Source organism: Ursus maritimus, unplaced genomic scaffold (assembly GCF_017311325.1).
Source record: "Ursus maritimus isolate PB19 unplaced genomic scaffold, ASM1731132v1 scaffold_15, whole genome shotgun sequence".
In the NCBI taxonomy this organism is placed as follows: Eukaryota; Metazoa; Chordata; class Mammalia; order Carnivora; family Ursidae; genus Ursus; species Ursus maritimus.
Genome location: NW_024423897.1, coordinates 17,048,508 through 17,120,596, shown reverse-complemented (window position 1 = coordinate 17,120,596; position 72,089 = coordinate 17,048,508). Strand labels below are relative to the sequence as shown.

Here is a 72,089-nt window from a genome sequence, read left to right as displayed (position 1 = left end):
TAATTTTTTTTTCTAATTCTGTAAAAACGCCACTGTAATTTTGACAGGAACGACATTGACTCTATAGCTCATAGATAGTATGAACATTTTAACAGTATTAACTCTTACGATCCATGAACATGGGGTATCTTTCCATTTAACTGTGTCATCCATTTCTTTCACTGATATCTTAGTCTGTAGACCTTTCACTTCCTTGGTTAAATTTATTTCTAAGTGTTTTATTGTTTTTGATAGTATTGTAAACAGGGTTTAAGTTTTTCAGAGAGTCCATTGTTAGCATATAAAAGTGCACCTGATTTTTTTATTTTGATTTTGTATCCTAGAAATTTACTGAATTCATTTATTAGTTCTAACACGTTTTTGGTGGAGTCTTTAGGATTTTTCTATATATAAGATCATGTCTTCAGCAAACAGAGGTAACGTTGTATCTTCCTTTCTGATTTGGATGCCATTTGAATTTTTTTCTTGCCAACGTGCTCTGGCTAGGACTTCCAGTATCATGTTGAATAGAAGTGGTGAGGGGCATCCTTGCCTTGTTTCTGATCTTAGATGAAAGGCTTTCAAGCTTCCACCATTGAGTATGATCTAGCTATGGATTTTTCGTATGTGGCCTTTATTAGGTTGAGGTATGTTCCTTCTCTACCCAATTTGTTAAGAGTTTTTATCATGAAAGATGTTGAGTTTAGTCAAATGCTTTTTCTTCACCTATTGAAACCATCATAGGATTTTTATCCTTCATTCTATCAATATAGTATATCACATTTATTTGCATGTTGAACCATCCTTGCATCCCAGAGTAAATCCCATTTGATCACCATGTATAATCCTTTTAATGGGCTGTTGAATTTGGCTTGCTAGTATTTTAAGAATTTTTGTGTCTATATTCATCCGGGATATTGGACTGTATATATTTTTTTTGTAATGCTCTTATTTGGCCTTGGTATGAGGATAATGCTGGCTGGCCTCCTAAAATGAATTTGGGATCTCTCCACTTTTTTGGAAGAGTTTGGGAAGAATTGGTTTAATTGTTTAAACATTTGGTAGAATTCACCCATGAAGCCATGTGGCCCTGGGCTTTTTTTTTTTTTTTTTTTTTTGGAGAGTAGTTTTTAATTTCTCATTCAATCTCACTAGTCTATTGGTCTATTAAGATTTTCTATTTCCTCATGCTTCAGTCTTGGTAGGTTATATGTTTATAGGAATGTATCCTCTATATGCTGTTTACTCTATATAGTAAAAAGACTGCCTAGTAAGAACTAAAAACATTCACAGGAGAGGTATTATTTATATATGCATTTTTTTTAAAAACTTAAGCTATAAAATACCAAAGACCTACATTTATAATATATATTAATATATAACAATATATATTAATGTTATATATAACATATCTATTAATATATATACACATGCATACATTTATACATACAAATACTATAAACATGATATATTATAAAGAGATCCATTCTCTTCCAAATTGTCCAGACAGGACTGTTAATATTCTAGTTGTTAATGTTACTTTTTAAAAAGGTATGTGGGTGTGCATGTATAAATGGACAAGCTGAATCTTAAATTTATGTGAAGGAGCAATGAACCAAGTATAACCAAATATAACCAAAAAGAGTAAAAGGATTGCCCTACCAGGTATTGGAATTTACAATTAAGCCATATTAATTAACACAACATATAATTTGGTGCAGGGATATACAGAGCAAATGTCAGTAATTACCGTAACAAATAGATGTTTTGGGCTGCAAATGATGGGAAAACAGTGACTCAAATGGCTTAAGTGACTTAACAGGAAATCCAAAAGCAGAGTTACTTTTAGGGTTGGTTAACTTTGTGGTTTGACAGCATCATCGAAAAACCAGGTTTGCTGTATCTTTCTGCTTGCCATCCTTGGTGTGGTGGCTTTGCCCCTTGGGCTAGTACCCCATATGGCCACAAGATGACTGCCACAGCTCTGGGCATCATGGCAAGAATCAATAATGACAGAAGCAGAAAGGGTAAATATCGTCCTATGCTTTTTTTTTTTCCCCCTTTCTAAAAATCTCCAGAAAACTTTACCCTCATGTCTTCATGGCCCCTGTTGCATCACTCACTCAATTCCCAAACCAAATACACTCATTCCTAAATCAAATACTGGCAAGGGAATTGAGGTCAGCATGATTGTGTTAGACATGTAATTTTAGGTAGAATAGATGTTGAGATCTCAACTATCAAGACAATAATGTTCATTTGCGTTGATGAGAAAAATTATTCTTTAAAAAGTTTTCCCCAAAAAACAAAAAAGCTAAATTAATCCACCACTAAATGCAACTCAGATGTCCCACCTAAAAACCATTATATTCCATCCTCTTTTTAGATGCAGACAGTTGAAAAACATTTATTGAGTTTCTACGAAACATCAGACACTGTGCTGAGTACACCATCATATTCAATCCTCACAACCCTTTTTTAATTTCAATAATTCTCATTCTATGAATGATGAAATGAAGCCTGAGGAAGGAAAGACTTGCATGGAGTAACCTGTTGAGTAAGTGGTAGATCTAAAATTATACACTGACCTTTGAATGAGGGCCCTATTCTTCAACCTGGCCCCTATTCTCTACCCTTATTATACTAGGGAGAAATTATGATTTGAGATATTGACTCATATACCAAGAAGAGTTGTCAAATATCTCCCAAGAGTAAGGTTTTCTTCTCCATGAACTATAAGGGATGATAAATTTCAGAATTTTTAGAACCTACTCTCAACCAACAGACAATGTGTTGGATTCATAGGAAATAATCTGTCAAACCAGCCTGAAAGAATTTAAGAAACACAAAGTCTGTGTAAGGCAAACACTCCTGTGTGTCTCCCTTACTCTCCCACTACCACCCCACTCACAATACTTCTAACAGCAGATGGGTGGGCATTCCACACATCAAGGAACTCTCTGTGACACCAGCTGGGTGTCCTATAATTCAATTCAATTCTGACACTAACTGGAGTTAACACAGACTCCAAGGTCAAGAGCTCAGTCCTGAGAGAGACCGTCTTCCACCTCGGATGCCGATCTCAAGTAAGATGTTTCAGGTTACCCACAACTTTGCTCTGACTTGGCTACAAATCAGAGGTTCCCATGACCACTCCCCCATCTTGGATTCCATTATTTGCCAGAACAGCTCACAGAACTCAGGGAAAACTTACCAACGTTTACTGGTTTATTATATAACAAAGAGTATGGTAACTGTTACAGATGACCAGGGAGATGAACTACCTAGGGCAAGGTCCAGAAGGGACCCAAGCACGGGAGCTTCTGTCCCTGTGGGGTTGGGGGTGTGCTGCCCTCCAGCACATCGATGTGTTTAGCAACCCAGAAGCTCCCTGAACCCAAACTATTGGGATTTTTATTAAGGCTTTCGCATGGAGGCATGATCAATTATCAGCTGCATTTCAAACCCCTCTCTTCTCTCTGAAGAGTGGGGGGTAGGGCTGAAAATTCCAAGCTTCTAAGTATGGTTTGATCTTCCTGGTGACCAGCCCCCATCTGGGAACACAGTCACCTCATTAGAACAAAAGAGTCTGCTACCAACCAGGAAGTTCCAAGAAATTAGGAGCCCTAGGTCAGGAACCTGGGTCAAAGACCAAATATTAGAACAAAACGTGATCCCAGGGCTCTTCTCACTTAGGAAATTACAAGGGTTTTAGCAGGTCTCCATAAGGAACCTGAGTCAAAAACTAAATGTTAGTACAAAAGATTCTCCTAGCACCCCCATTTACAGGGATTTGGGGAGCGCTGTGCTAGGAGCTAGAAGCAGAGAGCTCTATGTATGTAGCCGTTATGACGATTATCTCACAGTTCAGCATCCCCGTTGTGCCTATTCATGAAAAATCAACATTCATAAACCTTGGGACACCTTGGCTTCTTGAAAAGGTGCGTGCATTAGGGATGCCAACAATCCAAGGTGACAGGGCATCAGGTGATGAAGGGCAGAGCAGCAGGGGAAAAACTTTAAGGAAAAAAGATCAACCTGGCGGGTCAGGCGGAAACGAAACAGCCCGGTGCTGCAGAGAATCGCCAGGCCAGTGGCGCAAGTGTGATGGATAGGCCCCTCTGAGGCTGCCTGTGATTGAAGCCACATTGTCAAAAACAGACAGCAAACCAGGAGAGAGAAGCAAGAAGTTAGATGGCGCTGTCAATGTGCCAGGGGATATGCGGCCAAGAGTATGGACCTGCATGAAGAGTGTGGAGGAAAAAAAGGGGGTGAGGCGGTGATGAATTTCTTCAAACAGCCTCCAAGGGCACCTGTGAGAAAATCTGGGCCATCTGATGTCCTAACAATGAGGAGATCGCAAAAGGTGCTCTTCTCACCTCCCAGGAGAGGAAGATCTCTGCTGGGACCGGGTCTGCAACCCGGACGGAACCAGCTGAGGGCCCCCACCATCTAGCAAACCCCGGAGACTCCAAGGTGGTGGTGTGGAAGACAAGAGGGTCCCAGAGCGCTCTCTCTAGGACCTGAACAGCAGACAAGGCAGAACGGGGGGGCCAGTCCCCCTTCATTCCCCCCAGCAAGGACGGGATGCATTTGGGGCCATCAGGAAGCCTTGGCTGTTCTAGAGCCACGGCTAGTAACTCCTGAGAACCATGGGGCAGCTGCTTCATTAATTTCATCTTAAATTTTACTGTAGAAGGACAAGCCCGTTCGTCTGCAGCGGACCAAGAAATCCAAAACCCCAGGGGAAAACTAGCAAGTCTAGTGTGCTCACAATGTGCTCTACAAAGTCCTAGGCATTCTGTGACAACGTCTCAGGGATACAAGTGGTGGGCAGTGGGGACAAACCGCAGGCAGGGCTCCTAGCAGAACAGCGTCCCCTCCATGGGTGGCAAGTTTCAGCTAACATTTATCAAGGATTCACATACACCAGGCACTGTGCTGAGCAGTTCCATCTGCTTAGTGCTCACAGCAGCCCCAGTAGGGGATGCTATTAATATTCCCATTATACAGAAGAGGGAACTGAAGCACAGCGAGGTTAAGTAACTTGCCCAGAGTCACACAGCAGGTGTAATCGGCAGTGGTGGGATTTGAACGGAGCTCATCGCAACTGGAGGTCCTCTGTAAGACTCCCTGTGATGGAAGCGCTTTCTACCCCCCACACAGAAGAGCGTGTATTTCACAGGCAGCCACCTTAAGTCGGACAGCCTGAGTTTATCAAAATCTCTGATGGCAGCTCTGAAGAAGGGAGCGTCACAGCTGCTCTGCAGTTTACTCTCCATCTGTTAAAATGAGGAGAATATTAAATATTGACCTCTTGTGGATCAGGCAGGCTTTGTGAGTTTTAAGGATTTAATGTCTGAAAAGTACCTCCCGCAGTAACACCAAGCACCGTGTAGGGACCACCCTCCCCCCCCCCACCCCACACCAGCAGACTTTTTCTCTTCTTCACCCCAGAGCTCATGAAGGTGCAGAAGCCGGTCTGAGGGCTCTACCCAGACAGCCACCACGGAGATCAGGGACAAGAAAAGGAAGAGAGAAACAGAGAGACGGAGAGCTGGGGGTACAGACGATGGAGAGAATTCTGAGTAAACCCGGGAGAAGAACAAACTGTTTTTTACATGAAAGAAGGAAGCAGTTTGTCTTCTGAGGCTCTGTGCTGTCATGAGACCACTGAAAGACGGCCCTGGCATTTCTACCTTGCCTGTAAGAAGACTCCGTTACATTTTATGTGTGATTTCAATCTATTTCCTTAGCTTAGAATTTTGGCAATGAGCTCCGCCCTGACAATAAAATCCAAAACTATCCAAAATGAGGTGACTGTGCCTTGTTACGATCTGGCTTCATACTTTTTGGGGAAGTGGGCAGAAAGTAATAAATTATTATGCGGAGATGGAAGAGACTACACACAGGACCAGGAAACGTACTAAAAAAGATGCAGTCCTTGCTCACCCAGGCTTTTCTCAGAAAGAATCCCCACTTCAGGAAATAAAGTCTGAGAAAAAAAATAAGTTGCTTTTTAAAAATTTTGTGTTTAACTTAGAAGTGTTTAAATTTTTTTAAATTAACTTAAAATGTTGATCATACAGAAAGAATCTGTAATAAACACGGAAATATTAGCATCTGGGCGGTAAGCACATGGCTCTTTTTCTATGCATTTGAAATATATCATGCTTTTGAAAATAAACCCAAATTGCTGAGAGAGAAGACCAGCTGGCATGAGAATTAGAAGCTCTGGACAGCCTGGTGTGGGGGATATAAACAGCTCATAATTTGAATCTGAAGTCGAGTGAGATTAAGGTAAGGAACAAAACTCTGACCAGTCTGGAGGCTGCCGATTAAATCATCTAAAGACATTTATAGAGCTCTACTGCATACCTCGGACTTTTCCAGGCCTTGAGGATATCAGGTTGAACGGAACAGATGTGGTGCCTAACTCTGAGCTTCCAGCCTAGTGGAAGACCAGACAAGAAGTAAACGAATGAGTGAATGGTTACGCACTGTGGTAAGTGTTCGGACGGACAAGCGTGTAGGGCTGAGGCAGACAACGATGAGGGGGTTTTGCCCAATTCAGACAAGATGATTACAGATGGCCTCTGGGAGGAAGTCCAATTTAGCGAAGAACCATAGGAAAAGGCACAAGAGAAGCACAGTCCGTAGTGAGGTCCCTGGGTGGGTACGTGCCCCGGAGCACGACTGTGCTGGATAAGTCCCGGGGACAGAAGACCAGCGTGGCTGGCATACATCCTCGAGGAGGGAGAGGAGCAGACCTGTGGTTCAAGAAACAGTCAGGGGCCAGACCAGGCATCACTGTGGACACACGGGAAGGAGCTGGCCTTTTATCCAAAACAAGTATGGCAGCCACTACATACCTTTGTTACAAAGGACTAAGGTGTTCTAAGTATACCTTGAAACAGATCACTCTGGCTGCTAATGTGAAGCATTGGCTTGGAGACTGGTAAGAGCGGAAGCAGGGAGGGGAGGGAGATCTGGGATCATCTGATGGCAGCCTGGGAGCCGAATGTGCCGGACTGCACTGCCTTTTTTGTACATAAAGTTTCATTGCAACACTACACGCTCATTTGTTCCTGGATCATCTATGCTGCTCTCATGCTACGACAGCAGAGTTCAGTGGTTGAGACAGAGGCGATATGGCCCACAAACCCCAAAACAGTTACTTTCGGCCTTTTACAGGAAAGATGTGCTGTCCCCCGAGTTTGAAGTTTGCATCACTAGCCCCAGCACAACAGGATAGTAGCCCATCAGCTTTTATCCAACAATTAGTGAACATCTCCCGTGTGCTCAGGGGAAAGACAGGACCCTAGAAATATAAATACTGTGCAAGACCAGGTGTCTTCTTTGATAACTGTCCATCCCACCAGATCCATCCCCTCACTCACGCTTACATATCTTACTCTTCCAATGCCTCCACCACTCCCTTCTGAAGCTTCAAGTTTGGTTCAAGTCCTAGACTGTCCATAACGCTTTCCCAGACTCACACCTTACTCTATTTTTGAGTCCCAACCATAATTATCTCCTACGTTATACACTTAGCCCTTGATTATACGGTTTATACTTATGGTTTTGGATGACCGGAACATTTTCCCCACGGTTATGAAAACACGAACTCTCCCCACCTTGTCTCATAACCTCTGAGGTGCCACTCAAGCTTTTAACCCCATGAGACAACCCTAGTTCTGAGATGACAGCAGTTGGTTCAGGGAAAGAACATGACCCTAACAGAACCTTTCCTCCAGGGGCATCTGCAGGAACCAGTGAAAAGGATCATCTCTGGTCTTGGCTGTGATGGTAGTAAAAGCCTGTAAGCCTAGGATCGCCAACACCCCTGCCAAATGGGCACGTTCGGATACACACACCTGACCCGCCTCCAGTAAGGGGAGAGGTAATGGTGAGAGGAGCAAACGGAAGTCCTGATGGTTTTCCCTGAGCCCTGCATGTCACAGCACCTCTCATTCTTACTAAGGACACAAGCCGATAAATCCTGTTTAAGTTGAGTGAGTTTCTGCCATTTACAACAGAAATCCCGGCCATTATAATAGCCTTCATCAACTCTGCCAAAGGAAGGCAGAGTCAGGGTCATTTGGTAGCTCTAAAACTCTGCTCCCGGTGCCAGGGAAACGCAAATTGCTAGCACACTAAATGCTGGCTTGTTGGCAGGCACATAGGCGCCTTATACTTTGATCTTGGCGGTGAAGGCTTCCCCTACAATCGGACGTTGCTAAGAATAAATCTAGGGACGGTCTAGTACCAAGCCAGGATACTGTACCTTTCATTACCTCTGGGGCTACCTTGGCCAGGAACTTGCTTGTGATCTCAGGTAAGTCCTTGATACCCCCAAGTTTTCCCCCCTATAAAATGAAGAAACTGGCCTTTCTGAACCACCATCCCATCTCCATGCTGATTCCTGAGCTGACGTTGGTCCAATTCCTCCCGGAAAAAGTGCATTTTTATCCCATCACTTTGGGACCAAGGTGACTGTTTTCACAGACCATTATTTGATTTTGTTCTAGAAAATGTAATCTCTGAGCCACATGTAGAAGCAGGAGTCTGCTATTTACACTGGACTTCGCGTTCAGCCCGGCTTGGGCGGCCTCCACACACCAGACAGGGACAGGCTAAGGGAAATGGGAATGCTTTGTTTTTGACTGTGGTTACATTATGCGTCTCCTGAAATACATCAAGAGCTTCTTGAGAAACATCAAAAACGTACAAAAAGAAGATTTACAGAAGTCTTAGAGGCCAGCATGACCTATGAGGAATTCTCAAGCTGGCTGACAATGTTGGTTTTCTTGTTTCCTATAAAGGCACCTTATTAAAAAAAAAAAAAAAAAAAAGATCAAGATGATCTCTGGCAATGGATTCTTGTTTCTGTCCCTAGCTGCATTTCTCACAAGCTGCCAGCCCCGGACTAGACTAGCTATAATGCCAGTCAAGATCATCACAGTGGTTCTCAACTAGGACACCATCAACATCTTAAACGAGATTTTTCTTTGTGCTTCAAGGTCCCCTGCATTACAAAACATGTACCTTGCCAGCTAAATGCCAGTAGTACTGTCCCCTATCATTGCGACACACCATCCAAAAAGACTCCTCATCATTTCCAACAACCCGAGGCAGTCGGATACTTTTACAAGTGAGCGAACTGGGGTCCAAAGATGTGACGTGATTTCCCAAGATCACACCTGTGAGACAGGGCTACCCTTAAATCTGAAGCCACGTATTTTGATAGCCAATCCCGATAATCCTTATTCTACCTTAACCCATCTCTGATAGCTGTGGGTTTCAATTCTACAGCTGATATTATAAAACTTACAACCAGTCTATTAATATTAATTCCAATACCAATCATTACCTTCCAATTATACTTTGAGTGCACTGGATACATTCTTACACTGTAGTTCAGCAAGCGTTTTCATATTCACGAGGGTCTTCATTACCATATGTAGCTTATCATACTTGCATTTGTTAGTAGATAAGAAATATCCTATCAGTCCAACAGCAGCCTTCTAATTCTTGCCCATCGCCCTCAAGAAACAGAGAGGAACTGGTGGGCATTCACCCAGAAGGCAGTGATCAAAAGCTATTCAGCAACTGAGGAAGCTACCTTGTCCCTAAAATCCTAGCATTTCTGACATTTGGAGCACTGTTTGGTCAATGTTTCAGTTTTCTTACGAGTTGCTCCTAGTGAGTGATTCCACAAGTGGTCTGGGATACTTGGAGATAGATGGTCTAAGTTTCTGCAGCAATCAGGTGTTCGGGTGAAATGTGCTCCCTTCCTGTCCATTACAGCTCCCCAAATCCCACCCTGGCACTAAGTGCTAGAGGAAATAAACAGATAGGAAAAGAAAGAGGTTTCACTGTTACAGTCACTGGCATTTGCACTGCGCTGTTTTGCTACAATAGAGGCGCTGGCAACAAGGATGGAAAAGCCTGCCTGCATATCATTGGTCTCAGATGCTGCCTCACGCTCTGCACACCAGATCCATCAATATTGTAGGAAGGTGAAAAAGGACAGAGCCTCAGGACTCTATGTTCTCATGGTATTTTCAGAGCAATTCATGAGCCTCTTTTAATGCATTTGCCTCCTCCAAGATGTGCTTCAGACAAGCTCATACGATCAATGATCGAGCGATGCCCAGTCACTTTTTCCGAGTTTGGTAGAACAGGTCTGGAGTTGCATTTTAATAACACCCCTCTCTTATAATCCAGTTTTTTGTTTTGTTTTGTTTTCTGCACAAGAAATTTGAAGACAGAAAATAGATTGACTCAAAAGTTTAACACAAGAACAAAGCTAAGGTCCCAAGTTTATAAGCATTTAAAGCGGTAAATTAATGTCATGGGAATACCAATTTATAGCTAATAACCATCAGGGGAAAATGAAAAATGTGTGTATGTGTACAGGCAAACCTCAAAAAAAAAAAAAGAAATGTGGTAGTGGCAGAGAGTTTTCTTTTCTGTTTTTAGAGGTGTTATTAGAAACTCATTAGGAGTCAATTACCATTTTATTTCTCTGCAATATCCAATTAGGGTTTTGCTGTCCAAATGTTCCTGCATATCACATAGGCCATTTAAAACTAAAATTTTGCCCTTCCCCCTCCCCCCACCACCAAAAGAGGGTCAATTTTGAGATACAAGCTCCAAAAGTCTCTTTTTTATTTTTGACAATTACCTTTCCGGGAACCAGAGAAACTAGCTGAGTCCTATAAAAATGCTGGCAGCTAAGCACAAGGATGCCCTCTTAATCTCCTCTCCCTTTGTAAAGCTGAGAGCTATCCAGAGTGTTTATCCAAATCCATTCTTCAACAAATATTTGTTGCAAACAAGGAAAAAGCATACAGAAATACTGTCACCAAGGGAAAAAAAACCCTGCATTTGTGATAGAGAGGGGGGTAAAAAAAAAAAGACCCTAAAAAAATGCAATTATTTGGCATGCCTTAAAGCTAGTCATAACTATTTTAAATTACTTTGTATATAAATATCAGTTACCCCAATGGGAAAATATAAAACCCAAAAAGAAATGCCTAGAAATGATGGAGTAATAAATCTGGCATTATAGTTGGTAAAGTTATGCAGCACAGAAATGCCTAATTCCCCTCCCCACACCCCCAACTCACCTTCAATTCTCTCCTATGAGGCATATTTGCAAAGTAAAACTTTCTGATAGTGGGGGAATAGAACTTGGAAACAAATCAAAATAACGACCTCAGACAGAAACCGCTAAGACTGATCTTCAACTCAATTATTTGCCCTCCGGGGATGAGGAGCTCTCAGTACAAGGTATTTGTAATTATTCTACCGGCATAGATTTGGTTTGCTTAAACACAGCCTTGCGCCTTGCTTCTTGCCACCTTTCATTCTTCTCCCAAGACCTTGGCTTCATCCTCAAGAGGTCCCAATCCAGAAACATTCAGGGAAAAGGTTGTCGTCTTGCTGCAAACTACAGATGGTAAAGAAGCAGTAGACGGTCTATTGAAAATCTTGTCAAAATGTGGACAGCAGTTTTCAAAGCTGAAGTGATTGAATTTTGATCGTTTTGGCTCCAATATTCTTTGGCCAATAAAGTATCTCAAGCCCTCTGACCCTAAATAGTCAAAACCCTTAAGCAATAGAAAATCCTTTTTTGTATTCCCGGGAGACCAATGTTCCTGGTAAAGATGGCCAAGCAAAGCAGGTCTTGTGCCTGAGGACCAAACTACATGCGTGCGCGCACGGCGCACACACACACACACACACACACACACACACACACACATGCACACACGGATTGTTTAAGGAAATCTCAAGGGCAGAGTAGAAGATGTTTTGGAGGAGCGGTCATCAGAAATGTTACAGATGAAAAAGGCAAGAATCTAACAAAAATTCTCTCCTTAACGGAAAGGTAGCCTTCTTAAAACCCTTTTCCATTAGGCCTCATCCTTAGGCCTTGTTTTCCAGGGCAAGAATCCCCCAGCCTAGAAGGGGAGCTGATCACCTGATCAAATTCCTTATCCCTCCCATCCCCCAGGTGATACCTGATCCCTCTGCCCCGCCTCCAGCAAGACTCCCGCGGTGTTGACTGAAATTTCCCATTAGTTAATTTCCCATCCACTGACCCCCACCCTGCTCCTTGGCTCTAAATCCCCACTGGTTCTTGTGGGAGGTTTTTTGGTTGTTTTCATTTTTGTTTAAGATTTTATTTATTTATTGGAGAGAGAGAGCAGGAGAGAGAGAGAGAGAGAGGAGAGAGAGCAGGAGAGAGAGAGAGCAGGGGGGAGGAGCAGAGGGAGAGGGAGAAGCAAAGACCCTGGGATCATGAGGTGAGCCAAAGGCAGACTCTGGTTCATGTTCTATTTGGAATGGAGCCCAGTTCTGTACTGAGGTCTCTGTTCCCTGTTGCAATAGTTCCTGAGTAAATCTGTGTTTACCACTTCTGCTGTTCAGCTCTGGTTTGCCCGGACAGAAAATCAGGGAAGTGTGACAAACACAAAGTGTCTGTGGGAGGGCACTGCTGGGGTGGATCACATGCGTGTGAGCACCTCCTGTCTTTTTTGCGGTTTTTTGTTTTTGCAGCAAATGGCCTCTAACGTTCACAACAGGCACAAATGTAGGAGAGGCTTTTCTTTTTGTTTTCAAGTATCAGCTCAAAAATCCTCTCCTAACTCTCACTTCCACAGAAGTGGGTGATGGCTACCTGAATTCAGGGTTTCCTGTGGCTTCCCTGCTCCAAGTCTTAAAAGTGACTCTTTATTCAGAGAGGGCGCCAAACTCAGCGGGATTATCCTGAGTAACTGACCCAAAAAGAAACTTTCAAGGTGGTCAGTTCACTTGGAGCCTAATTGCTGCAACTTTTTTTCTCCCTCAACCTACAGTCTTCAATTAGTGAGGTTCAGAATGTTACCCTAATAAACTTTTCTCTTTGTCATCTTAGCAATTACTAAGATTAGAAATAAACATTTGGAAATAGTTTTAACAAAATCCAGGGGAGTTAGCTGTGATTTGAAGATGGGTCGAGGAAAAAAGAACCTTTTAATGATGCAGGAAATGCAGTTCACCCAGAAAATACTAATCCCCATACGTTCTGGTTAATTAAAGATGTGGAGTTTGTTTCTGAAATTGTTTGTCTTACAGACTAAAAAGCAGTGACATCAACTAGAAAGGCTGTGGTGAGGACATGGATTCCAGTCTCTATTCTGACCACTTTGGCAGAACAGAGGGCACTCCTAGGAAATGGTAGGAGCTACACCTGGAAAGGGAGGCGGGGGGCAGGGTAAGCCATCTTCCGGGCAAAGTGAGCCAAAGATTGTGAAGAAAAGGAAAGCCTTGTGATTTAGCAATCTCCCTTGAAAGAGCTGGTCCTTGATGAACTGACGGGAAAAACCCCACAGAGGAAACCGGAGGCTACAGGGACAGTGCAGACAGCAGAGGGCCAGGGCCTGAAGCAAAGGCAGCAGGCTTAGGAAGCTCTGGAAGGGGAAGCAGGACAAGAGGCTTGGTTTGGAACATGCTGGCTTCCATGAATGGCATTTGGACCAGAACCGTTTGGAACAATGGACTGTGATGGTGGAAACGGGAAACAAGTTATCAGAAATACAGAACCAGAGAACCAGAACCAGCTAAAGTTCATGGAGTTCCTGCCAGGTGCCAGACCCCTTTAACTGTATACGAGGTATCGACACAGTGAATTCGTCTATACAACTAAACATAGGCCGCCTGCTGCAAAAACCAACAAGCACAGAGATCTCAGGAGCAGCCCTGCTCCGTCAGCCAGGCCTGGAAATGGCTTCACACACGCCTCCCTGATTTGGTAAACTCTTGCCCCGTGTGCTTGGGTTCCTTGGCAACGCGGCGGGCCGGTTGCTAGGTTAATCCAATAAGCCTCTTTCCCGGGGGTGGGTATTGTTAGCTCATAAATGCTGCAGCTGGACCAAGGGGCCCGCTCGCCCCGACCGCGAGAGAAGGTTGTATTCAGCCGCTCCCTTTCGGCCCATCTCCGAGAGCCTGACCGCTAGTGTTTCACTCCTCTGCCCTGATAACAGCCTTCTTCTCCCCCATCTTCATGGCCCCCAATCAGGGAAAAGGCCTTCCTCTGCATAAAGATTCCTAAAAGACTCAAGTAGATTCCAACATTCAGGCATGGTTCACTCACTCATCGGGCTTCAGGCAACCATGAGCTTGCTTCCCTTTGTCCCACTCTCTTAGTAAAACCGCAAGTTAAAAATAATGGAAAACATCCTAAGAGCCCAGCAACATTGCGATCGGTTAATAGATTATGGATCCTCCATGCAGTCGAGCACCGTTCAACACTTAAAAATTCAACGAAGCTCGTCTACTTACCACGGATATGGAACAACCCCCCCCCCCAGTCTCGGGTAAACGAAGAAACACGCTAAGTGTCCTTTACCACCACTTGAGCCAAGAAAGAGGCTCTGGGTGCTTGTATCAGCTAGCTTTGGTAGAACACGGATTTTGAGTTACAAGCCGTCCATTTCAGAATGTAGCGCCCATAGGTTTGTCAGGGGGACGGGGAGTCGGGAGGAAACAAAACTTACAAGGAAATGGATTCTAGTCCCTACTTGACTTCTTCTATCCTCTGGAAATTGGTAAAAACAAGTTTTCTGTTAATGTCTTGTTACCAGGATACCATTTTTCCAATTACTCAGAGAGCAGAGATTATTAACCCTGTGATTTTATTCCGGTGGGACTATTCAAAATCGCACTTCCTGCCGTCCACGGAGGTTAAATAATGAATTACAAATGGCACAGTGGTAATGAAATTCTCAGAATGAACTTGTGTAAGCTCCAAATAGGTTTTCTTGGTAGGGTGGAAGGGGGCAAAGGGAGGAAAGGCAAGTATTAATAGTGTGAAGGTCTGATGTCCTCAATTGGATTTTGTAGAACAGTGAGAAAGCCCCCAGAGCCTCGGAGAATTTACCCTCATCCCATTCAACAAACATGAAGCTACCGCGTCTGGGAGATTTGAGAATGAAATGCAGTAGGAACCAGTTGCAGTGGTGCCCGCTGTTGAGTTACCTTTGGAAGAGCCTCTGCGGTTTCCACCAAAATAGGACGGGCTGCCAAACTCTGACCTCAGCAGCTCTCCCCGCGCAGAAAGGGAATCGTTCTGGAAACGCCTGCCCTGCCTCCTTATCCCTTATATTGAGTTCACGGGCGATCTGTGAGGCTGTCAGGTGAGCCCACCACGTGCAGGTCATTGAGAAGCGGAAGGTGGTACAGCCCTTCCTGGGAGTGGCTGAAGGCCGAGCCAGGGCTCTGGGTACTGACTATACCAGTAAAGCCTAGTAAAAGCCATAGCAGCCCCTGAGAGCTTATCAAAAATGTAGAATTCTGGGCCCTATCCCACACCTTCAAAATCTGCATTGTAACAAGATCCTCGGGTTATCATAGGCACATACAATTTGAGCTGGCTAATGTTAAACAGCAGTCATGAGACACTGCGGTGAATACAAAGCAGCAGGGGAAAAATTCCTTCCTTTTCAGCCCAAACTTGCAAAATGTTCAAAATTTATTATTTTGTCAAATTTCGGCGTGGCACAAGCTACTCCTGCAGAGAAGCATGGCGTCCCTAGTTCACCCCTTGCCGAGGGGTGGAAGGAGTAGAAGGCTGCAATGAAGCTTCTATGGCAGGTGTAATTACTAATGCAATTTGGTGTCAGGCACGTTCTCTGCCATTTCTGTATCTCACTTTCTGCACAAGCGACATGGAGACTTTGGAAAGAGATCGTCTTCTGAGGCCCCTCCTGGCAGTGACCATGTGCAGTTCTATCCATGACAAGAACAGTGTCTGCTATGAGGTCTTCAGTTTCCCCCCTTCACTGACCCCTGGGTTAGACAAGACCCTCCTACCAGAGCCTGTTGGGTCTTTTAGGCTTTCTTGTTGTGTTTAGCAGCCTCTCACTCTGCCACAAGCACTCGGATAGATTCACCTGGAGCCCAGGCTGGCCTGCATTTCCAAGACTCTGCTTCAGGGGGCTCCTCTTAGTCACTCAAAGACACGGATTGTGGAAGTCTAAGCTTGTCTCAGGACATAAGGCTTCTTCACAGAAGGAGGGATTGCACCAATACACAGAGAGAGAGTTTATGAAGGTGAAGAGTTTCGCTTCTTTGGTATTTGCTAGGTAGTGATGACTGAGATCGATCTACCACAAGCTATGTAAGCACAGCTGATTACCCTTAGCACAGAACCCCAGGGTAAAAAGTCTCCTTACAGATCAAGAACCCCAAATTATATTTAAATATCCCCTTTACAATACAATGGCAAACACATCTTTCAGTCTCTGTTTAAGTATCCTGATTTGGGGAAAAACTAAAGACCTCCAAGGAAGCCTATACCATTCCACCTGCTCTCTAGAAGTTTCCTTCAGCTTATGGGTCATAGGTCTGACTTCAGGTCATGCTGCCTACTGGGACTGTTCTTCCTCATAAAGCCCCTCAGCCCCTCTTCTTCAGGGTAACCTTCCAGCTACCGTTCTCGAATGAAGCATCCCCAGTTCCTCCTAAGACCTTGTTCCAAATCTCTTTAGGAGGTTCATGTGGCTTTTAAAAAGCAGCACCTGGACTTTAAATCTGTATTCTGGACATGGCAGAGGGCAGGACTCATCGTGGCTGTTTTGCTGGCTCTCTTTTTCAGGAAGGAAGTAAAAGGAAGGCATGTGGCAGGATGATGTATTGAGATACAGTTTGTGTTTTGTTCTTCCTGTTTGCCTCACCGTGCTACCCAGACCAGGTAGTGGGACCTTCGTGCTCCCATGCCTCTGCGGAGGTTGACGTTGCAAATTAAGAACAGAAGTTGCTCTCAAAACATTCTAGACTTTTGTTTTCCAGGATCTTATAGTCCTTGACAGACTTGGAAGGTGGCAGGAAGAGCAGAGAGAGGGAATGGCCTTTGAAGCAGAATGGGTGAAGCAAAAGAAAAAAAGAAGAGATGCTCCAAGAATGAAAAGGGGGTGGAAGTAATCCAGAAAGTAGTGGAGAGCTTTGCCAGCGTGGTACTTAAGAGATGTGGTACCCCATGCACAGGAACCTATTACATGTTCAATAACCATTGGACATATTGCTTAGGATGTGGTTTAAAACCTTGAGCCCTAGAGCCAGAACATCTGGGTTTACACCCTGGCTCTGTGTGAGTCTGTGTAACTCTGGGCAAGCTTGTTAGCTGCCAACATTTCAATGACTTTATCTATAAAATGGGGATAATAATAGTAGCTGGTTTGTAGGGTTTTGTGAAAATTAAATAATATAATCTCTGTAATGTTCCTAGCAATGTGCTTGGTACATTTCTAAGTGCTAATTAACTATTATACATGGAGGAAGTTGACGGGAAAACATTTGACAAAATTAAACACATCAGAAAAATTTAAGTCATCATTATTAAGTACTTGGTATTTCAGTTGACTTGAAAAGAAATTTCCCCATTTCTTAAAATAAATTAAACATCTGGATCTAAACATATAGAATTATAACAACAAAAGGAGAGAAAACATTTACATCCACAGATGGGGAATATTACTTATTTGGGCCCAAAAATAACCCAACACTGGCATATAACTTGGATCCTGTTCCATAAATAATCATAGGAAGATTAAGTGAGGGAGCATTAAAGTACAGTATTCAAAACTTCTTTTCTGCATATACATCTGAATACGAACATCTTTAAAATTAAAGTTTTCCTTCATCTGCCAGGCAGATGATACAAAGGTCTAATCAATAATTCATCCTGCCAAAGAAACTCATTACTCAGCCAAGGCTATGACGAAAATCCTGTCAGGAAGCCTTGTTTTGGCTACATAAGACAACTTAATTTAGTGCAAAGTGAATAATCCGACTCTAAATCATTCATTCTGGGACTAAACATTATGGATTTCTCCGTTATATATGCATCCCAGGCCTGGACGTGTATTAACTTCTGTATTGCTTGGCCCCAAGGGATGGCCAACCTAGAGTTCTTGGAGCCTCTTTGAAGCTACCAGGTCTGCTGGGCAGAACAAAAGCCAAGTAAAGGAGAGTTTTGGAGAAGCTAAGAATTTAGAGTTGAAAGTCCTCAAAGCCAACCTTCTGCATAATCTGGGTGCCCCCCCCCATAACTACTCTGAAGGCTGGTTGTCCCCTTCTATATGAATACTATTGTGAATGGGGAGTTTACTACCCATTTTAGTTAAAACTCTTTACAATGAAAATAGCAGAAAACCCAACTCAAACTACTTGAAGCAAAATGGCAGGAACGGTCTAAAATTATAGTTTTAGTCTTGGCATGATCAGGGCTCAACGAATGTCACAAGGGTTTGTTTTTTATTTCCCTCCTCGAGCTCCACTTCCTCTTGAATAGTCACCCCTTGTGGGGGCACAGTGGCAGTGGCACCCTCCCATTCTCTCCTTCACAGTCAGCAGGAAAAGATCGACATCCTGCATAACTAAAACAAAAGGCTTAGAATTGGGTCTTTGGGCTCTAATTGACCTAACTTGCATCTTGAGTCCATCCTTGACCCACTCATTAGTGTGCAGAGAAGGGTAAAGTGATGCAGTGCTCTGATTCCCCAGGCTTGGTTTATGTTCTGTGGTTGGATAGGGCATAAGTCAGGTGCAAGGGAACCATGAGTAATGAAAAGCCAGAAGGGTAGTATCAAAGAAATCAGTCCAAATGGAAAAGAAGAACAGTTGGATGGTAGGTAATGAAAATCTTACTCACCACAATATTCTAAGTTATTCTGGTAAAGCATTCCTTTGGCTAGATAGAAATTGATTTTTGGAATTTAAAATTCCCAGTCCTAAATTCGCCTTCTGGAATTACATAGAACAAGACTACTTCCTCTTCCCAGTGTCAGTTCTTCAACTGTTTGTAAACAAACATCAGATCTCCCTTGGTCTGTTCTCCTCCAGGTTAAATGTACCAACATACCAGGAAGTAGACTTTTGGGATTGGAAATCAATCAGCTCATACTATTAAGTTGACACTAGAATCTTATTGTGGAACTAAATATGTTTTTGTCCTGTTCAACTTTGTTTCAAAGAGAATGGTTTTATTAATGAATTTGATAATGATTAGCATTGGCAAGGCTATTGGGGAAATAGACATTTTTAAGAACAATGAGTTCTGAGAATGTTCATTAGGTAATTTGGACTAACCATTGAAGACACAGAAACCTGAACAAAATACTCAATGTTCTTTAAAATAATCAAGAGCTAACAAAATAATGAAAAATCAGTAGGCCTAAAACCAAAGAACATGCTAAATCAGAAAGGTAAGTCTAGAACTCAAAGTTCCTTTGTTTTGGAAGTGTTTTCTAATCTGGAAGAGATATCTGCAAAATTGAATTATGGTTTTGGCTGCTTCATGGAGTTAGATTAAAAAATGTCAAGGTGTAGAACCCATCAAATTAGGGACTTTGATAAACCATATTCAGTATTAGCTAGATCAAAAAGGGTTATATCCTCAGGATAAGGGTGAACCAGTAGGAACTCTGGTCTCTCATGAGCTTACAACCTGACTTCAAGTCACCTGAGTAATCCATGGAACTTTAAGCAGTAAACTTGAGTTATGGTGGTCCTAGGTGGATGACACACAGAAGTGCATGGCAGAAGCAAATGCAAGTTCTTTCTGGAGAACATCACATTATGCTGGGACTCAAATTATTCCTACAAATTATTTTCAAATGCAATAATCTTTATACAATCAAGATAGCCAGCCACGCAAGAAATTAATACACCATGAGTAAGAAATGAAGAGACAAAGGAAAACAGAAACAGAGTCCAAAAGACTCCAACGAGTGAAATTTTCAGGCAAGCAAGCTTACTAGTTTCAAAGAAATAAAGTTAAGCTCGAGTTCCAAGTCCATTCAATAGAGAAAAGGAGCATCTCTTCAATAGGTGGTCCTGGCAGAACTGGATGTCCACATTCCAAAAAAAATAAAGCTGGACTTCCTACCTCATACCACGTACAAGTCAAAATGAACTAATGACCTAAGTATAAGACCAAACCAAAACACATTTAGAAGAAAACAGAGGTGTATTTTCGTGACTTTAGGTTTAGAAATAGATTCTTAGATATGGTACCAAGAAAACAACCAACAAAAGAAAAAAATACAAGATGGACTTGATTAAAATTAAAATTGGTGCAGAGGGCATTATCAAGAAATTGAAAGACAACCTATAGAATGGGCAATATTTCCCAATCATATGTCTGACAAGAAATCAATATCCAGAATACATAAAGTACTCCTACAACTCAACAACAAAAAAACAACCCAATTTAAAAATGAGCACAGGGGGATGCCTGGGGACTCAGTCGGTTAAGCATCTGCCTTCAGCTCAGGTCATGATCCCAGGGTCCTGGGATTGAGTCCAACATCAGGGCCTTGCTCAGCAGGGAGTCTGCTTCTCCCTCTGCCTGCTTTGGCTGCCACTCCCCCTGATTGTGCTCTCTCTCTCTCTCTCTGGCAAATAAATGAATAGAATCTTAAAAAAAAAATTTGAGCACAGGACTTGAATAGACATCTGTCCAAACAAGATATGCAAATGACCAATAAGCATATGAAAAGATGCTCAACACTATTAGTCATTAGTGAAATGTAAATCAAAACCAGGAGATACCACTTCACACCTCGTAGGATGGCAATATATATGCTTGTTTGCTTTTTTCCAAGTAGGTGAATAACAAGTGTTGGTGAGGATATAGAAAATTGGAACCCTCATGCATTGCTAGTGGGAACTTAAAAAGGTACGGTCACCGCGGGTAACAGCAGGGTGGCTCTTCAAAAAACTGAACACACAGAATTACCATACGACCCGGCAATTCTATTCTTAGGCATGTAGCCAACAAAAGTCAAAGCAGGTACTCGAACAAATACTTGTTTGCCAATGTTCACTGCAGCATAATTCACAACAGCTAAAACACAGAAACAACCCAAGTGTCCATCAATAGATGAATGGATAAACAAAATGTGATAGACACATCCAATGGCATGTTATTCATCCATAAAAAGGAATGAGGTTCTGATACATACTACGACACAAACATTGAAAACATTACACCATGCGGAATAAGCCATCCATAAAAGGACAAATATTATACAATTCTTATATGAAGAATCTAGAATAGGCGAATTCATAGAGACAAAAAAGTAGATGGTGGTCACCAGGGGCTGAGGGAAGGGGGAATGGAGAGTAGTTATTGCTTGATAGTTACAGAGTTTCTGTTTGAGGTGATGAAAATTTGGGGACTAGATCATGGTGATGGTTGTACAACATTGAAAATGTAAATAATTTCACTGAGTTGTACACTTAAAATGGTTAAAATGAAAAATTTCACGTATATATATAGATAGATACAGATATATATCTCCACGATTTTAGAAATTATATATCTATCCACATATAAATATAAATTATATATATATATATATATATATCCACAATTTAAAAAGAAAAAAAGAATCCAGATAGAACCCAGAGCATTTTTCTTATATTCTTCATTATTTGACAGGGATGGAAAACACCTGCAATGAACCAAGATATATGAGATGGATTTAAAATTGAAAGAAAAAATAACCCAGCATATATCTTAGGGGCAATAAAAATTCAGTGCAGGGTCCACTCTCCACATTTCTGGTGCTTTAAAATTATGATTAAAATTCAAAATGGTGCTCCTGCCATCTTCCTAGATCCTCATCACATTGGAAGTCTAAAGGGGTGGCGGGTACCAAAGGCATGCATGAGAGGCAGGAGAAGGACGGCAAATGACAACCGTAACTGGTGCACAGAAGTTTCAGGAGTGCCAGTGTCACTTCGGAACAGCTTAGCGTGGAGCACAAGATTAAGCCAGAGCCAAACCTCAGGCAGGTAGGGGAAGCTGAGTGTACAAACCAGAGGGTAAGAATGCCCTGGGGCTGACCATGAATCAAGAAAGAACAAAGTCAGAGCAAAACCAGAGCTGAGCACAGGGTCCAAAGACAAAAGACAGTAAAAGCGGGGTCACAATCCAGGAAAGGGTGGCAGGGCAGAGTGGTTAGGAATCAGGCCAGCTACCATGAGCACTGTTTGAGTGTCAGCCTCTGAGCCACACTCTCAGAAGATCCACTGTCCCATGCTTCAGAACTCTACCGAGGTCATTAAAAATTCAGGGTCCAGTTCCAACTCACTGAATCAGCATCTCTGGGGGGTGGACCCAAGTATATGCATTTTAACATGTTCTCAGATGATTCTTAGGCCGTCTAAAGTATGAGAACCCCAGATCAGGAGACATATGTGCAGCTCCCGAGATAGCCAGAAGTCCACAAGTTCAACATTCCAGTTCTGCAAGTGCACTGTGTGTATCCTCAGTGGGGGGCTCCACGGGGCCTGCCAGCCACTTCCAGTTAACTTAGGCTTCTAACTGTCACCTGGTTAGGGCTGCAGAGTGAGCTAACAACAGTGCCTACTAGTCAGAGAGACCTGCCCCGGGGCAAGCACTGTGCCAACTGCTTTCCTGGTATTGCTATATTGAATGCTTACTTCTGAGGGTCCCATGACTAGCCCTATTTACAAACGATCAAGCTGAGACTAAGAGAAGCCAAGCCACTTGTCCTGGGCCACCCCGCGGGGCAAGAGCAGCTTCGGATTCTACGCCACTTTGACTCCAAGACCTGTGTTCTTTCCACACACCAACAGGTTGCAAAATTTTCAACAATAGTTTAAAAGAAAAAAAGGCAGGAAAGCAGGGGGCTGGTGGCATTAATTGATGGTGAGTCTTAGGTTAATTAAAACACTTTTCTCATCACAGCATACCCAGGGCACAGTGGTGAAACAAGACTCTGCTGTTTTTTCTAATCATCTTGATCCCCGAGCCAGAAGGTATTGTCAGGTAATGTAATCTTGTTCCGGCCTTTTCTTCATCTAAGTGAAGAGGGGCTGAGATTAAGTTTGGGAAGAGATTGAAAAGCAAAGCTCAGAGGAACAGATTAAAACTATGCCGAGGCATCCTGAAGCAGGAGAAAAAGATGATAGGACTTTGTCGATGGAGCTGCTGAAGGGAGATAAGATGCATCTCAGAGGGACCAGAGAAGGGAAGGAAAGAAGCCGAGGACAGAACAGAGATAAACAGGGTAGAGAGAAGAGATAAGAGGTAGCATGAGGGTGAGGCAGGGAAGAGGAAGACAGGACCAGGGGCTCTGCAGGAGAGTAGAACCCAGGCCCTTTGCTTTCTCTTTTCTCGGGTATAGTTTTAAAGGGGGTAAGGGATCGACATTCATAGAATACGTTAAGTGCCAGATCCTGATGATTCAATCTCCGAGCCTGAATCGATGGTCCCATTTGAAGGTAATGCTGAACTTGAGTCTCTTCAAGAATGTGAGACCCTCTGGCTTTGTGCCCTTCACACCCCCCCCACCCATTTCCAGGTTGTTCCAATCAGACAGACTTCGAGAGGGAGGACACCGAACCATGACCCCCCGCGCGATCCTGTCCACCGCACCCAGGAGTAGAGTCATGAAGAGATCACGAAGGCACTTCATACACCCGGAAGGGCCAGAGTGCAGGCTCGAGGACGTGGGCTCTGAAGCGGCTCCAGAGTTTGAATCCCAGCTCAACTGCAGGCCACCGACTTCATGAACCTGAACTTCCATTTCCTCACCTGTCGAGCAGGGATGACATACAGGCCACCCCTCATAGAGAGATTGTTACGATTATATAAAATAATGCATGCAAAGTGAGTAGGGTAATGTCCGACATCCAGAAAGGGCTCCAGTAATATTAGTGATGACTACTAGTGCTGTTATTGGGTTCAAGCACGAAGCTAGGTGCACATAGTAAGCACCCCATAAAAACATGTATCCATCGGATTGAGGCAGAATCAGGACATTCGCTTCTAGCCCTGTCTCACTCACTGTGGTGGGAACACAGGAAGTAACTTTACCTCTCTGTGCTTCCATTTTTCTCCCCTATCAAATGGGGATATGCCCTTGCTCTGACACAGAGTACTGTGGGTTTGGAAACTCTTAGAAAAGTAGGAAACCGCATAGAAATACAGAAGAAGTTACTTCCCTTACTCTACCATTGCGCTTTTCCCCAAGCTGCCCATCTCTGATATACTTACGAAGTTTCACTGTAGCTAAGAATTTTTGCCACAATTTTCTGTCAACTACCAGGGCTGAATATTTCTGCCTCATTCCTCCATTGACTCCTGACACTTGCATGAGAGGTTCGGTCCCCCAGCTTCAAGAAGGTGTGTATGCAGAATTTCTAAATTTTATCCTGTTTAAATCCCTTCATTCTTTTTGCCTCTCAGGTACATTAAAAATGATCCAAATATTTGGAATCACAAAATGCATAATGCAGACGGAAGTGGCTCTGTAGACTGTAAACTGTCAGGGAAGAGGGACTCGGTCTGTTCAGTTCATTTCTACACCCCAGCACCCAACAGTGCCCTTTGGTGCACAGGAGACACCCAAAACACTTCCATTGGATGAGTGAGTGTGTCAGAAATCAAGGTTGTTGACCCAGTGGCCATTTCCAGTTTCTCCCATGCTGACTGACTGTAAGTTTTGGCTAAGTGGCCATGTGTACATCCTGGGGGCTGAGTAATGATTGGTGTAAATTAGTCCCAGATATCTCATTCCCCTTGGCCAAAGGGTGGGCATGTGATCCAGTGAAGTAAATGGCTGATGAAGCATATGGGAGGGTCTTCTGGTAACTTCTATGGCAGATTTCCCTTTTTGATAAAGGATAAGAGTCATATTAGGGGAAAAGTCCCATTCCCTTCCACCTCCTTCCTTCCTGTGTGGGATCCTTTTTGTGAGGGCACATTAGAGCTGTGACAGCCATCTTGCAACCATGGGGGACGAGCCAAAAGAAGTCACAAAGACTCTAATATCTCATTTTAGTGAAGTTGCTGAACCAACCTTCAAACAGCCTAAATCCAGATATCTAGTTACGTGAGATAATTAAAAGTCTTTAATTAAGTCGCTACTTTTTGTATTCTCTTCCTTGCAGCTGAATACAATCTTTCGAAGACAATAACTGTGCCCTGAGAAGGGTCTCCCATTAAGTGGTTTCCACTTAACCAATCTTCCATGTTTCTCTCATAATCTTAGCATCATCTCAATATCCCTCTGATGTCTCTGAAAGATTAATAGCACCACCTTGACCCCCAGACATTCTTTCTCCGTTTATCTTTTCTGTTTTCTCATTATCACTTTCCACAGACCAAATATTATATTTTGGTTTTTAATTACTTTAATGGGCCTCATCCATAGTAATTGGGACATTTAGGTCATTATCATGTCTCCTCAGATCTTCTTAAACAATTTTATTGATCATCTCTTTGAGCAAAATCATGTGGGGGTACTAGACCCACATAAACTTGTAACTTAGGCCAAAACTTGTCCTGATTAATTAGCAACCTTTCCTTCTGGCGCAAAGCTGCTCTCCCTTTAGAATTGTGGCTTACAGTCATTGCCGCACATTAGCGCTCTCCAAGGCGGTCTAAAAACTCCCTGATCGCCAGGTCTGCCCCATGCCCATTAAAACTAGGATCTCAGAGGGGAGTCAAACATTAGTTATTTTTTATTACTGAAATCCCCACTTGATTTCCATGTGCAGCTGACTTTGAAAACCAATGCTTTAGGCCAATCCTTCTCAATCATTCATGTTCATACAAATAACATGGAAACCTCGTTAAAATGCAGATTCCGATTCTGGGCTCTAGGGTGGGGACCGATATTCTGCATCGCTACCAAGCTCCCAGGTGTGGACTAGGGCTCGGTCCGAGCCCTGTGTTTGGATTAACAAGGGTCTAGCATCTATATTTTAGTATCTATTTTAAGACTGGATCCAAACAAATTAAATCCCACTTGGTACCATTACAGCAAAAAACAATGATCGCTGCCCTTGAGTCAAGAACTCAGAGGGGGTTGTTTCCATCTCGGTTGAGTTATGGACTTCAGTGGATCGATCATCCCAGTTTGCCTGGATTTGTAAACGTGTTATAATCATTAGGGGTTCCTGAAGGGGTTCCCAGCATGCAGGACTTTGAGTTTTAAAACGAGACAAGTTGGTCACCCTCGTTATGGCGGTGTTCTTCAAAAAGCAACAGAACAGCCAAGCTTTGCGCTTCCACATTCTCATTCCTCTGTCTGGGAATGGCAGTCTACCACAGGGTCAAGGGTGTGCTGGGAAAGATGGTTCAAGGGAAAGGAACACTGAGTTGCACACACAAGGAACTTAATGTGACTTCAGAAGGGTAAATAATCAGGCAGATTCAGGTGGACCTAGAAAATCCGAGAACAGGTTTATGACATGGCCACAGAGAGAAGTCCAGGGGACATGGTTTAGGTCTGTGCTCTGGCATTGGTTTCCTGTGTAGCCTGGGGTATCTCAGTCCCCTTGTCTGGGCTTCAGTTTCATCAGATAAAACATGAGAGTCAAATTGCTGGATGTGCCAAGGTCTTTCCTGCACACACACACCCCAACCCCCACTCCATAGACAACACGCATAAAGCCTACAACCGCAGAACAGCACCTTTCCAGCTCAGACGGAAAGTAAACGCATCTTCTGTTTCGTGAGCAGCTATCTCGAGCACGGCCCAAGACCCTCGTAACAATGTTAGCATTCATCTTACCCCAGCATCCTTCTCTTCGCTGTCCTTTGATGTTCACGGAGCTGAGAACTCACAATGCCTTTTTTTTTTCTTTTAATGACTATAACATGTTTACAAATCCAAATGAAATTCTATTTTGAGACCCAGCCTTTTGGTTACAAGTGGCTTCCTTCTTCTGCTCTTGCCTTCACCCAGGGAGCTCACTTCTCAACTTTCTGTTTCCTTTAGAGAGACAAAGAGTCTCCCCAGCCACCCATTGCTGAATTCCTGTTAACCTTTCATTAAGCCTGCTGACAGCTGGCCCAGCGCTTCGTGAGTTAGTTCAACACATTCCCATTTAAATGTGTCCCACCTGGCTTCATTAAGGTTCCTGCCAGGTTCTCCACTTGCGGCTTCCTCTGCAAATGCAAATAAGATTCTGAGTAAATAATATTGGGACAAGGGAAGATTGAGCTATAAAGGGGTTGGAATTGGAGAACCATCAAAACACTCAGGTCGCCATGGATTTAAGCAAACTAAAATCCACTTGGGACCAACACAGGCCAATACTGCAGCTCTCTGTGCATGAAATGCTAAATGAAGGCCCTTGCTGTGAAGTACAGGGTAGTGGTTAAGAGCATGAGTCCTTCCAGTCTGGTTCAAGGCCCTGCTCTGTCATAGCGGGTTGGTCCATGTGACCTTGGGCAAGTTCCTTCGCTTCTCTCTGCTTCTGTTTTCTCAACTCCAAAAGCAGGAGTAATATAGCTGTTTTACTGAGCTGCTGTGAGGATTCAGTGGGAAATTGCCTTGAAACACTCATCCTGGACCAGAGCAGATGCTGTTTAAAGATCAGACGTTATCTCTGAACTAGCCTAGAAAGGCCAAGGTCAAGGTTGCAGAATTGGGTTGTTCTAAATCCTCAAGGTTGGATCGTGGACCCACCATGTAAAAATCAGCTGTAAGAACCACGTCTCCATCAAAGTCCTTCCTTGTGCAAATGGAAAATCAACGCTGGTTCCATCCTGTTGCATTTCCCATGTGTGTTTCATCTCATTTAGATCGTTAAGCTAAGGGAAACAATCCTCTCTTCTGGGTCCTAGATAATAGGAAGTTATTTGTAGGTGACTACAAATTCATCCTGGTTGCATGGAGAGGGAAAGAAAGGAATAACCAGACCAATAATCTCCTCTGACCAGGAAGGCTCAGCAGAAGAACTTTATATTTATTCCTTACTCGGTAAAACCCACAGTCTACCTCCTGCACTCTGGTGTCTCAGACTGGTTGCCTTGTTCCAGCCCATGGCCACGTGTTGCTTGCCCAGGACGTTATTCTAACTAAGTTGGAGTGTTAAGGCCTTCAAGTGGACACAGACACGTCACACTTAGAACAGCCTCGGCATTTCCCTTGCCTCACTCATCTGGGGCAGCTGCCTGGCCTCAGGCAGAGCCTAAGTGCTTCTTCCACAGCATGGGTAGAAGTTGGGAGACAGGACTCTCTGATCTGCATTTAGAAAAGGAGATCTCTGCCACAGCGTGGAGAACAAATCGGAGATGGGAAGGACTGAAGACGGGGAGTCCAGGTAAATGCCCGCTTAAAGGAAAGGTCTCTGACACCCACCTCCACCTGGACCTTTGCCTCCTGCTGCAGGAAACTCCTGACTCTCAGCCACCATGCTCGCCCCCACAGAGCCCTGGTTAAGGGAGAATCTTTTCTCAAAAAAGAAAATGTGAGCCAAAATTATGGTGCTGTTTTCCATCGCTTCTGGCATTATTGATGAGACCCAGACCCAGGGTTGCTCCTACCATCCCTGGAGGGGGAGCAGCGCACTCTGAAAGTTGGGCATATAGAGAGAGATACAAATGCATAGGAGGCAAAGGCAACTAGGGTTGAGAAGGGACCAGAAACGGTGTCCCAGAAGCAAGGCAATTTGGAGAGACATGAGGCCTTCCTTCCAGTATCTGGAGCGCTGCCAGAGAGAAGAGAGATTACACACGTTCTGTGTAAACACAATGAGTTCAGCTACAACCCACAGGCAGATGCTATCTGGATACAGACTTTGTTTTAAATATTTCTAAGTCTCAGAACCGCCCTGAGATGGAATGATCTCCTTTAGATGTGGCAGTGAGCTCACCATCACTGAAATTATTCAAGCGCGGTCTGGAAGGTCACTTAGAGTGATGCTACCCGGGAGATGAAAGCACCTGGCAGAGAAGGTGCTAAAGTCTCTAAAGTACTTTCACTTGTGAAATTAAAGCAAGATTGGATTGTGACACCAATGGAATAGATGGGGGGCTTTAAAAACAAAACAAAACAAGACAAAACAACACAACACATTCTAAGACTTATTTTGAGAATTCCCGCATCATGCCCCTGTCCTCAATCCTGGGAGAAAGTGGCACACTAGAGCGTGAAAAGACCGTCTTCGTCTTCTCTTCCATGCTGCATATCATCAAAGTTGTTTTTACTTTCTCCAACATTGTCTAGCCTGTAAGGAGAAAAGAGAGGCTGAGAATGGAAACCACCAGGACCAGAAAGAACCGGATGTTGCTAACTCACAGCACAACTAACCACGGCTGTTAGAGTGAAAAGGGCTCACACCCCATCCTGCCTAAGCCTCTCCATTCACAGATGGGAAAACAGACTCTGTAGGAGATAAAGGGCTTTTGCCAGTCTAGTCCAATAAGGGAATTAAATGTTTCTATATTAGCAAAATATAAACTCAAGATTGAAATGTGTGTATGACCTTGGAAAGCTGTCTTGCTGAGTCTCAGTTCCCCTACTTGTTAATATTTATTTGCTAATAGATATTTTGGTATTGATGCAATTAAGTGAAGGCACGGTCTTCATCACAGTTTACACCCAATCTTTTCATTTCTTTCCCAAAAAGCTATAGAACAGGACGGATATCCAAAACCTCTTTCCAAAGACTCTTCAAACTATTTAAAACAAAACAAAACAAAAAACTGCTCTGATGGTCTAATATTGGACGGAGGAACCAAATCCCAGGAATGATATTCTACATGTTTCTCATTTTTCATTCTGCCAACTCTCCTCTCCATAAACTCCTGTTTAACAATGTCCTTTTAAAATGAATTGCCCAGGGACACCTGGGTGGCTCAGTCAGTTGAGTGTCTGTCTGCCTTTGGCTCAGGTCATGATCCCAGAGTCCTGGGATCAAGTCCCACATCAGGCTCCTTGCTCAGCAGGGAGCCTGCATTTCCCTCTGCCTGATGCTTCCCCTGCTTGTTCTGCGCTTGCTCTCTCTTTCTCTCTCACACACACACAAATAAAATCTTAATAAATAAATAAAATTAAAAAAAATAAAATGAATTGCCCAGAGTTGAACAAAGAATTCTGAGCACAGAGGACAGAGACATATCACCTTCTTTCTTTTGCATGCCATGCTTCTATTAATGCAACCTGCCTTTGTATTTGTATTTCAGACAAACATAACACAGTGTTAACCAAGACAGAGGTTAATGTGAGTTAAATCCCACATCTTTTTCACCTCTAATGCCACCATTCTCCAACCCTGTATTTAATCAGAACACGAGCACAAGTCATTAAACCACTGAGTAGTATCTAATCATTTGTAACAGCTTGTACAATCTTTACAACAATCAGTCATGCAAGATGAATTACCTTGTGTGTTTCAGGAACCAACCGGTTTTCATGACTTTCCCTGAAAAGACAAGGCCATGGAATAAGCAGAGCAGCTGTGCTAGAACAGGTGAAATGTGGTGAAAGCCCAAAGCTACCTTACCAAGAGCACAGTTGGACCAAAGGTAAGACTTTAGGGACTGGTTTTGGCAGAGAAAGCCATTCTTTTTCCCATGTCAAGTGGGAAAATTGGGCCCCAAGGCAGTGCCCATCAATTACACACCTGTTCCCATGTTGTGGGCAATAGCGTTAAACTGCTTCATTCTTCAGTCATTTGCCCACCCAGAATTCAAGCACTCACTTGAGTTTTAAAATACTTCCTTATGAGACATACTCAGAAATTCCAAAACTGTATGAGGACCAGTGACCTCTGCTTTTAAGAGGGTTTTGTAGGAAGGCTAATGGCAGACTTCCCACTTAGTTCCAATTTTCCTTTGTCACTGTTCATTAGGGACAGGTATTGAAATATGCAAGTTTCACTACTGTCGCTCAAATGGGCCAAGAGGGTTAGCAGTCTTAGCTCCTCATTTACCACCTCAAAACAGTTTCTGTTAATGACTACAGAACAATTTCTCCCCATTTTAAACAGGACCAGATGTCACATGCCTCTACTTTGCATGACAACTATAGACCCTGTTCCATGACTCCTTTCTGCAGTGTGTTAAAACTATTTTTTGGAGATGAGGAGTGGTGGTGGGGAGGTGTAAGGTCACAGATCAGCTGGGGAATCTGGTAACAACTATGGACCCCACCCCCTGAGAAGTGCAGATAAGAACATTCAAGTACATTTGCAAAGGATTTCGAGGGATTCGCTTTCCCCTGAGGTCTATCTGCGGAGCCCAGGTAAACAAAGCTTGCTTTAAGGGAAGAAGAAGCCTGAGATCTTTCTTCCTGGGGCAGTCCTAGCCAGAGGAGGAGGCTGGGCCAGGGTTTCCCTCTCCCCAAGACAATGATAATAATGGCACTTTGCACTTAAGGCAGTCGTGAGAATGAAAGGAGTTAGACACATCAGGAGTATAACAACAGCACTGACAGAGATTGAGTTTCCAGTAAATAAAGGTGTTCTTGTTTTTCTTTTCCAAAATATAAACTCCTCATCCAGAAGATGATACGTGAAGGCTTTAGCATCCGAGGGCGAATGAGTTTCCCTGTTACCTCCTTGACCAGAATGGAGTCGGGATGGAAGTGGGACTCTGGGTGAAGGAGACAGGGGCAGGAAGTGGAATCAGTCCACTCCCAGATCCTCCTGGAGTCTCCACAGCTCTGAAGGGAACCATCCCACCCGGGCCTGCCCTCCTTACCTCGAAGGAAAAACGCCACAAGCAATGCCAACAGCACGAATCCCAGAGAGGGAGCGACGATCATTAGCAGGTCGGAGTTGATGGCCATTTTCACCTGGTGAGACACAGGGAAGGTGATCGGGCCAGTCCTTCCTGAACATCACCCCCGCATGAGTCTCCTGTCCCAATCACACCTTCCACTCGCCAAGCAGCTTCACTGCTTCTCCCCCCACTTTGCCTGACAGGGCTCAAGGTCAAGACAAAGCAGCCTTACAAATCAGAATTTTTAAAAAAATATCTCTGAAAACCTAGAACATTTACGCAGACCACACAATTTTCCTGTCTTCGACATCAGGCATATGGGCTGCGGGGTTTAGGGGCCTGAAGATAGGAGATCTTCTGCCCAGCCCCGGGCAGCTCTCCTTACAGCTGATTTAGACCTCCGGAGGCAATAAGAGTCAAGAGAAAATGGAACTCAATTTCAAATTTTCTATAGCACCGGTTCTCAAAGTGTAGCCAGGGGACCCATGAGATCAAAGTGATTTTCACGAGACACTATTTGCCATTTTCCCGGTCATTCTCATGAGATGGACAGTGGGGTTTTCCCCGAGGTGACATGGCAAGTGGCAGGCTGATGTCATCCTTCCGATGCTAGAATACGTAAGCAGAGAAGAGCATCTCTCTGCTTCCCCATCAGCCAGACATTCACGAGATTTGCAGAAATGTAACACAATGCCACTAATACCATTTTTCTAGTATTTTTTCATTTGGGAAAATATAGTTATTTTTCATAAAATGTTATTTATGTCAACAGGTCATGGGTTTGTTTTGTTATTCTTGCTTTTAAATGAATTAATAAACATCATTTTTAATTTCTGTTCTAATGTTTATGAATATAAAGGGGTCCTGACACCAAATCGTTTGAGGAACGCTTCTCTCCAGCCAGCTCTGAGTTCTGGGGGCTATGCCACCGCCGCTGCCCGGGCCATGTCCCTGTCCTCACCTTCCTGGCCCTTTCTCCGACACAGCAGCAAGGGGCGACAATCCCCCCGCCCCCCCCCCGAGGAAGGAGAAGGGAAGGAAGAGAGAAGAAATGGGGGTTGTTCACGTTTCCCTGACAGGTGTCGATACTGCCTGCAGTTTTTATTTAAAGCAGCTCGAATCACTTTTGTGATAATAAAAATTAATGAAGGGTACACTCAGCAAATAAGAAGGATGCTGATGGCAAGTGTCGATCCCGCAGGATGTCACTGATCCTGGGCCATACAGAGGGCACACATAATGATTTTTCCATGTTTTCATACTTTTTATTTCTTTTTGTTTTTCAAAGCGTCTGCACAGAGAGAGGTAACGATAGGAACGTTATTTCTGCCACAGGCACAAGGCGCCAGTCCACAAACTGCTTAGCTATTTCCCCCGGTTTCTGCTCAGATATATCTTCCTCCCCAGCTCATTTCTGCAAACCTCTATTGTGGATTTTAAAATCGAAGTCATACACTTCAAATACTTCACAAAAATTTTACCTGTTCTGATTCAACTCCATTTTGCACAGGCATTTGTGTCTCCGTTGCTGGGAAGGAAAAAAGGGGGAAAAATGTGTATATTTCCTGTGAGGGAATAAAATACCACACCCTGCAATAGACATTTCAAAGCTCATCTGGAATTTTAGTTGATGTGTTTAATCTTTCAATGCCATCTTTCCTTTTTTGTATAATTTATTTACCACACATTTGTCTTGAGGTGGTTTTATCTGAAGCTCATCTGCTATCCAACACTATCCCACAAGAACAGCTCCATTTTATAGGTGGGTAGAACGGGGCACTAGGCCAACAGGCGATTGGGTGTAAATTTTCAGCAGATGCCAGCAATGTGTCCAGGATTTTTATCCAGCAAGAAAACGTCTCTATCAGTTAACAAATATTTCTTAAGCACTTATCATAGGCCATGTACTCAGCTAGCTGTACCACCAACCTTGTCGACAAAATTACAACTTAGTATGGAAAACCAAATTTAAGCAAATAAGGTGAAGAGTTGAAAGAAATCATGTTACAATTGTGCAACATTCTAGGAATAAAGAGTGCAATTGTGCAACGTACTGGGAATACATAGGACAATAATAGTACAATAACTAGATATGTACAGGGACATATCACGAGGATGGTTGACCTGTTCTGGAGGATCAAGGGTAAGTGTCCTTGAGAATGTAAAATTTAAGCTGAGACACAGACTCATTTATTTATAACTGATAGTTGAGTTCAACAGAGAGACATACCATGCTAAGCACTGTTCCAGGCACTAAGAATACTAAGATGAAGACAGCAGGCCCCCCATCCCCACCACAAAATTCACAGTACGTTAGAGAAGGAAGACCAGAGGTCATTTCGGCCTCACAGGCCACGGTAACGATGGGATGTGAGACGGTGTGGGGGAGGGCAGGCAGAGGGAGAGGCAGGGAGCCCAACATTGTAGCTGAGTGAGAGCTGCTAGAATTAAACTCCATGAGGACAGTGTCCCTCTCTGCTTGTTCAAGAGTGGGACCCTAACACTGCCTGGCACACACTTGGTGCTCAATAAGTGTTTGTTGAATGAATAACATCTGAGCTGAGTTCAGGTTGTGTAAGAATTAGCAAAAAAAGACACTAGAGGTGTTTTAGGTAAAGCAGCATCAGCAAAGCCACGGAAGCATGAAACAGTGTGGTTCTGTGTGGAATGGCAGGCTGCCATGAAAGCAGAAAATGGGGGTGGGGGGATGGCAGGGAATGACCACAGAGATGGGCAGGAACCAGTCAGGGAAGGCCTTTGTTTCATGCTGGTAAGTATCTGTTTAATGCTGTGAGCAGTAGGAAACCCCAGAAACATTTTAAGCATGCTATGGTCCAGGTAAGAGGATAGGAAATAGCCAAGATGAGATGATCAATTATCATCTGGTCCCAGGTGTGAAATTCAGAGTTCATGGAAATGAAGGGAGAGAGGCAGATTCTAGAAATGCTTAGCTGGGAGATCAAGAGGATGTGGACACTGAACGTGGGGGTAAGAAAGAAACAAGTCTTAGATAACTCGCAGAGTCCTTCCTGAGACTCTGGGCCATTGCCCCACTGTCCACCAAGATGGGGCACAGCAGAAGAAGGGTCAGTCCGGGGGAGAAAGATGCCGAGCTCAACTCCATTGCCATCGAGTAAGGCGCCCGAGAGACACACACAAACACCACTCGCCTCACACGCAGTTGATGGATTCGCATCTGAACCAAACTCAGGGGAAGGTTGGAGTTGCAGATGCTGGTTCGGGAGTCATCAGTCTCCAGGGAGTAGTTAAAACCCTCCGAGTGTATTAGAAATCCAAGGGTCACATGTCCAGAGAGAGTAGAGCAGGAATTCTAAGAAACCCCAGCACTTGAAAGGAGGACAGAGAAGGCAGCAGAAGAAACAAACAGCAGAGAGCAGAAAGTGAGACCAGTGTCACGGAAGCCAGGGCAGGAGAAAATGCCCAGAAAGGACATGAAATCGTATGTGCAATAAAACCTGCTGGTAGACACAGAACATAAAGCCGCACATAGACGAGGCCTGAGTGTAATAAAAATCGAGGTGAATAATTACTGAAATTGATCACTGTTTCTCCCAAGCTTCCTTGCACTCGAGGCGTAAGAAAAAATGTGATAGGTTTTCTAAGGCTCATAATTTGGTACAAGAGAGCTTATTTGTTCGACAGGGAAACTGACTTGTTGAATGCCTATGAGCATAAAACTCTGAGGGGAAAATTCAGCATGTTTTCATATCCTACAACTCAGTTATGGTTGTTTTTCTCTCCGCTATTATTCCCTAGAGCTGGAAATTGCAGGTAAGAATTCAAAACTCCTACCCCTGTTCTGTCAAAATCCTCTAGTATTACAATCATTTGTGACGGATAAGACCGAAAGTGAAACCATCAAAGAGAAAAGCCAGCCTAGGTCACTTTGGTCAGAGCTAATCTGTATTTTAAATTGGAATTGTCTAATGGGAGAGACATTTTGCAAACACAAATACTGCCCGGTGATACCGAACACTACTTCCTCCTCCTCCTCCTCTTCCTCCACTTCCTGGCTCCTCCCTTTCCCCCTCTTCTTCTTCTTTCTCCTCTTCCTCCTCCTCCTCCTCTTCCTCTTCCTCCTCCCCTCCTCCTCCTCCTCCTCTTCTTCTTCTTCTTTCTTCTTCTCCTTCTCCTTCTCCTCCTCCTCCCCCTCCCCCTCCCCCCCTTCTTCTTCTTCTTCTTCTTCTTCGTCTTCGTCTTCGTCTTCTTCTTCTTCTTCCTTCTCTTCCTCTTCTTCTTCTTCCTCTTCTTCTTCCTCCTCCTCCTCTTCCTCTTCTGAAAACGTCAAAAGCCCCGATGGGAAGCACTCCAAAGCCACAGTATTAGACAGTGCTAGACACTGAATAGCAACAAGAAACACAAGTGGATGGTGATTTTGGTTCTTGTGAGACAGTGATGCTAACAGCTAGGGGATGGGGTAGGCAAGTGAAGACTACTCATTTCTGGGTCTTCTGTGCTATCTTGGCCCTTACATACTTAAGACCCTGAACTCTTAAACAAGCACATTCAGGCAAAGGCAAGGAGTGCCCCCCACCCCAAACTTGCAAGAAAAGCAATTCTGTGAGAGGGGAACTGTGGTAGGTTGAATAGGGTCCTCCTTGAATGTTCGTTGCCTCAGAACCTCCAACTGTGAACCTTTAGAAATAGGGCATCTTTGCAGATGTCATTAGTTTAGGGATATTGAGATGAAACCATCCTAGATTTAGGATAGGCCCTAAATCCAATGCCAGGTGTCCTTATAAGGAGAGAAGACACAGAGAGACACACACAAAGAGGGCCATGTAAAGACAGGCAGAGACTGAAGGGACGTGGCCTCAAGCCAGGGAATCCTGGAGGCACCAGAAGCTGGAAGAGGCAGGGAAGTACCTTCCTTTGGGGCCTTTAGAGAGAGCATGGCCCCGCTGACACCTCAGTTTTAGGACTCCTGACCTCCAGAACCATAAGATAATAAATTTGTGTTGTTTCACATCACTGCATTTCTGGTAAATATTTACAGCATCCCTGGGAACTTAATACAGAGACACAGTCTCTGCATGGGCTCACGGTCATTAAGATCTATGGGAACCACAGTCCTGGGGACGGGCACAAGGGATGAAAGGAAGACTGATCTTTTATTTAAATTTTTTTGTGCACTTTGTACCTTCACCATATATATGTTATCTATCTAGAAGAAATTAATTAACATGTAATAACAATAAAAGAATCTTCAACTTAAGTATGCTTTTCTCAGGTCTATGGACTCACCAGTACTTCTGATTAATATTAGATTTGCCTACAGGGTAAGAATGTATTTACATTTTAAAAATACCCAAATATGGACCCTCTTGGCAGAGTTCTTATTGTAAATTAGTAAATTGGCTTGCTGGTTTAATTTTAGGTTCTTGAGTTCTTGGTAGGCATGCATACTCTGGCACATGGAATTCCTGCAAAACTTAACCCCAGACCTTGGAGTGCTACGAGGCTGCGCCTGGGCCGCCCCCACCCTTCACTTCACTGAGTATCTACGTATCCCACATTTCCTGGCTGCGTGACCTTGGGCACGACATTTCCTCTATCTGAGCCACAGTTTATTCAACCGAAAATGCTGGTATTACACAACTGATCTCCTATGTCCTTTCTATCCTTTGTATTTCTGAATGCCTTTTTACAAAGAATTTGAATGACCCAAGAAAATGATCATTTCACAGTAATTTTTTTTAAAGGATGCAAAGCTATACTTAGTATAGGAAATGAGTGTATAAAAACTTAAGAACATACAAACACATGCATACCTCTTGCTGCACAAAGAAAATTAAAAAATACTGAAAGACTAAATACATCTTACTTTGAGTGGAAATATTATAGGCAGTTACAATTTTTTATCAGTATTTTGTATACTTTCTAAATTTTCTCAAATGAGAAAATTTGAACTGTAAAATATATACCATGTGTTAATCACTGGAACCTTTGCAAGATGCCTGAGTCAAGAGCAAACTCTCGGGGTGTGTATCATTTCTCTGAAGCAATACCACAGTGACCTTCTAAGCAAAACTTCAAAGATTGCTGTTAGAAACCCATTAACCTATAGCCAAAGAAGAGCTGGGTGTTGCTATTAGTAAAAGACACACCCTAGATATAAGAGTACTGGCGTACAAAGATATTGAGGAGATATAGATTTTGGAAATCCAAGTAGAGTTTGTATACTTGTTAATTGTATGATGCCAATGTCAATTTCCTGCTTTGACCACACACGATAGTTATGTAAGGTGTTTGGTGGAAGCCGGAGGAATATATAGATTTCTCTGTGCTACTTTTGCAAGTTTGTGTTGAGGCTAAAATTGACTCAAAACAAAAAGCTTTTAAAAAGTGGTTTAAATATCAGTATTTCATATGGGTTCAATCTAATATATGCATGGTATATAGTGACTTTGCAACAAAGATTTATTGGACAAAAATTGTTGAATAAATATTAAAGCAAGTTTTAAAATGATTTTGTAAAAAGTTTTAAAATTTTTGTAAAAAATAATGACAAACGTTACTATGTCATTAGAAAAAAATGATCTGGAGTGCCTGGGTGACTCAGTTGGTTAAAGCGTCGGGCTCTTGATTTTGGCTCAGGTCATGATCTCAGGGTCTTGGGATCCAGCCCCACGTTGGGCTCTAAGCTGTGCATGGAACCTGCTTGGCATTCTCTCTCTCTCTCTCCCTCTGCCCCTCTCTCACTCTCGCTTTCTCTAAAAATAAGTATTTTTTAAAAAGAAGAAGAAAAAGAAAATGATCTGAAAGGATATAGCCCATACTGTGAGAGTAATTATTTCTTCTTCTTGGTCATTTTGGTTGAGGGGTTGAAGAGAATGTTTGGAATGCAAGGAAATTTCACTTTACACTGTTTTATATACTTACTTTAGAACATAAAAAAATAAAGTGTAAATGTGAAAGCAGTAACATAAAAACACTCCCTTTACCTTTAAAGGACTTACAGTCCAGTAGGGTAGGAAGCAATATTCCGTGCCTGTGCTGGAAGAGACCTGTTGAAACAGACTCACATGGGCACTTTCTAAAGAACGCGTCCTGTATCTGGGGGGTGTAGATCAAGGGTTGGCAAACTACAGCCTGAACGTCAGATCCACTCTGCTGCCTATTTTTGTTCAGCCTGAGAGCTAAGAATCATTTTTATATTTTTTAATGGTTGAGAAAAAAAAACAAAAAAAAGAATAACTCCTAACACATGTAAACTACAGGCAATTCATATTCCATGTCCATCCATAACGTTTTATTGGAGCACGGTGGTACCCATTTGTTCGTGTTACCTCCGGCTGCTTTCGCACAAAAGGGCCAAGCTGAGTCGTTGAGAACAACAGCATGGCTTGTAAGGCCTTAAATAGGTAACATTTGGCCCTTTACAGGAAAAGTTTGCTGACTTCTGGCGTAGTTATCGGAGCATAATTTTAATCTTAAAACCTTCCCGCCTTCGGACCCTGAGACTTCCCCTTCAAGGTGGTTATGAAAAGGTAGTAGACCCAAACCCACCAACTGAAATAAAACTGCGTGCTCTGTGCAGATCTGGAAGGGCACTGAGTTTTTAGATAAGGAAATCCTTTAAGATCCATTTTGAATATCACCCCTGTTCCCATCCCATCGGGCAGAAACTGCCTTCGGAATTACTTGGTACTCCCTGTCAAAATCCATTTATTGAGCCCTACAGCGTGCCTGGCACAGTGACAAGCACTTCATGTAAAGGATCTCATTTAATGCTTATACAATCCATTCTACAGATGTTTAAACTGAGGCTGAAAGAGTTTCAATCGCTCACCCAAGGTAACACACATAACAAGAGGAAATTTGAACCCGACTCTGAATGACTCAAAAAATCATGATTATGAACACTCTGAGCGAAAAGAAAAAGAGCATATTAAAATCCTATTTGAAAATACAAACTCTAGCCAGTGGGCTTCACGCCAGAAATCAACAGGAAATAAAAGCACTCTATCTTCTCAGTGGGTACATTTTAAAACTGATATTACATATTTTGACTCATCATTAAATTCATAGACACAAGGACTCATCTGTCTCTACTTTTAAAACAAATTTAGTTCTGAAATAAGTCAACTCAATGATACAACCTTAACGCAATCCTAGAATTTTGGAAAGTGACAACAGCAAGCCTTCCACGGGTCTCTCGCGGCAGCATCTGGCTTATGCTGCCCCCTTCTGGACCACTGGTGGTATGGTCTTAAAAAGTCCAAAGGAAAGAAAAAACATCCCCAAATCCATCGGAGTATTTTAGATTTGAAAAGAATTAGAAACTATCTCCTCGGATACCCCCTTTTTCCCCCATCATCAAGAGAAAAATTAAAATCTAGAGACAGTTTCACTGACTCAAGATTTCACAGCAATGAGTAACGAAGGAAATGACTAGAACCCATACTTTCTAAACTTGCCTGACAGACGCAGATCTGGAATTTCAAAAAGGCTTCTGAAAATAGAAACGCACATTTATTGAGTTCACAGACTTCCTTTAAATTGTGGAGACCACTGAATGTTTGTAATATGTGCAATGATCGAAAAGAACACTATATACGTCAATCAATCAATCATTACATACATGAGTCAGACGTTCCCTAGCACCTGGGGCAAAATTGGGTGAGGACCTTTTTTTTTTTTTTTTAAATTTTGAAAGGGAACAGAGAGAGAAGTGTTTTAGCACCCAATGTGCTTTCTAAAGCAGAAGGAAGGGTAAGATGATTTCACATTTCAGGCCGGTGAGATAACAGAAGGAAACCAGGGGCTGCAGAACCCCATTATCTAAGACTCACTGAGTTCCAAACTTGGCCTCAAGCTTCCACTGCCTCCAAGGATTCCCCACCCACAAAATGTCATCATGTGAGAGTCCAGAGTTGTCACCGCAGGCTTCTGCTCTCAAGTGCCAATATCTGAGGGTCTCAGTGAGGCATAGGTAAGACCCCATCCCTAATCCTTCCCCCGTGACTCCTCTCTGAAGGGCAATGTCTGGCACGGCTCTTCCTACACCCAGCTGATCAATAAATCTTGATTAAGGAAAGTGGCAAAGTCCTCATTTCACCAAGAAACCTCAGAAGTATTAACAACAAGAATGATAATAATAAATGGACACCAAATACCAAGCACTTAGCTATATACTACATGCCAGACGCAGTGCGAAGGACTTCCACGTTCGATCTCAAAAATACTCTGCAGTAAATTCCATCGTTGTCCTCACGGCACAGTGAGAATCCTGCGGCCTAGAGAGGTCAGGTGACTTTCTCAAGTCACTAGCTAGGCGAGGAGAAAGCAAATCTCAGAGCCAGGGTGACCTACCGCAGAGCCCAAGCTCTTATCCTCTGAGCTCTACAGCCTTTGGAAAACGTGGCAAGTGCTCGCACACACTTGCTACAGAAAGATCAGTGCTGGAGAGTGAATGATCTGCTACTTCACGCCACGATGGGAAGAGATCCATCTGGAATGGAACCCTAACCGTTGGCTGCTTTGGTGCGTGCAGTTTCTGGAAAGGAGATTCTACCTATTACTGTCGATGAGGATGATTATGAGCACGATGTAAGCAGCTGAGAGTGCACCAAACACTCACATTTATTATCACTTTTGAACTTCAAAAGAAATCTACTGATGGGGCGCCTGGGTGGCTCCGCTGGTTAAGCGTCTGCCTTCCGCTCAGGTCATGATCCCAGGGTCCTGGGATCAAGCCCCGTGTCAGGCTCCCTGCTCAGCTAGGAGTCTGCTCCTCCCTCTCCCTCTGCCCTTCTGCCCTGCTCATGCTTTCTCTCCCCACCCCCCTCTCAAAAAATACACAAAACCTTTTTTAAAAGTATCTTAAAAAACCTAAATCTACTGAGGTACGTAAACTTGGGCAAAATTACTGAAAGAGGAGGAACCTGAAACTCAGAGAGTTCCCGTATCTTGCCCAAGCCTGCGTAGCTAGTAACAACTGCCAGCTACGGAAAAGCGCTGCCCGGTGCAGGATCACGGCCGGCGAGGTTTGTCTGAGGCATGATTATTGTTGATTGAAAACTTTTCCCAGTGCTATCAGGGTTCAACAGGCTGCACGTGCCCGGAGGCTCTTGCCAAAGGGTATTGGTACCTTTCGTCAATGACCTGATTGTAGTAGGAGAAGAGATGCTTCACCCCGTGCGCCATTTATCCTACCCGCCGTGAGACCGAGAGCTCTCCGCTGCCTGGCTCCGTGTCAGAGGAACACTGTGGTCTGCAGCGTGGTCACCCAGCTCCCTTGGTTATCCGGTCACAAGGACCCATCGTAGGACTGGCTCCATGTTCTATTTCAGGGGCTGGCACCTTACTTCTTTTTCCCTCTGTTTGCTTTACCATGGTTGTAGCTCTCTTAAAGCTTGGCGACCCTCTTTGTTCTTCTTTGGTTGACCTTTCTGAAGGGGAGCGGTTAGATGTTAGAATGACACAGATCCAATTCCAACTTTATTAATGAAAAAATATCATTCGTACGGTTGGTGGAATAGAAATGCTATTGTGAGGGGAATCATGAGAATCCAGTCTTTGTCCTTCGCCTTTATGCCCAGACTGTCGGCCTGCCTACTGATTCGAACCTGTGAAGAGCGTGACCATGAGAGAGAAAACAAATCGGCTAATGCCTCGCGAAGATGTTGACCTTGAAATCAACTGCATCCAATTTCTTTCCTCCTAACAACGGCATTTGTGAGTGAAAATGAGCTTTGCTTCATCCCCCTGCCTTCCTCTGTTCCTTCTGCTGAACTTGTACTGAAAATGGTAATTCCCCCTACAACTTCTTTATGTCCTTGATCAACTGAGGACCCAGCAAACTGTCGAGTTCTGACTTGGCTCGATTTGGTCTTTAATAAAATAGCACAGCGTAGGGGAAAGAGCTCTGCTTTGAGAGCCAGAAGAAAGTCCAACCCGGGGTCTCGTTTGCACTTCTCTTTGAACTTTTTTTTTTTTTTTAAGATTTTATTTATTTATTTGACAGAGATAGAGACAGCCAGCGAGAGAGGGAACACAAGCAGGGGAAGTGGGAGAGGAAGAAGCAGGCTCATAGCAGAGGAGCCTGATGTGGGGCTCGATCCCAGAACGCCGGGATCACGCCCTGAGCCGAAGGCACACGCTTAACTGCTGTGCCACCCAGGCGCCCCTGGACGTTTTTATGCCTCTGTGCCTCAGTTTCCTTCTATGTGGAACAAGGAGTGTGCACTACACCACAAGTCCTAAATGCCTTCTTGGGGCCAGGGATAGGCTGGCTTCAAAGGAATCTCCTGAAGAGGTCTGTCAAGCATACAATGTCTTGGACCCACTCCCAGAGGTTCTAATTCTGCAAGTCTTGGGTAGACTGGAGCAATCTATGTTTTTACTAAGCACACTGTGTTTCCAGGCCATAGCCAGGGCTGGTACACATGGACTGGATGACCTCGAAGTTCATGGTCTTGGTTCCTCAGTCCCCCCGGGAGGTCAACATGAGATCAGATTGCTCCGCATCTTCATTTATTCAAGGCTCCCCCCTTTTCTCTTACCTCCATTTCTAGACCAAACCATACCTCCCTCATTTTTGACTGATCCCCTTCTCCCACGCCAGGACCAACCTTGCTCCATTCACTATTCCCTTCTCTAAATTATTCATCCTCAAACTTCCTGAAAACACACCTAATATTCGTTCCTTAGCAATTTGGACTTATTCTGTAACATCTTGGATTTCAGGGCCTCCACCCCAGAGCTAACCCTGTTCACCTAATGGTCCCCCTGTCACAGTTCACAGCCACCTAAGTGCTCATTCTACTTGACTGGCATTCTGAATTTCCTAATATTTGACTACACCCCCCGTAACCTTTGTCAGCCCAGCCCTCTCTGCACGCCTGCTCTCCTGGATCCCTTCCTACGTCTGTTGTCTCGCTCTCTGCCTCCTCTCCCAATCTAGTTGCTCCTTTATGGGCTCGCACCTCTTCATGTCCCTCTTCGTCTCACACAATCTCTTTAGGTGATTCCACAGGAGCCTCCACTACCCCTGTGCTAATGAGACAATATAATAAAGTGCCGAAGAGCTCAGATTCAAGAGCCAAGAGACCCAGGGTTCAAACTCTGGAAAATTTCTCTCTCTCTCTTTTTTTTTAAGATTTATTGATTGATTTGGGGGGTTATAAGAGGGGCAGAGGGAGAGGGAGAGATGCGGACTCCCCACTGAGTGTGGAGTCTGACCAGGGCTCGATCCCAGGACCCTGAGATCAGACCCTAAGCCGAAATCAAGAGTTGGACGCTTAACTGACGAGCCACCCAGGTGTCCCTTTGGCAAATTTCTTAATGTCTCCAAACTTCAGTTACTTTCCTTCATAATGGACGTAATAATAGAATCTTTCTCACAGATCCAGACAATGCCTCACAATGAGACAATGTACCCAGGCCTGCTACATAATGAGCACTCGATAAGTGTCGTTTATTATCAATGATTCCCCAAATTGTATCTATAGCCCTGAACTGTCCCTTATGAGAAAATATATAGTAAAGTATTGGCTAAGTAGCAAGTCCCTGTTCAGAAATTATGTGAATCACAGGAATTATTATTTGATCAGAGGTAGGTGCCAATCATCAAAGACCCCCATCCCCACCCCATCCATAAGTCAACCCAGCCCCACATTTCCAACTGCTCATTAGACATTCCTCAGGTGCCCTCTGAACTCCAGCTCTCTCAAACAGATTTCACTCTTCCTCCTGGGGTTCTTTACTAGTTAACCTGTCACATCGATCTAATCTCCCAAGTACAGAGACTCCGTCGTTCTTCATTCTTACTCCCGTTACCAAGTCCTCTCTATCTTAACTCCGAAGTGTCTCTGACTTTGTCCCCTCTCTGTAGTTACGGAGGGGACAGGCCATCATTCTACTCCAGACACTCATCCCCAGCCTGAATTATTGCGGGAGCCTCCTGGGTAGCCCTTCTGCCCCCAGGCTTGCTCTCTCTCATACATCTTTCACACTCTTACCAGAGCAATGTCTCCTAAAGCAGAATTGGAAATGTCATTCCCTACCCAGAACACATGAATCGCTCCTTATGACCCTGGAATAAAATCTAAATTCTTCAGCCCATCAATCAAGTCCTTTAAGAACATTCCCTGCTTCCTATCTCCATTAGAGTAAACTAGACTGTGAGGCAATCTTCAAAGATTTCATGCTCTTATCAAGTCCCCGTCTCTTTGTTCATGCCGTTCTACAGGACTGTTCCCCCTTCCCTGCGCAATGAATGTTCTCACCAAGGAGGAAAGCTTTCCATGCTTCTATCCCCAAACAAAACCCACTGCATGATTGTTTGCAGTGCACAGCCTGTGCATCCCACTAGTGCGAGCCCTGTGGAGGAGATGTCACAACTTACTCATTCCTGTGCCACGAATGGAGAGGCCTCCCAATCAGCCTTACTTAATGAATGACGGATTTGAAAGGCTTTGACCAAAAATCATGTTACCTATTTCCACGTATCCAAAACAAATGCCAAGATAAAAACAGAAAATCCCATCTCCAACCACTTCGTCCTCTGAGAATCCTTTGACTCCATGGAAAGGTCAGCTTGCTCTGGACCATGAAGCTTGGGATGACTTTGTAAAACAGAAAGATACAATAATAGAACAGATCTTTCTACAAGTGTTTCCTCCGCATTCTCTCACCATCCTACCCCGGGACCAAGAAAAAGTTACTGCAGGACTCTTAAGAAAGGGAAAATGGTATTATTATCAAAGCATGTTCATTTTTTTTCCTAATTTTCCTGGGTTGACAGCCAAGTCCTCATGCATATATGGGTGCCTTAAATGTGAAATTGTTCTGCGGCTTTGACTTCATGCTGGTGTTCGGTATAATGATCCATCTGGGGAAAAGTGAATCCTAATACTTTAGGAGCAAATATCAAGTCTCCCCTTGGGGAAGCTCCATTGCGAGACAGTGGCTGCTCGTCCTAGAACAACGGCCAACTACACATGGGATCAGGAGAACTGGCCTCTGGTCTCAGCTCTCTTCCCAAGTCACTGCAAGGCCTCTCAACTCACAAGCCTTTCCTGGGTCTCAGTTTCCCATCTTCTCAGTTTCCTGGTTTTCCACAGACAACACCCCTCCAGGAGTTCACGAACAGGAGTTCACGAGCACAAGTTTAAACCTCCTGAAACCTGGGTGTGAGTCTCAGCTCTCCCCCTGTCTAGCTGTGTGATCTTGGGCAAGTCACTCCACCCGTGGGAGCTCCATTTCTAGGCAGCCTTAGCGTGGACGTGAGGATTCCCCGGCCTGGGCAGGGCCGCTTCAGAGCCTGTGTCTGCCGCAGATGCCTTAGAAGTGGAGCGGGCACCGATGCTGGAAATGTGTGCTTGGAGTTTTCGTATAGAAGGAATAACACGCATCTGGAAGCTCTCCCATGACACACTCAGCTACAGCTCTTTCTCCGGCATGACTCGGTTTCCAAGCCTACATTAGAGAGTGGAGCCTCCTTAGACTGAGCACCGTGGGGACAAAACAGTCGACAGGCGGAAGACGAAAGGGGCCCAGAAGCAGGAATGAGACCAATAATTGGGAAATCCGTAGAGTCATGTGAAAGGGACTCAACGAAGAGCTTTCAGAATCTCCGATTTCCTCCAATCGCGAGTAGAGAATTACGACCGTTAGCTTTTCTAACTTCCCCAAGTTTGTAATTTTGCCACTCATAGGCTGTTTCCCTGGTATGGTTAGCAGTTAAAAAAAAATCCTAAAACCAAAAAGTGTCTGTGGACTTACAAGGAGCAGCAAGCTGGCTGGGAGCCGGTGGCAGCGGCCTCTTGTCTTCCTGCCGGAGTGGCCTACAGACGAAGGTGTGTGAGTAGGAAAAGCAGCAGAGGTGGAAAGAAGAGAGGAAATAGGGATCCAGCATGATGACTACCATTAACTAGCCGCTAGTTAGGTCCTAGGTGTCCGTCTCATGCATTTCCTCACCGAACAGTCCTATGAACTAAGTACTCCTATTATCTTCACTGTACATTTTGAGAAAACTGATATTTAGAAAAGCATAAAACAAGTAACTCACCAGAGGTTCTGGAAAACAAACAAACAAACAAAAACCCCTCACACAAAATGGCAGAGCTGGGATATAAGCCGGAGCCTTCGGACCTCATGGTGAGCTCTCAACCCCCACTCAATGCTACCCAGGAGACTGTGAGGAGAAAAGACTAGGAAGAAAGGATCAGAGATGTTACTGAGGCAGTAGAAGGACCAGAGGCATGATCAATGGAAGACTGAATCCCAGGCCATGTGATGACAGCTTCAGGGTCCCTTCCCAGGTAGAGACTAAGTTCTAAGGGAACAATCTGGGACCATGTCACACATTCCTGCCTCCAAGCAAGAAACGAAATGAGCCCTCAGGGTGGACAGAATGATTTGAGTTCCTAAGCACCTGGAGGGGTCAGCGTTTGGATTCCTCAAACGATTCTCTTCAGCTGCGGGGAGACACCTATGAGAGTTTTTATTGTTGTTGTTTGTTTGTGCTTGAATTATGGTTCCGAACCATTTGGAGCTTTGCAGCATTCCTGGAGAATCTCAAGAAAAATGTACGTGCGCATAGACACACAGACTTACGTACGTAATTTCAGGGGGTTCGTACCACCCTCCAGCCCATCCACAGACAATCCACCCAGTAACACATGGACACAGTTTAAAATCTCTGAGGTCTAGGTGTGAGTCCCACCTCTCCCTCTGCCCAGCTGTGCGATCATGGGCAAGTCACTCCACATCTCTGAACTCCATTCTGGGGAGCCATGGAGTGAGGGTGAAGAATTGCCACTCTGAGTAATGTTAATTTTAGGGAATAATAATTTTGACCAGATCTTCTTGAAGGATTTAAACCAGCCCTCATCTATGGATGGCTTCCCATCCAAAATTACATGAAGAAATGAGGAGGAAATCGGGGATATTTAGCCAAGGAAAAAAAGCCACAGAAGCATGTGGGCTCCGAAATGGGTTGAAGCCATTTTCATGGGAATGAAGAAGGAGGATTCGTTCTGAATTATCCTGTAAGTGGCTCCAGAGGGGGGACTGGCTGGGGCGTGGCAGGGAGGGAAGCAGCCCAGCATGGTGTCAGAGTGGCACACAGTTGAACAGACACGGGTTAAACCCAGGCCACCATTTACCAGGTAAGTTAGATAACCGTCACAGACCACAAATTGGACGTGACAATGGTATGTATCTCCTAGGATCTTGTGAAAAGTCACGTGAATGCACTAAACATGCACAGTGTTAAAACAAAGAGAGATCTCAGTAGATGTCAGCTTCGCTAATAAACTCTCTGACCCTCCATTTCTTTGTCTGTAAAATGGGGATAATATCTGTACCTGATCGGAAGGTCACCGTGAGATTTAAGTCAGAAGATGCACATTAAACACCCTTAAAACAGCACCTGACACATAATTAATTCCTCAGCAGGTGGGAAGTGCAATTATGATAACAAAGTTTTCATGACAAAAACCAATGGGAAGAGAGGACAGTAAAAGAAATGAATGTAACCTTTTCTTTCAGAATGGAAGGCAAGGCAAAAAAGAAAAAAAAAAAAATCCTAAGAGCACAACCGGACTCAGAGCTAGACTTCCTGCGTCCGGCACCTGAGAGCAGTGTGGCCTTGGGAAATTTGCACAAAATAGGGATATGAGCATCTGCTAAAGAGGAATTGAATGAAGTGACCCATGAGAATAGCTTGCCTCTGCACCAGCACATAATACGCGTTCAAGAAATCCTGGTGTCTTCCAGAATAAGTAGAGGAGGACAGAGATAGACCTTCTCATAACAAGATCCTCTTCCGCAGTGCAGCCTTTAGTGGCTGCGAGGATTCTCTCTCCTCTGGGATTTATCAAGGACGAGAGAAATGAAATTACCAGGGATATTACAGACGAGAGTAAAACATCAAGATGACCTCTTGTTCCTTGCAATTCAATGTAAGAACGTCCAAGATTTAAATGGAATGAACGATAACATTTTGAAGACTCCTTGCCCACCCTCCATCATTTTTCTAGTTGCTACCTTCTCTTCCGCCAGAAAATAGCGCCCACCCTGACCTCATGCCACAGAGAAAGAAGGTTTAAATCTTGGGCATCTAGCTGCCCTTCAGTTCACAGCAACGAGTCCAGATTTTCTGTCTCCCGGCTGGATGAGGGGTGCCTGCCAAAGCTTTTCAACATGAGCTCACCCTTGCATTTCATCTTCATTTATAGTCTTCCTTCAAGACGTATCCCCCTTCCACTCACTCTTGTCTCTCCCCTCCAATTGGGTCTTCTGAGCCTTTGTGAGTGATGTCCCTTTGCCTCCTTCATAGAGTTAAAGAACTCCCATTTTCTGGCCAATAAACATATAGAAAGACACTCAAATTCTTTGTTAATCAGAACAACAAAAGCATAAGATTAAACAAATGGTCATATTGAGTGGAGGGAGGATGTAGGAAAGCAGGCACTCTGTGGATGGGAAAATAACTTGGCAAACCCTTTCTGGAAGACAATTTTGTGATGGCTATTAAATTTAAAAGTGCACATTTCTTTCAGCCTAGCATTTCTCCTTCTTGGTCACCCCCTAGTGAGAAAAACACCGGCATAGACACTTAACGAGACACTCACATACAAAGATGTCCTCTGCAAACTACTTATGGTAATGAGATATTAGAACAACCTCAGTGGCCCTTAGTGGGCAATGGACTCTATAAGTATCCACAGTATAAAATACTACACAACGATTTCACATAATGATGCAGACCTACACGGACTAGAGAAGAAAGTGGTCCAATAGATAACGGTAGGCGAATAAAACAAAATGCAGAAGGCTGCATACACTGTGACAGAATTTTTTTAAAAATCCACACACAAAACTGTGTTTTTCTATATCTATACACACACATAAGCAAATAGAAAAAGATCTGAAGAATACTCATCTTCAACTAATAGCAGTGATTATCTCGGAGGAAGGGCTGGGATTCAAGACAGGGAGTCAAAGAGAACTTTCTTCTACTCTTTTTATGCATCCCTAACAAAAATACATTACTGCAGTATTTGTGCAATCTACCATAAATTACTAATATTTTTGAAAACGAGTGAATGATTTTCTGGCATTTCTAACTTCAAGACAGAAGCAGCTAAAGAAAAAGGGGAATCCCAACAGAGGGGTTTCCAAAATGAGACAGAGGCGGGAAGAAGCCAGCTCAGATGCCGTTAGCAGATTTCACTTTCATCCTAGCTTGTGGGAAGACGGAGGATGTGACCACAGTGGAACCAAAATAGCTGAATCCCAAGACAAGCAGGCAGATGACTGATCGTTCTCACCGCCAAAGACAAAACCACCCTCAGGAGCACAGCCCCTCACCTCTTGTCTGAGGAAAAGTCATTGAATCACTCATTTCCCACGTTAATGTTGATGCCTGGGATGTTGACTGGAGAACCCAACCTTCGGACTCTGGGAGAAAAAAAAAAAAGGAAAAGTGAAAACAAACTTAGGTAAACACCTGTCTTTTTTAAATTTTTGGTGCTTCACCGTCCCCTAAACTACCTCTGCCCTAAAAAAAAAAAAAAAAAAAAAAAAAAAAAAAAAGCTAATGTTTACTGAACATTTTTTTTTTAAAGATTTTATTTATTTATTTGACAGAGATAGAGACAGCCAGCGAGAGAGGGAACACAAGCAGGGGGAGTGGGAGAGGAAGAAGCAGGCTCACAGCGGAGGAGCCTGATGTGGGGCTCGATCCCGTAACGCCGGGATCACGCCCTGAGCCAAAGGCAGACGCTCAACCGCTGTGCCACCCAGGCGCCCCTGAACATTTAGTACATGCCAGACACTGTTCTAAGGGATCTACACGTGTCCTCTCATTTAATCCTCAGAAAGAGACACAGGGTAGGTGGTATTATCAGTCCCTTTTTATCACTGAGGAAGCCAAGGCCCAGAGAGAGAAAATAACCTTCCCAGAGTCACACAACAGATGAGAAGCAGGACTTACACCCAGGCAGTGAGACGCCAGAGCACACACATGACCCCCCCCCCACTACCTCTCTGTATTGTACTAACACAATAATTGATTGATTGATTTACTCTATAGGTGTCTGCTTTCTTCTACTTGATTATAAGCCCCATTAAGTAATATCTACCACTTGAGGATTTACTAACGTGCCAGGCACTCACCTGTGGCCATTATATGCATGAGGTTATACAGCTCTCCAACTCACCTGGCAATAAGCCAAGGCCAGAGACCCCTGGCATAAAGGAGTAGAACAGTGAGCCAAGGACGGGCAGTTCTCTTTAGCACCCCGATGGATGTGAATCTCGGTGCTTATTTTTAGGGTAGTCTCTGCCCTTGGGCCCTAGTAAATACCTAAAGAAGGCTCGATGGATGGATGAAAGGTCACATGAATGAAAGAATTCTCCCTCTACTACAGAAAGCCAGTGAGCCAAGCGAGGACATCCATCCCTCAAGGGGATCTCCAAAGATCATTGTGCTTGGAATTAGGATGCGACAGCTGAGCGCTACCTGGCCTGCAATGGAAAGGCGAACACTCCAGACGTGTGCTACCACGAAGAACTGCTCAAACAAACCAAGGTCAGTCCCAATCTCTCTTGCAGTCTCTCTCTCCCTCCCTCTCTCCCTTTCTCTCTCAAAGCCACAGAATGAATGAGCCACAAATGCTGTCCAATTTGTCCTAGGTGGGGTTCATGGCACACAGGACCCAAAAGTCACCTCTAGTCATCTGATTCCACAACACTTTACTCTCTTCAATGAAAGAAATGAGGAAAAGAAAAAGAAACCAAGTGTCCTCATACCTTTGGATGTAAGTAAGGCAATGTTTCCAGAAGTCACCTCAGTGCTTCTCTCAGGGTCTCTGGAGAGAAAGAAAGTTTCTGACTCTGGAAGAGAAAAAAAAGTTCAATAAAAGGGAGCAAAAAAAAAATAAGTGTTTGTGCTGAGTGGTGGGATTCAGGGCTATTTTTATAGTTGTCTTTGTGTTTTTTTAAATATATTTCAGGTTTTCTTCAAGGATTACAAGTAATTTTTAGGATCAAGGGGAGAAAATTACAAATGTCATATTTTAAGATGATTATTTTAAAGGCTAAAAGAATAAATAATACATACAAAATTTGCCTGGTTTATGATTCATGGACTTTAGGTGACTACTCAGAATATAGCAGAATTAGCCAATTCAATATTGTCAAGCTATTTAAACTACTGAGGCCTTACTGAGGGAGCTGAGACACCTAAGAAAGCCTTCACGTTATCTCTTAATGGTTTTCCAATATTCTTACATCAGAATCAGAGGTTGAAACATGGTGGGAGCTTCGATAAGCCCCATAAGTAATGGAGCTAGTAACTCAGCAAGGGTCCAAGATGCTGGATCAAAAGGGATTGGGGGCGAGGGAGGGAGGAAAAAGGAACAGAATGGAAGGGAGGGAGGGAAGAAAAAAGGAAGGAAGAAATAAGGGTAGAACTAGTTCATCATCAAGGGATATTTTAAGACATCTGGAGGCCTTTCCTCATTCTCTAATGCCCAGGCATAGACTTAACCCCTGGCAGACTGAAACTGGATTCTGACCCCAGTTGACATTTCCTGGTTCTTCAATAAATATCTCTAAAATTCCTGGAAGGTCAACTGGAGAACAAAAAAGAACAAAAAACAAAACTGACTTTCAAAAAAAAAGGAAAAAATGGGGGTGGGGGGGGAAGAAACCATAAAACAAAGAAAAGGAACAGATTAGTGAAACCACATCCTCACTGACACCCACACACAGAAACATGTGCACACACACACAGTTATAAGATGAATTGTATTCCCCAAAGTTCCTTTGTTGAAATTCTGAATCCCAGTACCTGAGAATGTGGCTGTATTTGGAGAAAGAGGTAATTAAGGTAAAATGAGGTTATATGGATGGGTCCTAATTCAATGAGTGGTGTTCTTATAAGAAGATAAGTTTAGGCCACACACATTCACAGAGGGAAGACCATGTGAAAACACAGGGAGAAGGCGACCATCTTAAGCCAAGGAAAGAGGCCCCAGAAGAAATCAACCCTACTGACACCCTTATCTCAGACTTCTAGTGTCCAGAACTGTGAGAAAATAAATTTCTATTGTTTAAATCCCCCAGTCTGTGGCATTTGTTATGACAGTCTTAGCAAACCAGAACACACACACACACACACTGAGACCCAAGAGCAAGTCTCTGGACTGCCCCATTCAGTAAAAAGAACCCTGTTTCAGGGACCCAGGATACATCCGACTGACAGAAGGGAAAGAACGGCCAAATGTACCATGTACCTGCAGTGAGGGTGGGCCCTTCCGTGGAAAGCTCAGGGGTTGGAAGAACTGTGGTGGCTTCAGAAAGAAAGGTTGATATTGTTGGAGGGCACGTAGTTGCCACTGTCGTGAGGGCAGTGGTGGTTCTTGTCTGAAGTGGTGTTCTGGCCGTGAGCTCAGGTATAGTCATGGCTGTTGTTGGAAGCACAGCTGTTGTTGGAAGCACAGTTGTGGTTGTTGTTGGAAGCACAGTTGTGGTTGTTGTCAGAGCGGTGGTGGTGGTTGGGAGACGTGTTCTTGAGCGCCTGGTTGCTGGGGCTGTAACCAATAGAAGATATGTCTGGTACCAAGTAGAGACAGAGGAAAAGGGAAACCATACAAATATATGTGGGATCTGCCATTTCTCTCCATTTCTCCTGCCCTCACCTGGTCCCCTGACCTGGACCACTGTAATGCCGTTGAAAGTTGGGTTTCTTACCTCTGCTCTTGGCCTTTCCAATCTGTTCTTCACACATTGGTTAAAATAATCTTTTAAATGACAAATAATTATGTCAGTCCCCTGCTTAAAACTTTCTACTGGGTCCTCCGTGACCTTGAAATAAAGGACCCAATCCCCCACCTTGGCCCACAAAACTCCATCTGGCTCTTGCTTTACAATCTCACGTCTCCACTCGACTCTTCTTGCTTTTTCCCAGCTCACTGACCTTTCTTAATTTTTCTGAACGCTGACCTCACACTGGAGGAACTCTGTACCTGTTGCTTCCTAGCCTCTCCCTTCATTAGGCCGACTCCTACTGAACCCTCTTGTTGCAGCTATAAGGCCCTGGCTGCAAGGAAGGTCACCCATATTCTGCGATCTCAATTAGGTTTCTTGGTTCTGAACTCTCAAACTTTACCTTCAGAGCATTTCTTGCATTTCATGACTGCACATTTTATCTGATGATGGTTTTAACGTCTGTTTCTCCCACGAGACTGTAAGCTCCATGAGGGGAAATCTGCTATTTCCATTGTTCTCTGCTACAAATCTAGTATCTACCCCAGTGTTGGGCACATGAGAGATGTTCCAAAAACATTGCACCAATGAACAAATGAACAATTGCATCAAAAGTGAGCCCAAACATAAAATTCCAGATAAGCAAGATGAAGCAGCTCTAGAGTCCTGCTGTACAACGTCGTACCTGTAGTTAACGATATTGTATTATACACTTGAAAATTTGCTGAGTGGAACTCATCTTAGGCATTCTTTCCACAATAAAATAAGATTAAAATCTAAAAAAAAGTGAGCCCAAAGTATGCAACATGGGTGAGAATATAGTCTCTTTCAGATATTAAAGATAAGTTTATGCCAACACCACTCATCCCTAACATTTGAATTTGGGTTCATCAGCCACAGTTCTTCTATATATGCTACCCTCTCTTAAATACGCCAAATTCCAATGAACTCTAACAGATTCCAGTGAGCTTAGAAATGACCCATAGATATTGAGTTCAACAAGTATTTTATAAAATAATAGCTGGTTATACCAGGCTTGAAAAGAGAAGGCTTGGATTAGCATCATTTAACTTCACTAAAACTTCAATAAATCAGAAAAATACCTCCTCTATCACAAAGTCACTTTTAGAGAAAAATATACTAATGTGTATGAAAGTTCTTTAATGATGGGCCGCCTGGGTGGCTCAGTTGGTTAAGCGTATGCCTTCTGCTCAGGTCATGATCCCAGGGTCCTGGGATCAAGCCCCACATCGGGCTCCCCACTCAGCAGGGAGACTGCTTCTCCCTCTTCCTCTGCCCCTCCCCTTGCTTGTGCTCTCCCACTCTCTCTCTCAAATAAATAAATAAAAAAATTTTTTAAAGATTTTATTTATTTATTTGACAGAGATAGAGACAGCCAGCGAGAGAGGGAACACAAGCAGGGGGAGTGGGAGAGGAAGAAGCAGGCTCCCAGTGGAGGAGCCTGACGTGGGGCTCAATCCCAGAACCCCAGGACCACGCCCTGAGCCGAAGGCAGACACTTAACTGCTGTGCCACGCAGGCGCCCCAATAAAATTTTTTTTAAAAAAAGAAAAAGAAATTCTCTAATGGGAAGATTCCGCATAAGTTGTTCTCAAATTTTAGAGTGCACTGGAGTCACCTGAGAATCTTGTTAAGTATGTGGCTATAAGCACAGGACCCTGCCTCCCAAGATGCCGACCCAGTGAGGAACAGAGGACAAGAATCTTCCATCTTTGATGCAGGCTGAACACAGAGCTCATTCTGAGAGGCTTCATTCCAAACAAGCAGGAAAGCTGATTACTGTGAGCATAATTTAACCGTAGGAATTCAGCCATAATTCAACCATAGGAAGGCTGCATGCCTTCCATGCAGCTCAAATCTTTGAGTTCCACCAGAGTTCAATTTCATCAAAAGCAACTAATAGTAACAGAGGGAAAGGCCACCTGAAAACTGCTATGGCTATCTCCAAATCTCACGTCCTTTCCCCTCTGCTGGAAGTCACAAACTATTGGCTGACAGACTGAAGCTGACCCATGGACACATTTTATTTAGTTTACATGGTAGCTCTTTTTTTAATCTTTGCCAACATGCAAAAATCAATGTCATGCACATAAAAATTGGGAGATCTGAAAACACTGCACACAAATTTCTGCAAAGTGACAATCTCCTGGGTAAGAAGCAGAGGCCCCCTGTGCATCGACCCTGCAATTCACAGGTTGTCTTCCCCATGTGCCCTACACTCACTCATTTCTACGATCTTCTTGGCCCCCATGGGTATTTGCTCCACACTGTGGCTCCTCTAGCCGTCGCGACACATCTTAGATCGAATCTGCCCACTCGTGCTTCAGCACCTGCAGCCTCCCGAACACCACCCACTGAATCCATTCCCTGTGAACTGCTGGATCTCTCCTTCCACAGACACAAGCCCCTTCGCGCACGCACCTCTCCTCAGCTGCAGGCGAATGTGCTTCTTCACATCGTTGAACCAGCCAGGGACCTCTATGCGGCAACAGTACACACTGCTGTCATCTTCGTTGGTGTTGGAGATGGTCAAGGAGACATCGCCTCTCCAGATACCGCCCTGAAGTTCGTATTTTGGTGACTTCCTGGACAGCACCCTTACCCCATCGGTCTGGAGAAGCTGCTCGTTGCATTTGGATTTGGGACACTCACCCTTGCCCCAGCACATGCTGTTTCTGCTCGTAGACCAGGATGGGTACATACAGGGCAGCGTCACCGTCTGACCCAAATATGCTCTCACAGTCTCTGGTGCAGCTGAAGCTGTGAGGAAAGATGAGAAAAATAGGCTGTGCGGTTCTAGAATCTCTCAAATATGCTACACGGTGTTTGTGTAGATAGACGCTTCCAGGAAGGTGAAAAGAGTCATAGCGCATATCTTTTTAGCCTAAATTCTGATGTGCCCTTAGCTGCTGCCCTAATTCCACACCCTTTCGTCCCCTAACTGGAGACAGTTGACCCACGTGAGTGTCTGAACTCAGCTCCACAAGAAGACATTTTGGCTGATTTTAAAACTGTGCTTTGGGGGCACCTGGGTGGCTCAGTCAATTAAACATCTGCCTTCGGTCAGGTCACGATCAATTGATCCCCCTGCTCAGCGGGGAGCCTGCTTCTCTCTCTCCCTCTGCCCCTCCCCCTGGCTCATGCGCTTTCTCTCTCTGTCAAATAAATAAATGTTTTTTTTTTAATTAAAAATAAAATAAATAAAAACAAAAATTCTGATCTTGAGTACCATTCAATAAACAAAAAAATGCTCCAGTGGAAAGACCAACCCTTTAATCCAATTCCACTAAGTCATATGAGCAGATCCAAAACCAGCACTTCACCCGGCGGGTCTCAATAAGCAGCGAACATGCACGACAGACCCAAATGCCTCGAACGGGCCTCCCTCTGCCCTCCAGCCCGGAGAATGCCATGGCGGTAACTTAGGCTTTTGAACTACATTCCATTTTCCTTCTCTTCTTCCAGTACTGGATACAGAAATTAATTGCTCTGGACCATTTATTTGTTGTTAGAGGATATGAAGTCAGGTGGAGTATGAAAACGTTTTTAATGTTAGAACTGGAAGGGACCACAGGAATTAGATAGAATGGGAGCCAGGACATACAGAAATGCTGGAAGGTTAGTTTTACCAAATTAGTTGTGTGAGATGGAAGGTATCACTATTTCTAAAGTGAAGTAATCGTCTTTCCCAGCTTTGGCTGCTCATCAGCATGACCTGGGGAGCTTGTTAAAAATACAAATTTTATTGTCCAACCCTGAATCAGAATCTCTGAGGCCAAGACCCATTGAAATATACATGACCAAATTCTCCAGGTCATTCTGATGTTGCTTGCTACTCACCCAGTGTGTGAGGACCACTAGACAAGCTCTTCTAAGATTGCATCCATCTCCGAGAATCTGTGAAACATTTTCACTGCTGCAAATATTAAGCCCACTGGTTTAACAGAGCATCAGCAATTGTTCTAAGCACCCCCCACGTCCCCCCCAAAATGCTATTGAAGCTAGGCTGAAGCTCCAGATCATTGGGACTCTATCCTGCTCCCGCCGGGCTGCATAGATCCTGATTCTTGTTTTCTCCAACGTAACTTCCTATGAGACTCTCCATTCACTAACTTTGTGGACCCATTTGGCTTAAGTTGTATAAGACAGGGCCAGCAGTCCCAGGTTCCTCTCTGACTCAAGTGTCAGGAATGTCCACATAACCCTCTCTAGAAGAAGGTGAACACAAACCCTAAAGAGTCACCAAATTCAGGCCAGCCTGGAGCCTTCCCTGAAATCACAGTTTCTTCACTTCATTGTAATAGAAATGTTTCAATGATCACAAATGCTTTAGAAGTCCCTTTTGCCCACCAGGAAACAAGGAAAAATAAACAAGAAATTCATTTGCACCACCTTCACCTATATTAGCGACACAGAACATATGCTCCTAAAACTAACAACTTCTACAATACGAGCTTGTTCCTATATTTGGGAAATTAATAACAAATACATGCAGGAATTATTTCTGCTGGAAATGGGCAGTTTATTTTTCCAGTATCATAGTATTTATAGAAGGAGGCATCCTACTACTCAGTATGAAAGGACCAGACAGAAAAATTGACAGCAGACAGAGCATGCATAGATGAGGAAAGGTGAGCAGCTGGTAAATTTCACCTGTAAGACGGGCAAAAATTTAGAATGCCAACGATTGTGAGGAGCACTGGGTGTTATACGCAACTAATGAATCATTGAACACTACATCAAAAACTAGTGATGTACTCTACAGTGTCTAACTCAACATAATAAAAAAATGTTTTTACAGAACAACAACAACAAAAATAGAATGTCAATGATATCAAGTTTGGCCAGACAGGCAGCTAGGAAATGACATAGACTACTGGAGTATACTGGAATAAAATGGGAGGTTAATTGGTAGAGACAAACTGTAGGGTAATCTGGCAGTTTCCATTAATACCGAACATGCGTGTATCCTAGCTAAGCCTTAGCAATTTCATGTTTTGTTATGCACCCTAGAAAAATACACGCGCTCAAGGAAACCTATTAGCGAATGTTCGCTGCAGCTTTCGTGTGTGTGTGAATGAAATGAACAATGCGTGCGTGGGGAATGGCAAAACTGTGGCATGTGCATTCCAAGAAATCATGAATGAATCATTCTNNNNAGTCATTCCAAGGTTAGTAAAAGTAGAGAGAGCTCTATCAGTGGACATGAAAACTTCAAGCCTTATTAATGTATGAAAAGGGCAAATTCAAAACAACACATGAAATATAAAAGCATCTGCTAACATAAATAAAACAGTTTGCATTTTTTTGTGAGGGCAGAGACGAATGAAGGTAAATGCAGAGAAAAGTGTCTGGTGGGACATACACCTAACTCATTGTACCAGTCACCGCTGTGATCAGAGGAACGCAGCTGGGGCTGGAAGTAGTAGTCAAAGGGGTTTTAGCTTTATAACGGCTATTATTTTACTCACCAAGGGTGTTTCTGTATCGCTGATCTGATTAAAAATTAATATTAAAAAAAGGAAGCGTGCAATTTGGTGTGGCAGAACAACAATCATTAGGCTTACATTGTAAACCTCATTCTGCCAGTTACTGCTTTTGTGCTGTTGGAGGAAAGCCACAATAATCCTGACCTCATTATCATCAGAAGACAAAGGGGATATATAATACTTGCTTCAGAAATAGTTCTGAGGTTCACATGCAATGAAGTATCAAATGCCACATGAAATTATTAAAGTAGTGGTACAAGTAACCAAGCATTTCAGAATTTAGAAATAAGATGAAAAGCTGATCCTTGCTGTTACAAAAGTATCTTGGAGTAGAGGAATCATTGGCATCAAATCAATTTCCCTCTTCGGAAATTACCCAGGATGGTAAGTGCAACGAAGTTTCTGGTGCCAGCTGGTTTCCTTCTCCAGCTGGTGACCTCAAGAAAGGTCCTTTACCAACCTGGGTTTAAGTTTCACCATTTACAGAATAAAGGGTTTCATTCCACGTCTTTTTTCCCAAGATTTTATTTATTATTTATTTGAAAGAAAAAGCACACAAGCACAGGGAGGAGGGGCAGAGGGAGAGGGACAAGCAGGCTTCCCCTGACACGGGGCTAGATCCCGTGACCCTGGGTCACGACCTGAGCCGAAGGCAGGCGCTTAACTGACTGAGCCACCCAGGTACGCCTCATTTCACATCTTTTAAGAGCATATCCAGCCCTGATTGATCCTTGGTGACTCTGAGCAGTTGCTCTCTTCTAAATTGGTCATTTTAGAAAAGGCACAAATGAAAAACAAGAAACAGACCATTCTCCAGGTGCTGGTTCTTTCAAGTGGGATTGGAGAAGTCCAGACAATCAGTGTCCGGCCAGTGGCAGGAAATGTGGACATAGACTCCAGCAACCTTCAGCTAATAAAACCTCCACACAGTAACTTACTCAGGACAAGATAAAGACCAGTGAAGACACCGATAAAGAAAGTGACAGGGCCTGCCTTCATTCTGTTAACTCCTACAGAGTATCTGGCGAGAGAGGCAATTAAATGATCAGTTACTAAAGGGCGATAAGTTCTCTGATGAATGACTCCACGGGAGATAGGAACTCAGAGCAGAAATACCCAAACCCGCCCGTCTGGGGGCTCTGAGGGCTCAGGAAAAGCCTTACTTGGGTGGGGTCCTGAGAATGCGGGTAGTTCCAGGGGAAAGAAAGGCAGAAAAAATCAGCATGACAAAGATTTGAAGGGTAGAGAGAACACATTTGTTTTCCTTGGAATGTGGGTGTTTTCTCATGGAGCATATTTGAAAGGTCATGTGCAAATAACTACGAACTTTATAAAAGCTCCAGGGACTTTAGCTACTGTCTAGTCCTGGAATCATGGATTGTTCAAACTGGTCTTACCAAAGTCCCTCATTTCATACACAGAGGAGCCAGAGCAATTTCGACAGGTTCCTAATGTTTGTGGTTAGTGACAAGACACAATTGCAACTCAGTGCCGAGCAGTTTGCCCTGTGCTGCGAGGATGCAGAAGTCTAAGCTGGGCCAACCGGAGTGTGTCCATCTGCATCGTCTAAAACCTGGAAACAATGTGCCGAAAAGAAACCTCACTTTGAAGCCTCCTCCCCAGCAGAATAAAACAAAAAGCAAACTAAAACTCCTGAAAATCAAGAGGAAAAATCAGAATTATAATAAGAGTTCTTGCACAACAAATTCCCCAGGCTCCAACGGTGCTAATAACACCTATGGAGGAAATTCCTTTTCCCCATCTCATCTGACCCCTTATTTTGTGTTTCTTCTTAAATGGTCATTTCTGATATGAACACAAATTATCCCACCCTAAAACTCCAAAACCAGTCTCAGGATAAAATCCCATGTAACAAGGAAGGCGAGAGGCACTCCAAAGAAGGAAGCCTGGAGGAAAGGAGGAATGAAGCAGGCTTCCGCTCTACCAAGGCTGGATCAGCCATGGGAATCTATCACAGGAGGCCAAGCTCTCCAGGGACTCCTGCATGGAAGGATTCAGAACACTTACTCAGAGAAAGCCGCCCAAGTTCAATCAGCAGCCAGAGAATAAGAGGCCCTTTGGACATTTTGATGGTTGGCAGGCCCCAGGAGTCAGTCTGTCTGTCCAAAGCCCATTTCTTATACTCCAGTGAATGCTGACAGGGCAGGACCTTTGAGTTTCATTTCTCTTTCTGCCTCATAATCTTCCCTTTCCCCCCTCCTGAATGGTGTCCCTCAATCTGGGAGGTCCAATAAAATGTGCTGGGCACTTCTGTCCCAGCCACAAAGTATGTGTGCAAACGTGTGCACGGATAGTGAGGTGGCACCTGTATTCCTTTGTCCATGTGTATTGAGGGGTTTCCTACCTGTGTGCTAGCATCCATGCATGCGCTTGTGTGTACGTGCATGTGTGAGCTGTGCACGAGCCACAGTCCGCGTGGCTACTGTGCAGCTCAGAATAAAATGCAGTGAACTCTCCTCACTGGCAGCTGTTTACACATGGACTCCTCATAGGGGCCAAAGGAAAGTTATTCTAGAATTTGGCTCTGCTTCCTTAACCTGATTCACCTAGTTTTCCATCACTCAGATCTTTGGTTCCTTTACCTTGATAACAGACAAAGAAAAGCAGGGCTGCAATCAACTGTCACATAAGCCAAAATCACCATTAGAGTTTACTGGACAAGGAAAGAAGAATTCAATAGAAGAAGCCTACTGTGGCCATTAGAGGATGGGCTCGGGTAACAAAGAAACCCAAGGTCAGGACCCAATTCTACCACTTTTTAAGTGAAGCCACCTGATGGGGAAGAGCATAAAAGATAATTCATGAACAGATTACAAGGCTGGACTCTATAGATTCAGTGATGTATCCAAAACCAAAGAACCAGTTAGAGAAGGAATCAAATCAACCAGATGTGTTTTCCAAAAGAGTCTTAGGGGCACCTGGGTGGCATCTGATCTCAGCTCAGGTCTTGATCTCAGGATTGTGAGTTCAAGCCCTGTATTGGGCTCCATATAAAACTAATCAATTAAGTAAGTAAGTAAGTAAGTAAGTAAGTAAGTAAGTAAAATAGACTGAGATCATCATCATTGGTTATTGAATCCTTAGTTATATGCCAGGCACTCTGCAACATGATACAGATGTATTATTTAATTCTCACAACCCTAAGAAATAGATGATATTTTTCCCATTTAACACAATGAAGAAACTGAGACTTAAGGGAGCTATATAAATGACATTGACAGCTAAGGTGTGAAACAGGACTCAAACCCAAGTCTCCCTGCTCCCAAAGTCCATGCCCCAAATCACTACACCCTCCTTTTACCTGTGATCCTTAGGGTAATACAGACATGAGACCATCCACACCAGTGGCCAGCCAGATCCCACCCAGCCCCAGAGAGGGAATTTAAGGATGCACAAATGCTCTAGATTAAAAAAAAAAAAAAAAAGACCTCATTTGATTGTAACCAGCCGAATGAGCCTCATACATTCAACATTGCTCACAATAAAAGTATTGGTGAAAATACAAATATTGGATGAGGCTCTGGACTCAGAGAAGCCAGAAAAATGGGGGGAAGGGATGAAAATAGAGGGACTCAGAGAAAAACCTCCCACTGAATACCCAGTGAACTGTGCAATCCTCTTCCTAGCGAACTGGGGTGTTGAATCTCTGGATGAACTGAATGGCCTTAAAAAAACACTTACAGATATTGATATTTAGGTGTCCCACAACAATACAAACACAAGCGTCCTTCAATAAAGTCATCAGTGCATGAGCCTCAGTCATGTACGTAGCACTCCTAGTTTTTAGTGTGTCACTTTAAATATGAATAGACAACCAAGGATCTGAGACATGTGGGGTAAGTCTTCAATATGGAAAAGATGACAACATCCAAGATGACTTTTTCCACTCACGTTTATCAAATTGATAGGATGCCTAGAAGATCTAAGAGCTGAACAGGCAACCCTATCCCCCCACATGGCCTTTCCACAAGCCATCTTGGGCTTCCTTACAGTATGGCAGTCTCAGAGTAAATGAATTTCTACGTAGTATCTGGCTTTCTCAAAAATGAGCATTCCAACAGGCCCAGGAAGAACCTGTAAAGGTTATGACCTAAACCTGCATGTGATTCAGGATCATTTCTACTGCATTGTGTTGGCCAAAAAGTAAGTTATAATACTATCCCAGATTCAAGTAGAGGAAACAATACAAGGGTGTGAATTCCAGGAAGTTCGCTGGACGGAAAGGGGAAGCATCTTTGCAGGCTGGTTACCACAATGAGCAAAGCAGGCTGGAGCAGAAGGTCAGAGGGATAAGGTTTGAGGTGGCAGTGGTAAGTGTAACTGGTAGATTGTCTCATGCATTTAGGTATTTTGAAAATAGATTCATTAGGTCTTTGACAGAAAGGGGTTGAATCATTTAGGATGAATTTTGATAAACATTTAGAAAATTAAGAAAAGGAAAACATGAGACACTGATTACAATCAGGAAAGCAAATATATTGTACAAGAAAGAATATGTAATTATAGTACATTTGCTCAATGTGAAAGATAGTTATATGGTCATGATAATGTAAACTCTGGCTACTAGTTTAACACAAAATTATGATATGAATACATTGGGAAGATGGGCAGAGAGGAAGTGGGGGGTGCAAGAAAGCCAAACCCTATTCACCTTTAGAGGAGGTCAATAGATGGTGATCAGAGTGGTCAATCAAACAATACCAGTACAAGCACATTATTTGTACTATAGCAGGGAAAGAAAAAAGAAGAAACAACTCAGAAGAGTTGGGAAGGAATAGGAAAGGCATTGAACTATTTTTTTAGTTATGCCTTTTAGAATAATTTTACTTTTAAAAATGTACCTATTGAGCACACCTAACACCCAGATATTAGTTTCTAAGTACCACTCTCCAGTAGAAGGAACCAGGGCTCTTTGGAGAAATGGCTGATCCTAGGACTAGGGCAGCAAATACTTCAAATAAATCTGGAGCATCTTGTACTAGAAAGTATGAAAGTGCTAGAAGGAAGGAAGGAAGGAAGGAAGGAAGGAAGGAAGGAAGGAAGGAAGGAAGGAAGGAAGGGAGGGAGGGAGGAAGGAAGGAAGATGGAACCCACAATGGTGCAATTGTTAACGGAACCCAGGAAACAACTGAAAAAGCTCCCAATGACCAAAGATGGAACAACCTGAAAAATAAAATAAACTAGTACTGGTTTATAACCCAAAGTATAAAATAAATGTCTATATTGATATAGTGATTGAATCAATAAATAAGTGAAGGAGAAGAGACAAATCTTCTGTCCAAAAGAATTCCAAATAATTTAAGTAGAGACTTCCCCCTTAGAGGGAAGGTGCAGCATAACTCTCACTCCTTACGTGTGGGCTGGACATTGTGACTTTCTTCCAAAACATCCAGGAAAGATAATAAGAACAAAACTACCTTTAGAGTGGAGAGATCTGGCAAACACCACCTCAGGCATGCAACCAAGGTCAGCATCAATAGAGATAAGTCACACTGATGGTTTGCACCTTGATATGATGTGGTGTAAATGGCACTTTAACTCTGTGGTAAAGTCTTCCTCCCAAAAAATATAATCCTAGTATAATCATGAGAAAAACATCAAACAACCAAACTGAGACACATTCCACAGAATATTTGACAAATACTTCTCAAAACTGCCGAGATCATATAAAACAAAGTCTGAAAAAATATGAACAGCCCAGAGGAACCTAAGGGTATGTGACAACCAAACGTAACGTGGTATCTTAGATAGGCTCCTGGAAGGGAAAAAGGCCAGTAGGTGAAAATAAAGGAATTTTGGACTTTGGTTAATAATATTGTATTAATATTGGTTTATTAATTATTACAAATATACTATTACACAGTGTAAGATGTTAACAATAGGAGAAACTGGGTGTAGGGCGTATGGGAACTCTCTGTTCTATCTTCATCATTTTTCTGTAAATCCAAAGCTATTCTAAAACAAAGATTTTCTTAGTGCACATATTCTTTTATTTTAGAAATGCAAATGTTAATAATAATTTAGCATCTGGAAGGGGTCACACACTGGAAAGAAAAACTGAGAATAGGCTTGGTTATCTTCTCTTCCTAGGTTAGGGTCCCTGGACAGTCTTCAGGGAATTCACAAACATCCTAATACTGGATGTTCAATTTGTCTTACTGTATTAAAGCATATTATTCTTGAGAGAGGGCCATAGCAGTTTTTGGTAATTCAGGTCTTTGCCGCCTTCCTCTGCATGTGGAGGTTTGTGTCTGGACAGCCAGTTCTCCCTCATTCTCAGCCAGTACAATTTAGATGGCATTGATTTCATTCATGGCCATGGTGTTTGGATCAAGGATGAACAATTGTTCCAAATAAAGTCAAGGATACACAACCCTGACACATTTTCTGGAACTTTTGAGAGATAGGAACACTCCTTATTTTCCACAGATTTTTCAGCTGTGAGGATATGAGCCTGAATCCAAAGATATCCATTATGTCACCAATGGGTGAAGACTGTCTGATGAGAGAACCAATCAGGCAGAAGGCAAGTGGAGAAATAGAGAATCCTTGGTCCTTGACAAAGTTTGAACCCCTGAAACAAGACACATCAATGTGCCAATAAATTTTCTATTGAGCTTAAGCCAATTTGTGTGGCGTCTTCAGTCATGTGGAATCAAAAGACCCCGTGTTCTTAACCCTAGAAGGACTTCTATATAGTGGTAATTCAGCTGGATGACTAAAGTTTTTCCAATATTAAGAGTTTACACAATTATCTGGTCCAGCTACCTGGTTCACCAAACACCTGCTTCACCCTGACCTTTCAATTATTCAGCAAGTGGCTTGTCAACCTGTTATACTTTAGGTGTATGGGAATTCTGCTAGGCCCTGGGAATAAAGACAAATAAGGCATAGATCCTACTCTTAAAGACCTGACAGCTTCAAATTTTAAGCAAAGGAGGTATTATTTAAATTACTATTTAAAAACAAGGCTGTTGGGGCGCCTGGGTGGCGCAGTCGTTAAGCGTCTGCCTTCGGCTCAGGGCGTGATCCTGGTGTTCTGGGATTGAGCCCCACATCAGGCTCCTCCATTGGGAGCCTGCTTCTTCCTCTCCCACTCCCCCTGCCTGTGTTCCCTCTCTCTGCTGTCTCTGTCAAATAAATAAATAAAATCTTTTAAAAAAAAATAAAAAAAAAAAAAAATAAATAAAAACAAGGCTGTTGGAGGCCAGAGAAGATAAAAGACAAGTAACATGAAGGAAATAGAATCCAGGTTTTCTAATAAAGAGTTCTTTATGATTTACCACTTTCTGGTAAATGAGGTTAAATGTAATCCCACTCATTCATTTTTACTCATTAATTTCTTCATCAGTTATAGCAGGGGTCAGCAAACTGGGGCCCATGGACAAGATCCAGCCCACTACCCATCTTTATTGCAACACAGCCATTCCCATAGGTTTACATATTGTCTATGGTTGCTTTCACACTCAATGGCAAAGTTGAGTAAATGCAACAGATACTGCATGGTCCACAAAGCCAAAGATACTTATCATCTGGTCTTAACAGAAAGAGTTCACCGACCTTTGAACTACATATTGAGTTCATGCTGTGTGCCATGCACTGTGCTGAACACTAAGACAGGAACATTAGACCAGTCATTCTTGTCCTCAATAAGCTCACAGGCTAGTGCCTCTTAGTGGAAACAAGCAAGCTAACAGACAACATAGCATGTTGTGATAGAGGAAGGACGGAACACTATGCGAGTGTTGAGAGAAGATTCCTAACCCAGTCTTGAAGATGGAAGAAGAGAATCAGCTACACTTTTTAAATATAGACCTCAAGGACATTGGAGAGGGTTGGGGTACCCTGGAAAGAATTTCAGGCAGAGTGAAAAGAATAAAAGCTCAGTGGTGATAACAGTGAGGTATTTTAGACTAACCAAAGAATTTCAGCTTCACAGGTCTTTATTATAGTATTTAAAAGCAGATATAGAACTGGGGCACCTGGGGCACTCAGTCAGTTAAGCATTGGACTCTAGATTTCAACTCAGATCACAATCTCAGGATTGTGAGACTGAGCCCCACAGTGGGCCCTGCACTGGGCATGGAGCCTGCTTAAGATTCTCTCTTTCCCTCCCCCCCTGACTTTCCCCCTCCCTCTCTCCCTCTTGAAAAAAAAAAAAAAGGAAATCTAGAACTTAAATGTTCACACACACACAAAGAGCAAATGAAAAAAGAAAAACACAGGGCTATTGTAGAAAAACACTGAGACGATGTCGTGTTATGAGGATTATGATTAGTGTGTGTGTGTAAATTTCTCTATGACTGGATCTCAAATCAGGAAGGAAGAAATGAAAGTGCCAAGTGAGAAGGCTAGAACACAGGCTAGGGGCAGATCATGAAGGGCCTGAGAAGTCACATGAAGGAGGGCAGTGTCTGAGGCAAAGAGGAATCCATCTTTTATGGACAATTACTGAGCTTGAGAGTAAAACCCATAAAAGAAAGAATTCCACAACCGGGAGTATTTTCATCAAAATGTGTCTAGAACTAACGAATTGTAAGATCTCTAAATCTCCTCCAACTTTGGCAGGTAATGACTATGTATTCTCTTAGGTCAGGAAATGACTTCAACCTAGGAAGGGAGCTATTTTCTGAGTTCTTTTACTGGGGGTAGAGGGGTAGCCTCTCTTGCTTATTGTCAACCATGGGAGTCTATTCAGCAAACTTCCTGTCACTCTATACCCCTGCATCAGCTTCTTTATTTTTTGTGATTTCCTGTGGGATGAAAAATAACACCACCTGGGTTCCATCTTGACCACATACTAACTGTGAGGCTATAAGCAAATTACCCAATGTCTCTGGGCTTAATTACCCTTCTAAAATGGAGATAGTCGTACCTACATCTTGGATTGCTGTGAGCACTAAACGAGATGGTCTATGGAAAGCATTTAGCAGAGTGCCATGCAAATAGTGAATCCCCAACATATATTAGTTATTGTTAAGTAGCTACTATTCAAGGAGAGTTAGAAGAACACAAAAGACAGAATGACCTATTATAGTGGGCATATCTAGTCATTACCTGCTCTGCATCCCTTCCTCTGTGGAAGCAACCCTTTTTCAATCTATACGGATCCAGTCTGGCATATAGTAGGGTAGACATATGCCTTAGGTATAACCATTCATTTTAACCCATTCCCTTGTGGGGATGGATACAAGGCAAGGAAAATAGATGGGTTTACTTGGAGAAGTTGGTTCAGTCAGAGACATGGAGAGCCATGGAATCTTGGAATCTTAGGAGGGGAAATGGCAAGTAAATGATCACTAATTTACCCATCGATCCAAAGCTTGATATATGTGGTCACACTTCTGCTCGCATACTTCCTTCCAAGTAGTCCATTCTACTTCTCTATAGCCTAGTTGTTAGGGAAAATAGAAAGGAATTAATAGTCACGGAATTGTGGTTAGGTGCTAACCACTGTGCTAGGTGTTGTTCACATATAATCCCAGCACATCTTTTTTAAAAAATTATCTTTTGCACTACACATACAAGAAAGAGGGGTTAGAAGATGTTTAAAATGTAACTCAAAATATAGCCGTTATTCTCTAGTATGTTAGTTAGAGCTTATTTGAGGACAAGAACAGAGGTTTGCAAATATTGCCCCAAGGAAGAGCTGACTCATGGCCAGGGCACACACGGTCTGGAATCAGTACCCCATCAGGAATCCCCAAGGCATCACTTGCTCTACTCTTCTCTTGGGTGTCTCCGCCACTCTCCGAATCTCTCCCCATGACCAGCTTCCTCATGATTTCAACTCGTTCATGGTCTATATCATACACTCCATCCCCAAATCCTCTCTGTGACCCTCAACTCAGCTCTCCGAGCTCACTGACTCATTCCCTCCAATCTAAATTCCAGATTTTTGAATGAGAACTCCAGTCCCTCCAGTTCTCTTTTCATGACAGGCCCCAAGCTATAGTTCATTGGCAGATCTGTAGTCGGCTACCCTAGGATCAGCCTTTTCCATGGGGAGAAAGATCCTTTGAAGAACTCAATCATTCCATTTGCGATTTGGGAAATGGGAGCTATGGATGAGGTACAGTCCCTCGGAAGTGGCTGGGGTAGACAGGCAATAAATGAGAACTCTAATACAAATAAGAATAAGAGTGTGTGTATGAGCCGGTCACCAAAATAGTCCTTTGAATCACTTGGGAATCCATTCAACTATGAGTAACAAAATCCAGTTCACAGAAGTCTAAGCATTTAAGGGTTTGTTTGTTTGTTTTCTCCTCTCATAACAAGAAGTCTGGATGTAGGTAACCCAGGGATTCAAAAATATCATCAAGGACTCAGACCCATGTTGGTTTGTCACAACATGATCACAGGAGGACTGATACACTTCCAAACATCAAATTCATCTTTGGGAAGGGGAAAGGACAGTCATAGTGGCTTTCGCATCATTATTCCTTGACTTTTATTTGGAAAGGGAAGTCCTTCTAAGCAAATTTCCCCTTATAACTTATTATCTAGAATGAAGCCAACAGCCAAATCTCAAATCCATCCTATGACATATTTATGACTGTTTTAAAACAATTAGGGCCATCTGCCGAGCTTGGGGTAGGGACCTGGCATCTCTGAGACCAAGAGATGGAATATGTTGGTTTCCTGAAAAAATTAAAGAAGGATATTAAGAGAAGGAAAGGCTGTTGGTTGAGCAACAGACAGTATCTTCTTTAAGAGAGCACTCTTCCAGAACAAGGGACCATGTATACACACACCCTGCAGCTGGCCCCATGCCAGGCAACCGACAGATAACTAGTTCTTGTTGAGTGAATGAATGAATGAATTAATTAATTAATATTTTGATTCATTAAGGAGATAAACTAATAACAAAGAATAAAGAAGACTAGGGTGGCTGTCAGGAGATGCAAATATTTCAGAAATCTCCATGAGACCTTGTCTCACCTCTCTGAACCTCAATTTCTTCATCTGTAAAATAGGATTGAATAATCTCTTTACCATAAAGTGGATTTGGGGATTAAATGAGACCACTTATGGGCAAGTACTTTGGAATCATAAAGAATTAGGAAGATATGGTTTTTATAAGCTGTGGAAACAACGATAGGAGGAAGCTGGCATGAGTCAATTGGCCTTTGAAGTCATCCTCACAAATAGAAAAGGAGAAATGGTGCCTGGGTGGATACATGTTCTGACTGGTTCAAAAAGTCACTATTACATGGATCTTACCCTCTAAAGATAAAAGAGAGTTTCCATCTGAATAAAATTGAAAGTGCTGAAATCTTGGAAACCCGACTCTTGTTTTTCTGGTTAACCCAAAACTTGGATTAAGAAATTGAAAGTGGAAGAACTAGATGTAAAAAATGAAAAAGGACATCATTCAACTTCCCTGGAGATATCCTAGTTGGCTCAAATATAAAGAAATCACTATTTTCAGGTCATATTATACTGTGGAAACTCAGATAAATATAACTGGCTGCTGTGGGCAGTTGAGTTCAATTTGATTTCATATGGCTTAGTGATGGTGATTGCTATAGATATCCCAGTTATCTTCCAGGATTATGGTGGAGTAGCATGCCCACCCTCGTGATGTTAGATATGGCCACGTGACTTGATTTGGCCAGTGCCTGTGGGCAGAAGTGTCATGGGTCATTTGTAGCTGGGTGTCTATACGAATTTGCATGCAACTCACTATTTTCCCTTCCCCCTGACAGAGCAACTGGCTCTAAATAGTGAAAGCTCCACAACCCTAGATCCCTGAGAGAGAATGACATCAAGCAGAAACCCGTCCCCCAATGACGTCCAGTGAAAGCCAACAAAAACAAAATTTTATTGTTCTAAACCACTAAATTGTTTGTTTAACTGCAACATCATGTAACATAACCTAATATCACCTGGGCCTTATGGAAACAGCAACGAGGAGTGGTTAAGAACATTCAAGTGAGACAGTCCACAGTCAGAGGCTCTGACACTTACTATGTGCATGGCTACCATTTAATCCTCTGTAGCCTTGCTCTTGCTCCTGTATCAGTCTAGATCTGTGGTTCTAGATTTAGTTGCACCTTAAAATCACAAGAGAAACTTTTCTTAAAAAAAAAAAAATATATATATTTATATATTATTTTATATAAATATATAATAATATATTTATATAAAATAATATAATTACATATAATATATATATATTATATGACATATATATATATGGTCAAGAGAATGGGTTATTTTTAGGATGGGCAAAAAGCAGGTTTTTTGTTTTGTTTTGTTTTTATAATAATTTTTTATTATATTATGTTAGTCACCATACAGTACATCCCTAGATTTTGATGTAAAGTTCCATGATTCATTACTTGCGTATAACACCCAGTGCACCATGCAATATGTGACCTCCTTAATACCCATCACCAGCCTATCCCATTCCCCCATGCTCCTCCCCTCTGAAGCCCTTCGTTTGTTTCCCAGAGTCCATAGTCTCTCATGGTTCATTCCCCCTTCTGTTTACCCCCCCTTTCTTCTTCCTTTTCTTCTCCTACTGATCTTCCTACTTCTTATGTTCCATAAGTGAGTAAAACCATATGATAATTGTCTTTCTCTGCTTGACTTATTTCACTTAGCATTATCTCCTTCAGTCCCGTCCATGTTGCTGCAAATGTTGTGAAATCATTCTTTTTGATGGCTGAGTAATATTCCATTGTATATATGGACCATGGGAGAAGATATTTGCAAATGACACTACAGATAAAAGACTAGTCTCCAAGATCTACAAAGAACTGCTCAAACTCAATACACAGGAAACAAATAATCAAATCAAAAAATGGGCAGAAGATATGAACAGACACTTTTCCAATGAAGACATACAAATGGCTAACAGACACATGAAAAAATGTTCAAAATCATTAGCCATCAGGGAAATTCAAATCAAAACCACATTGAGATACCACCTTATGCCAGTTAGAGTGGCAAAAATTGACAAGGCAGGAAACAACAAACGTTGGAGAGGATGTGGAGAAAGGGGATTGCTCTTACACTGTTGGTGGGAATGCAAGTTGGTACAGCCACTTTGGAAAACAGTGTGGAGGTCCCTTTAAAAGTTAAAAATTGAGCTACCCTATGATCCAGCAATTGCACTACTATTTACCCCAAAGATATAGACATAGTGAAGGGAAGGGCCATATGCACCCCAATGTTCATAGCAGCATTGTCCACAATAGCTAAATCGTGGAAGGAACCGAGATGCCCTTCAACAGATGACTGGATTAAGAAGTTGTGGTCCTTATATAAAAAGCAGGTTT

The 72,089-nt window shown here is 43.2% G+C and overlaps 1 protein-coding gene across 2 annotated transcripts; it reads right to left on the bottom strand.

The window, feature by feature from the left end:
• Positions 1 to 26,642: 26,642 nt before the first annotated feature.
• TIMD4 (T cell immunoglobulin and mucin domain containing 4) lies at positions 26,643 to 60,957 on the bottom strand. 2 transcript variants are annotated; one of them, XM_008692455.2, is made up of 9 exons: positions 60,811 to 60,957; positions 55,715 to 56,053; positions 52,801 to 53,097; positions 51,314 to 51,397; positions 49,871 to 49,960; positions 33,007 to 33,053; positions 31,505 to 31,598; positions 30,186 to 30,225; positions 26,643 to 29,028 (listed from the first exon to the last, which is right to left on the bottom strand). In XM_008692455.2, exons 1-9 carry the CDS (start codon positions 60,866 to 60,868, stop codon positions 28,944 to 28,946), a joined length of 1,134 nt encoding a protein of 377 aa, XP_008690677.1. In that variant the 5' UTR covers positions 60,869 to 60,957; the 3' UTR covers positions 26,643 to 28,943. The 2 variants fall into 2 exon arrangements, with proteins under 2 accessions (XP_008690677.1, XP_040486312.1); XM_040630378.1 differs by lacking the exon at positions 33,007 to 33,053.
• Positions 60,958 to 72,089: the final 11,132 nt, after the last annotated feature.

Coding starts and splice junctions, on each gene's coding strand:
- TIMD4 (XM_008692455.2), bottom strand. CDS start 60,868: ATGTCCAAAGGGCCTCTTATTCTCTGGCTGCTGATTGAACTTGGGCGG. Junction 56,054..60,810: donor ACTTGGGCGGCTTTCTCTGA/GTAAGTGTTCTG, acceptor CTTTCCTCACAG/CTTCAGCTGCACCAGAGACT. Junction 49,961..51,313: donor TGCCTTACTTACATCCAAAG/GTATGAGGACAC, acceptor TTTTTCTCCCAG/AGTCCGAAGGTTGGGTTCTC.